At 36.6% G+C, this 62538-nt stretch overlaps 2 protein-coding genes across 3 annotated transcripts; one reads left to right on the top strand and one right to left on the bottom strand.

The window, feature by feature from the left end:
• Positions 1-1578: 1578 nt before the first annotated feature.
• On the top strand, positions 1579-45077 carry c10h14orf180 (chromosome 10 C14orf180 homolog). 2 transcript variants are annotated; one of them, XM_067455108.1, is made up of 10 exons: positions 1582-1990; positions 7345-7375; positions 13506-13592; positions 24152-24272; positions 32266-32296; positions 32395-32503; positions 36578-36738; positions 39396-39525; positions 41333-41359; positions 43051-45077. In XM_067455108.1, the coding sequence occupies exons 1-10, from the start codon at positions 1838-1840 to the stop codon at positions 43254-43256; spliced, it is 1056 nt and encodes a 351-aa protein (XP_067311209.1). In that variant the 5' UTR covers positions 1582-1837; the 3' UTR covers positions 43257-45077. The 2 variants fall into 2 exon arrangements, with proteins under 2 accessions (XP_067311210.1, XP_067311209.1); XM_067455109.1 differs by lacking the exon at positions 41333-41359 and having other exon boundaries at positions 1579-1990.
• Positions 45078-47980: 2903 nt separating this feature from the next.
• LOC137091028 (transmembrane protein 179) lies at positions 47981-60344 on the bottom strand. The gene is made up of 4 exons (XM_067455110.1): positions 59926-60344; positions 57720-57857; positions 57260-57338; positions 47981-54918 (listed from the first exon to the last, which is right to left on the bottom strand). Exons 1-4 carry the CDS (start codon positions 60225-60227, stop codon positions 54736-54738), a joined length of 702 nt encoding a protein of 233 aa, XP_067311211.1. The 5' UTR covers positions 60228-60344; the 3' UTR covers positions 47981-54735.
• Between the last annotated feature and the right edge of the window lie 2194 nt (positions 60345-62538).

Genomic DNA, 62538 nt, shown 5'->3' on the forward strand with positions numbered 1-62538 from the left:
TATATATATATATTAATACCAGATGATCCAAGTAGTTGAGTAATGTGGGTGATGTCAGTGACTGGACTATTATAGTTTATGGCCTCGAGACTAATAATCCACATTAGTTTTAGAGGACATAATGGCTGAGGCTCAACATTTATAACCAGACTGTGAGAGAAAAGCAAACAGTTAAAGCCCCCCCACACCCTGCAAATAAATATTAGATGTCCTTGTTTAGACAGTAAAAGGCACCATAACCCATGTAAGATACACAGTACATTCAGTACACTTCATGTGTCATTTGCCTTTTTATAATCATGCTAGATTTATTTGATTTTTCTAAATTTTTCAAATTTTATTTTCAAACACTTTCTATGAACCTTGTATATCAATCAATCAACTTTATTTATATAGCGCTTTTACAATCACGATTGTGTCAAAGCAGCTTCACAGTGTCAAACAGGATAATATTGCGACAAAATTAGATTTGGATGTACAGTCGTACTGGAGAAAACAGTGATGTTATCAGCTTATTTTAATTTATCATATAGCAACAATGTTGGCAGATCAGTATTTAAGTTTATAGAATTAAATAAGACCTAATTCATACATTTTATTTGTATAATAAGGTGAATAACTTTAATCATATTTTTAGTGTCCCCATGTATGATGCATTTATAAAGATTATGTCTTTATAAACCTTATAATCATCAGATGTATGCTCTCATAAAGAATTGTAACCAAATATTTAATGCATTGATCATGTTAAGAAAAGTTTGTTGACCGCCAACTCAGCATTAGAATGATTTCTGAAGGATCGTGTGACACTGAAGACTTCAATGGCCATTATTTCAAATGTAAAAGATAGAGCAGTGGTTTTCAAACCTGTGGAGGCCAGCCCTGCACATTTCGTGTCTCACTCATTTATCACACCTGATTCAACTCATCAGCTCGTCACTGCAAGAACTATTGTGTGTGCCGGATAAGGGAGACATACAAAATGTGCAGGGCTGGGGTGCCTCCAGGACAGGTTTGAAAACCACTGAGATATATACTGTCATTTTAAATTGTAATATTTTACAGAATGTTAAATCAAATTAACACAGCCTTGTGGGTGTGTGTGTTTGTGTTCATGTTTTTCTATCCTGGTGGTGGTGGGGACTTCAACCCCTTCAACACAAAGTGTGTGTGTGTGTGTGTCACACAGGCTAAATTGTAACATATCATCCCCCTGCTAGTCTGCTCTCTACCAGTCAGCACAGTCAACCTCTAATATGCCTGATACAGGTTCCATTGACAATGTTTTGATATTTTACCCTGTCTAAAACCGTCAGGACCTATTTTTAAGGTAGGCTATATATATCCCATGCATTTATCTCTCATGATAACATATGAAAATATTTATTATTAATGTCACAACTTGTGGTAGAGGATAATTTCCTTTTTAAACTGGGGAAAAAACATCATCCATGCTGTTGCTCTACAACAATTGGCTACGAGCTGCGTCACTCAAGCGACAAATCCTCTCAAGCCCCGGCTTCCCTGCGATGCGGCGTGGGCGGCGCCGTCTCCTCTCCTCCTCTCCTCCCCCCGCAATCCCTCTCTTCCTCCCTCCCACGCACTCACGCCTCCTGCCCTTGACTCTTACGGATCGTAGGAGGAGAGGAGAGGAGAGGCGGTGATCTGTTCCTGTTTTGAGATTGCAGCGATCGATCGCTCTGCTTTCGACTGTTTTCTGATCATCTGTGTTTCCCCATGCCCGTGCTGCAGCTCAGATGGGAGACGTAAGTTCAGCGGCTGTCTGGCACGTGAACGCGCGCGGCAGGTCTCTCTGGCGGGCCGTCCCAGGCACGGGATGCTGAACGGGAGCCGCGAGGGTTTGTTTGAACTGGGCAGGCAGCTCCAGCAGGAAGGAGACTCCCAAGCTGCTCTGCACTGCTTTCTGAGCTGCCTGCTGGGACTCACACATGTGCAGAGCTTCCACTCGCTTCCCAACTGCCTGCATCAGGTGAGCCCTGCTGAATGGAGCTCTGTAACGATACATTATAGGATAGAAGCCGTTTAAATGGGCTTTAAATGTACACGGGTCAATGACGAATAAGGTTTTTAAAAATGTAAAAAAATATAATGGAGATCTAATTAATCTTAAAATCATTTTTTTGTTTAACTAAGTGTTAAAAATGAAATTATGTGGTTTTTACAATCAATTAACACTGCTTTTGACATTTTTTACAAGATGTAAAAAATCTGACACTAAAAAAGTCATTCGGTTTAACCATGAATATATTTTAAATAATTCATTAGCAGATAATTATTCATGAACAAACCTGATTTGACATAGATGTTGAGATAGTATATAGTGTGTAATACAGAAGAAATATAAAATAACATTATCACTGGTCTCATAAATATACATTTTTATTCAACCACTCTAAACCCACCAACCTATTCAAGTAAAACATTGCACAGGGAAATGAGAAAAGGGCAAATGTAGGGGAAAAAGCCTAATCTGCTTTATATTTGTATTATTGTAGTCCCTTTTAGTTATTAAAAACAAAATTATTCAATTTAAATATTTACTTTATTGGTTTTACCGAATGACCAAGGCTGGTTATACCGAATGACTATGTCTGCTACCCTTGATTTTATGACTATTTAAGACAATACACAGACACAAATATCAACAAAAGAACATTTTATTGGTAACATTTTATTTTTATTGGAACAAACATATTTAAGAAAAACTCATATTGTAATGATATTAGTAATTAAAACACATAAATGTTTAATTGTACATGGAACAAGTGTCTAAATGGTTAAACGATGAGCTGCTATACATTCATGAAAGCAACAAAAGAACATTTTATTGTTAACATTTAATTGTTATTGGAACAAACATATTTAAATAAAACTCATATTGTAATGATATAAGTAATTAAAACAATTAAATGTTTAATTGTACACAGAACAAGTGTTTAAATTGTTAAACGATGAGCTGCTATACATTGATGAAAGTCATCCAGTCTCTGGAACAATCTTGAGGACCGTGAATTTAGAGGTTCTGGCTCACTAATTTTTGCATGCACATCTTTAAAGTAAAATATCTTGTCTGGTTTGGTTTGGCTGGCCAGATAAAGATATTTCTCTCCCCTGACTGCTGCATGCAGCTGATCTCAATCTCATCTTCAGTCACCTCAAGGACCTGGCCTACAAAATGATGGGCAAAACTGGCTAGGATGTTCTGAGTGGTTGCTAGGGAGTTGTTAGGGTGTTCTAGGTGGTTGCTATGATGTTGCTAGGAGGTTGGTAGTTATCACTGATAGTTACTATGGAGTTTTTATAGAGTTCTTAACATGATTTTGCACTTAGCTAATCACTATTAGCATGTAGTTATTAATTTGTTAGCATGTGTAGCATGATGGAGCTCCTGTTTGCTAGCATGAGTCAAAAGGACCAAAGCCTATGTCTATACAATGTTAGAATCAGAGATATAGGTCTTGCTAAATGGTTGCTAGGGTACTCTGTTTGGTTGCTAGGGAGTGGCTTGGCAGCTGTCAATGATGATAGGCTGCCTGTCAGTATGAATGATATAAAGCAACCACAATACTTCTATGACATTCAGATTCAAAGATATTCCTAGTTGGGTTTGGGTTGCTAGGGTGGTCAACAGTGGTTGCTAGGGCGTGGCTAGGAACTGTTGAAGTTGATTGATGTTTAGCTGTTTGCTCCCCCAAGTTAAACGAGCCAACCCTCATGTTTTTATGACACTTCTATCCAAAGATGTCCCTTTTGATCTCTTTGATCAGTCTATGGGATCAGTTGCTAGGGTGCTCTAAATGGTTGCTATGGTATAATATAATAGTAATAATAATATAAATAATAAAAACAAATTATACCTCTCTCTTCTTTTGGAGAGTAGCTCTTCTTTTTTAACAGGATCAGCATTGATCCTTTCCCAATAGCGAGCTGCTTTTACCTTATTTGATAAAGGCACCTGCAAAGGTAAAATTCAGTAAAAAATTATGTAAAAATATCCTCTGGACATTTCCTATTAATAAAATGTTGTATTTATTAATTCCAGATATGTACAAATATGATCAACATGCATTGCAGTCATTCGGTACAACCAGTAGGTCATTCGGTATAACCAGAATTTTGGTATTACCGAATGACAATTTTGGTTATACCGAATGACAAAATATACAAACAGTGCTAACAGGCTGATATCTAGCTAGCTAGCTAAGCATCTAGCTATCTAGCTAGCAAAAGGACAATCAAACATTTTATATTCAGTACAAGTTTTTAAAATATTACAACATTTTCTATGTTTTATAGCGGTTGTACCGAATGACCTGATATTTCGGGACATGCGTATGAGCAAGTGGAAACATGATTTTTTCAAATAGTTAAGGGAGAGTTACTTACTTTGCTTCACAACTGTGTGGTCCTTTGCAGGTGTCTGAATGATGTCAGATCCTGTCACATGATATTGACAGCATGACTTGATCCAAAATGGTGCCTTTATACTGGTTACTCCGAATGACATCAATGAAATTCATTTTTCCGGACATTCTTTCTCATAACAAAGCAATGACTTCCCCACATAATTTCAATACCATTTTGCACTATGTTGATATATGATGATATAAAATCATGCCAGAATAAAAAATATATAATTTTATTACATTTTAAGATATTTTAATCACAAATGAAATGGCTGTATTGGCCTTTGGACGGTTAAACCGAATGACATTTTGACACTTCAAAGTCGTTAAAATACCGTTATATGTAGGAAGATATAATTAAAACCTTTTGGATTCAATAAAAGAGATCAAGTTGTACTATTTTACATACTTTGGCTGTCATATCTTTATTTTTTATTATTATTAAGGCCTTTGGACAAAAAAATGACACGTCACGTCATTGACCCACACACAAATGTTGGTAGGCTAGCATGCGTATGCAAATAAAGCTGTGTTTTGCATGTAGACTCTTCTCACATGAATGCAGTTTTTTTTTAATGATTCAATGACACACTAACCCAAAACTAGCTTTCAGTCAATGCATATTTTACACTGGCAAATGCATTCTGAAACATTTATGCTGTACACTGACAGCATGAGCCGGCACAGCAAACCCACTCCTATGCAAAAGAGTGTGTGGTCACATTTGTTTGCTAGTGCACAGCAGGAGACGTGCTTGCTATGGTCTTAGCTTAAGCAAGGCTTGTTTATCGTTGTGTCAAGCTAATGCCATAGCCATTCATAGTCCATCATGTGTTTACATGAAGCATCAGGGCTATTTATCTCATAATGTCTGCAGCTAGTAAGCATATCTCTTCATGTGATCACTTCCCTTGAGTAATCATGGAATCTATTCGATGACAGTCCGTCAGATAAAAACACTCAGCCCTGCTTACACACTCTGGGTTGATCTCGCAAGGGTCCCAAGCAATGTCCAGAATATAAACAGTGGCTCTCACACAGAGTACTGGAATGTGTGGTATGATGTTGGCCAGACGGAGTTGCTTCTGACCTTACAAAAAACAAAAACAAAAGACATTTTGCTAATATTTATCACTAACATGAACTATAACATTTCATCTGAGGTATTTTGAAATGTTGAAAGTTATAATAACTAAAATGTTGCATTACAAGACAACCCAACATGTTCAGGTCATATTTTAAGCATAAATTCAAAAGGAAGAAATCTAAAACTTTATTGTGCCTTTTTTTTTTTTTTTTTTTTTTTTTTTACTTCATTACAACTCTCAGAAGAGAATTAAACATAATTTGATAAGAATGGAATGTACATATTTGTCTTGATGGACTAGATGGCATGAGTGAAGACTACTGCTAAAAATGCACATAAATACAGGGAATAGGATACGAGCTGCCTGCTGCAATGAAAGTATGGAGAGCACCCTGTAAGAACTAGGCAGGTGGTGCTGGGGAAGGTGGGGGGTTAAAAAATCCCATGGCAGTGATGGCACGATGCACGGAGCCTGTTCAGGATGGAAATGTATAGGTAGCATAGATAGAACAAAAAGATTGATTGGCTTTAGGAGAAGCTATTAGCTTAAAGGTCCCGTTCTTCGCGATTCCGTCTTTCAAACTTTAGTTAGTGTGTAATGTTGCTGTTAGAGCATAAATAATACCTGTAAAATTATAAAGCTCAAAGTTCAATGCCAAGCGAGATATTTCATTTAACAGGAGTTCCCTTTCAAAGCCTACAGTGAACGGCCGGTTTGGACTACAGCAGGAAGTGCAGGGATGTAATGACGTCACTAGAACCGTTTGTTGACTAACCCTCCGCCCACAAGAACACGCAAAATAGGGGGCGTGGTCTTGTTGCTCTCCCACGTGGAGAAGAGCGTGCATTCAGAGCTTGCATCTCCCCGTTATGGTAAGAGGCGGGACCTTTCCAGGCAAAGTGCGCTAAACTGCTGTCCAATCACAACACGGGAAGCACTGGCCCAATCAGAACTCGTTACGTGTTTCTGAAGGAGGGACTTCATAGAACAAGGAAATCATCAGGCTGTTTTTAGGACAGTGGAAACAGCGCTGTACAGATAAGTAATTGTGTGAAAAATACTGTGTTTTTTTACACACGAAACATGAACTATATTGCACACTGTAAACATAATCAAAGCTTCGAAAACACGCGAAGAACGGGACCTTTAAAAAAAGTTATATATATTACTGTTTTATATATTTATTTATTTTTATATGACACATTTTGGTAATATGAAATAGAGGGAATATGCTAAATTCTCACAAAAACAATGTCAAAATGTGACCCTCGACCACAAAACTAGTCATAAGTCGCATGAGTATATTTGTGGCAATAGCCAACAATACATTGTATGGGTCAAACTTAGTTTTTTTTTCTTTTATGCCAAAAATCCTTAATATATTAAGTAAAGATCATGTTCCATGAAGATATTTTGTAAATGTCCAACTGTAAATATATCAAACATTTATTATTAGATTTAGAAGTAATATGCATTTCTAAGGACTTTACACTTTTTAAAGGGAATTTTCTCAATATTTCGTTTTTTTTTTTTTTTTTTTTTTTTTTTTTTTTTTTTTTTTGCACCCTAAGATTCCAGATTTTCAAATAGTTTATCTCAGCCAAATATTGTTCCAAACCATATATCAATGGAAAGCTTACGTATTCAGCTTTCAGATTATGTATAAATCTCAATTTCAAAACATTTACACTTATTACTGGTTTTGTGGTCAAGGGTCACAAATTTGTTTGGGGGTTAAATGTTACTGTAAATACTGCTGGACATGCTTTTTGATTATCTGAAGCTCTTTACATTTTCAGACAATATTCTCTCTTGATTCCTTCATACAGATTGCTGAACTCTACATTGATGAGAAGAATTGTATCCTTTTTGATAAAGTATAAACCCTTACTCCACATTCTGAACATAGGCCTGGTTTCACAAACAGGGCTTAGATTAAACATGAATTTGGTCTTTCAATTAGGATATTTCAGTAAAAACTAACAAAAAAAGCTTTTCGTTGTCCATAATGAGAGAACAATTTTACATCTTAAAATATGTCAGTGCAGGTTACTTTCAGTTAAAACAGCTCAAACATGCATTTTAGTCTGGGACTAGCCTTAAACCTTGTCTGTGAAACCCGGGAAATATGTAATGAATCCTGCATGCTATGAAAATCTGTATTTTTCCGACTGTAAGTGTAAAGCAGTTGAGCAGTTTGGTTATCCTAGGGCCTTTACAACTGTAGCTTCTTCAGTGTGGTCTTTTTCCTAAGAGGATTTGTGGACTCTTATCGTATGTCAGCTGAAAGAGCATCACAGCTAATTAACCTGCATAGACCCAGCTTGAGCTCCACTGTCATTATTCATCTACGGACTGCAGTTAACAGCAGGGCTAGTGTTACGTGACATACATTCCCTCTTAAACCCATGGCCTCTCAATTACTAAAGCATAGAGTTTAAGCGGGTTCAAGACTGGTAGTTTCAGCTCAAACGGGTCATTTACAAGCCATTAACCAAGATCATTCATAACCTCTTTTCCAATTAAAATCCAATTACATGTGAATTGCTTTCAACATATTTTCTCTGATCTTAACCAGTAAATAGCGGTGGGACTTGGTGAAAAATGTGATCTCTGTGTAATTACATAAAAGAGAAATAATTGATGTAGATTTTATCATTTAATTGAATAAGCTATTTAATTACACGCAAAACATTAGTCTGTTAAATCAATGCACAACAAGGGAATTTGGAATAGGTGATTTGAGGAGCTGGGGTGTAAATTGGATGTGATTGCGCAGGGATTTTATCTGAATGTTCTGCCATTTATTATATTGTCCTCATATGAACCAATGCTCATGCATAGCCTATCAGTAAAAGTCAGAATAGTGAATTACGGTGTAAGGCAAATATACTTGCTTGTTTTTACAAACCGTATTAAGTCTGGTCCACATTATTTACAAAACTGCCCACATACATACACAGGACACATTTGATTGGCAAGTGTAGACATGTATAATCTTTACCTGAATGTTTTTGTAATAAAGTAATAACTGCTGGAAATTCATAAATAAATATATATTTAATTACATTTTAACGTATAATATTTCAACAATATTACTGTTTTACTGTATTTAATCAAATAAATGCAGCTGATGAGCATAAGAGACTACAAAATAAAAAATCTTACCAACCCCCAACTTACCATGAAAATATTGGATGCCACCAACCATGCAGACCTAAAAAGTCGTTGTAAATGTTCTTCCTCCGAAACACTCATTAGTAGCTAACAAATTACTAGCAAAATATGATACGACACCTGACACCATGCTATTTTCAGTTACATTACATCAAATGAGTTGCAGTTCAGGAAGATGAAAGGCATAACTTTCATCCTGTGTTCATTTTCTGATTTGGAGTATATAATGGGTGTGATTGACACTCCCGCACTGGCAAGATCAACAAGAAAAAGAAATGTAGAAATTGCTTTCACAGTCATGCTGAGATGGTGGTAAATATATATGCCAAGTAGAAGGACACAGCTATTTATTTGTTGATAAAGCACTGCATATTTCATCTAAAGCACCAGAGCTGGTACATACCGGTAATAAGTAATGCACATATCTGTTTTGCCAACGCATCTCTTTGCACTCTTTATTTCTAAAGCTAGCGTGCACAACTTTTTTTTTTTAGATGCGTCTTTTTAAAATTGCTGTGCTGCATATCTGAGATTTGAAGCTGCATAATTGTCAAAAATAAACAATAGTCATATAGTCATATACAGGAAGTGCACAAAACAAACATTTGAACACCAGTCAAAAATAAGATAATAAAATAATTATGTAACATGGAATGTTGAATCACTTCATACTTCATATAACCACTGGAGTTACATGAGCATACTTCATACTTCACTTCATATTGAGGTCTGTCCTGGTTCGGTTGAAACACTCTCCATAATCACAGCCCAATGGAGCAGTTTTAGACTCATATTCTGACTAGAATTGAGTATGACCACGTCAGGCTAAGTGGATTAGCCTGACGTGGTCATACAACCAATCAGAGCAACGAAGCGAAGTATTGTCAAATGTCAACAGAGCTCAACTGCACTGTGTTGCCAAGTCCGCGCTTTTTTCCGTGGGTTGTTTTCTATGTCCGCGGGTTGAAGCGACTATTATGTGATATATAGACCCATGAGTGCGAATTTTTGCAGGCAACCTTGCCAAAATAACACAACCCCCCCCCTCCCGGAGAACCCCCCGAGAAGCTATTGTTTAGGGCTAGTAGTTGGCGGATTTTGTTGTAAAAACTTGGCAACCCTGTCTGCACGTACGCTGGAATACACGAGGTACACGAGGTGCAGGCTAACATCTGTGTATCATTAAAAATAATTTTATGATACACAGAGTACTTACACAACATTAACATCATTTTTGAAAGAAATAGTGAAGGTGAATGCATATGCAAACGAGCTCTCCGTTTAGGATTCGAACAAATATAATCCAAGCCCCTTTGATGACGTGATGATTACGTTACTGTTGATCATCTGTCCGTCATCGTCTAAAGCCCGTCCCGATGATTTCATTGGTCCGAACAGTTTCTGTTCGGGGATAATTACTCCTCTATGGATCGAGGCCAGACCGAACCGCCCAACCTAAAAATGTTGTGGGTGTGGCTAAGTTCGGCTGGCATCCAGGCTAACGTCCACTAAAAATCACATTTCGACTAGCTGGTTAAAACATTGGAATAAAAGAAGGGCATTTAATATATAATGTTGCATATACAAAAAATAAATATCTGTGAATTTTTTTTTCCATCACAACCACCATAATGAAATGGCCCTTCACAATAGATAATGCTTTACAATGAACTCTGTTAGAGAGAAACATGCCAATTTATCTGATCAATAAAATACTTTAGCATCACTTTCTAAATCCCTCAGGTCTTGCCATCTTCTAAAAGCCAAGCCAATGTTGATTCTTGTTTTATTACGAGCTCTGACACGTTCTCTTTTTGCCAGTATACTATGCTTTATTCTGCTTTTTTTAAATGGGTGATTCCCCGAATCCCCGGAGGTTGGACATTTAGCTCTGTTCAAACTTTCTACCTTTCAAACTGTCGCTTGTTGTGACAACTAACCAATGCCACTCCCACACCATGCACACACAAACTTTTCTCTATTTATGGATAGAACAAGACATGCTGTGATGTACATTTTGCCATCCTGCTAGGTCTAATATATAAACACTTATAACTCAAAAGCCTTACCATGGTAAATCAGGGTAATACAAAAACATGTTTAGGAAGTTTAATGTATTGACTCATTATTACAATGTTCTTAATTTAATTTTGAATAAAGTACATGGTGTTAGCCTGACGTGGTCATACTCAATTCTAGTCAGAATTTGAGTCTGGAACTGCTCCATTGGGCTGTGATTATGGGGCGTGTTTCAACCAAACCAGCAAAGACCTCAATTGGACAGACCTACAACCATTCAGAGCAACAAAGTGACGTATAACATTAGTTGTCAAATGTCATCAGAACTCAACTGCACTGTGTTGCCAAGTCTGCGAATTATTATTATTATTTATTTGTTTCCGCGGGTTGTTTTCCATGTCCGCGGGTTGAAGCGACCTCCATTATGTGATATATAGACGCATGAATGTGAATTTTAGCAGGCAACCTTGCAAAAATAACAAATTTTTCCACCCAAACGCTATTCCACCCTCAACTCCCACCAACCCTGTCTGCACGCACACTGGAATAAACGATATTTGCTGGTGTTGCAAAAAAAATAATTTAAGGATACACAGTTACTTACCAACGTGATCATCATTTCAGAAAAAAATAGTGAAGGTGAATGCATATAAAAACAAGTTCTCCGGTTGAACAAATTCAACCAAGTCCCTTTGATGACGTGCATGATTACGTTACTGTTCATCATCTGTCCATCATCGTCTAAAACCCGCCCTGATGATTTCATTGGTCTGAACAGTTTCTGTTCGGGCATAATCACTCCTCTATAGATCGAGTCCAGACCGAACTGCCCGAGCTCAAATGTTGTGAGCGGGGCTGAGTACGGCTGGCATCCAGGCTAACATAGTGTACCTTTAAATAAAACTAAAACAACTGAAAACATAAATAAAATTAATTATTTAAAAAAATACAAATAAAAACTATTTCAAAATATTAATAAAAACTAGAATAGTATCTAAATGATAGTAAAATAAAAATAATAAAAATTAATTATGAAGCTTACGGCCTTTAATCAGATGAAAAGGCTATGCTAAATGAACTGCAAAAAGTATTATGAAATCCATGCAGAGTACATTTGTTCCTGCTCTCTCCTCCACAGCTAACTCAACAGTTAGCATCACATGCACCACAAATAGATTTATCACTTTCAAACCGACCCCCATGTGGTTAGTCGGCAAATTCAGATGTTCTTCAGCCAGCTGGGATCTAAAAATATGTCCAGGACACCTGGGAATATGCTGCTCATTCTTGGAAAAGTTCATTTTAAGAGGTACGACATAATTTAGCACTGCTTACAATGAGACACACACACCAGATAAATCAATGCAAGCTATTTAAAAACAGTCATCAACAATCTATAAACACATTCAAAAAAGGATTGTTCCACACAAAAATAAAAATATTCTGACAACTTTTACTCAACCTATGGCTCTACTATATCTATTGCTCATACTCTTGTTATTAAATGTTGGTATGTTATTCATCCTCCAGAGTTTGTGCTACCGTCATTAATTTCACCTCAAAATGTTTTAAAAACAAGTGTGCCGTAAGTGATCAGATCACCTGGTGGATTCATATTTAAGGATTTCACATCATAGGGGCTTGAGGTAGTAAGCAACCATCCGAAATCCATTAGAAACCTCACAAGAAAGCGGAACACACGAAAAACTGCAAAACAACACCTTGGCAACTCGGTATACTCACTGTCATCAGTGATCAAAAATGTCAAAACAAAAATGTCATTTGTAATTCACAAAAGAATTGCTAGACCATAAACACTAAGGGTTTGGGGTCGGTAAAATGTTTTTGAAAGAAGTCTCTTATGCTCACAAAAGCATGCATTCATTTGATCCAAACTATTAACAATAATGTAAAAATATTATTACAATGTAAAGGTAGCACAAACTTTTTTTTCTTTTACAGTGATAACTGGAAAATGATCTAGTGACGCAAACAAAGTTCATTTCAGCTGTACAGCAGCTCTAAAAGAAGTCATTGTTCAGCTGAAATCTGTTCAATGTTTTTGCAGTTCAGTTTATATTAATATTTAATATAATTCATATTCTTTATTATGAAAGAAAACATTTGCGCTGCTTAATATATTTGTGGAAACTGTGATGAAAATTTTTGAATAATAATATAAAATATTATTAATTTCTTTAAAAAGCTTTGAAAGGTATAGTGTATAATACTGTTTTAGTTTGATTGTTTATTCTGTAGGTAAAGCATAGTTTCAGCTGTACTTTAGATACCAAAATAGAAACATCAGCAACTCACTGCACATACAAATAAGAAATACTGCCATTATCTGGGTCATTCATGTCTATTTTAAGAACATTTTCCTTTCTGGCCGGGTTTTTGTAATGACACTTAAGGGCAAATATGATCTTCCTACAAAGACATTGTAATGACATGCCTTTGAAAACATTCGACAAACTCTTAAGTGACTATTTATAGAACGGCTGCAAGTCTTTGTATAAAGCTAAAATGAGAAGGTGACATGAACACTAACCAATCAACTATCAAACAGTCCTTGAACTAGATTAGGGATTTTATGTTTGACTGTTTTTCTGTTTAGGCAGTACATTACATTTTCAGTGAAGACCAGCGTTTTATATAGTCTTTGGTGATGCTAGCAGCTGAACAAATGAGGATTTCACTGAGCTAGAGTAATTGGGCAGGTGTGTGTGTGATCACAACAAAAGTCTATTTCATGGTAACAAGCATGTCTAATCCTTCACCCGTATAAAATCAGATGGGAAAGCTCTGCAGTTCATTCAGGCGGAGAAGATGTTTTACGAAGTGGCATTGATCGAGCTCACCTCGCTGCAGGCCAGCACAGGCAGGTCCACTTTTTATGGCTTTACTTAAATATATTTTTTATGATGCTGTTGAGTGGACATGTCTCCTTGACCAGTATTGTATCATTGACTATAGACATTATTATCATACATCATGTACCATGTACAGTTATATATTAAAGTAATATCACACAAGCAAGATATTCAGGTCAGCAGCATGATTGTGAGAGTGTGCACTACTTTTATACAACTGTTCAACAAACAAGAAGTTAATAGTGAATAAATTACATTCCAAACACCTTAATATTAGCTGTTACTTTGTGTAATTTGGTCCATCAGATAAAATAGTTCCAAGCTGTATCAACCTAGTAGATCAAAAATAGTGGTCTTTCCTTAAAGAATGAATCCCTGTTTATGAACGAATCGGTTTAGTAAATAATTCAAAGGCTACACATAAAGATAGTGTATTCCGATCAACCACAAGTGCCCTGTGAAGTAGACTTCATAGGGTATTGCACCATCTTAAGTGAAATTCCCATTTGAAAAAGAACATACACTCTTAAATTAAAGGTCCCGTTCTTTGCAATTCTGTCTTTCTAACTTTAGTTAGTGTGTAATGTTGCTGTTAGAGCATAAATAATACCTGTCAAATTATAAAGCTCACAGTTCAATGCCAAGCGAGATATTTTATTTAACAGAAGTTCCCTTTCAAAGCCTACAGCGAATGGCCGGTTTGGACTACAGCAGGAAGTGCAGGGATGTAATGACGTCACTAGAACCGTTTGTTGACTAACCCTCCGCCCACAAGAACACGCAAAATAGGGGGCGTGGTCTTGTTGCTCTCCCACGTGGAGAAGAGCGCGCATTCAGAGCTTGCATCTCCCCGTTATGTTAAGAGGCGGGACCTTTCTGGGCAAAGTGCGCTAAGCTGCTGTCCAATCACAACACGGGAAGCGGTGGACCAATCAGAACTCGTTACGTGTTTCTGAAGGAGGGACTTCATAGAACAAGGAAATCATCAGGCCGTTTTTAGGACAGAGGAAACACAGGGTTCGTACGGGTGCTTGAAATCCTTGAAAGTACTTGAATTTTGATGTTGTGTTTTCAAGGTTTGAAAAGTGCTTGAATTTTGATGTTGTGTTTTCAAGGTTTGAAAAGTGCTTGAATTTTGGATAAAGTGCTTAAAAATGCTTGAAATTGTAACTATTTATTTTACAACAAATACCTATCTGACTAAATAGTTCGTTTATTAAATGTAGAAATAAAATGTTGGAGAGCATAAAATGAAACCTGCTGTGCTCGCGATCTGCCCGTCTATTTCCATGTGTGACTCCACCCCCATGTTGTCGTTTCATTGAACGTTGGCTGAAAGATGCTACGAATTTTGGATCAAACTGGCACAAACCCCACGAAGTGCTTCTTGTAAAGTCTGCAAAAACACTTCCAGCTTTTCACTATGGGCGAGTCTGCTCTTTCGAGTCACATGAAAGGTAGGCTAAGTCATAAACTTTCAAGTAAGCTAACTAAAGTAGTTTACTCAACTTTACTGTAGCCAAACGTTACACATTAGCGCCTATTTTTCTAACTTGCGCTATTAACTGCTAGCTAGGAATTCGCATAAGTGACAGAGTAACGTTACTTATGTATAATGTGATAATGTAAGATTATCATGCCTGTTATGGCATGTTCATTTGTGGAATAGGCAGTGAACGTAACCACAAATCTGCAAATTAAAACCTACAGACGTTAGCTCAGTGCATAAAAATAGTGTCAGAAGGTCATACAAGTATCTTTGCTGTCAAAAAAAATTGATATTTTTGATATGCATCGATAATGAACTATCTGAAACGATACCTCTCCTCTTTACACCTGTTGCTCTCCTCTCTGGCCGATCGTTTAACCCTTTGTACACTAACGTGCTGACGCGTACTGCTGGATTTTTCTTTATGACAGTGTGTTAGTGTGTGATCGGTCTGAATTTCGCACAGGATTAGACATAATTCTACAAATTCCCGCAGATTTCGCGCTCATATCTGAAGTGCGCACATACCGTTATAAAGCCGACCTCTGACATACAAGTAAAAAAAAAAGAAAAAAAAAGCTCCTTTTCCCGGCTTATTAATGATCAAATACACACAAAAATGTTACACTGTTCATCTGTATTGACGTAAATATAGACGGTTTCAACGGTAACAACATAAACAAACGCTACTGCGCATGCGCGCTTTTGTGGCCCAAACTTAACTTCCGGTAGACATCAATAACACCAGAGGATGCGTTATCTTTCTTATGCGTTAGCATCTTTAATTTTGATTGTGCACCATTATCTTAATGTATAGATTTTTTTTTTGTTTCAGCATGTTTATTATAAATAATCTCCCATTTATGTCTTTAATATAGAGTGGGAAAACGCCCCACTTAAAGGGTAGGTCACCCAAAACTGAAAATCCTGTCATTCATTACTCACCGTCACGTTGATCCCAGAGTTTCCGCTAGAAAAAAATGGTGCCGGAAAAGTGACCGGCAGAGGTTTCGTTTTCCGGACATTTTGATGATATGCCGGTCAAAAACTCCTGAAAGCAGTTTATGTAACTTTTAAAAAAATGACATAATCAGGCCGTATATGCAACATGTTTATTAGCCGAACTTTCAAATAGACGGAAAAAAACCATGAACGTCCGACTGGCGTCAATCAACCAATTTTTTTAACTCATAGGCGTAATTTGCGGGTGGGACAGGTGGGACATGTCCCTACCACTTTTTTAAAACATCTTGCTTCACGGATTAACCTAACTAATACAAACAATGCAGTTCAATGCAGCAAACGCGGCTCATGCAGTCTTCACACAGCGCTTTAATCTAACGCTTAACGCCGTTGCAGAGACTTTCTGTTTGTTCCGGTCAGATCGCGAAACAAAACGCACAAAAACTGTTCCTGCTCTTGATGCACAACCACTGATGGTATTCGGTTTTGATGAGAGAAAAAATAGACCACGAGGGCAGATTAGAAACGAGAACTTCTGACAAGTTTAACAGACTAGACCAGTGATTAAGCAAAGTGTGCAAATCTATTTGCCTTTATTCACGTGAAAAATCTTTAGATGCAATAATTAAACGCAATTAATAAATTTAATTATAAACTCAGTATGTCTCATTTAGTTGGTAACATTTAAATTGGCCACAGTGTGAAATGACAAAATCATATAATAGAATATAACAGTATACTGATACAAGCAGGTAAGCACTACAAGATGTTTTTGAAATCATTAGAGAAAACGACAAAATTACTTATTGTGAATAAGTGCTACCTGTTTAAAATGTGCTTGCACCCGATCATATTCAGTAGAAGGTAAAAAAAACAAAAAACAAAAAAAAATCCCTTAAACTTAAACATCCCGCTCATGCCCATCGCCGTGATCATCTATATCCAGCTGGTTGTTTACCGTGAGTTCTGAACATTGCACCATGTGCTTATTTAAATCTTTTCGTTTCTACACATATTAGGCTACATATTCCTCATGTCTGAGGCAAGCCTGCCGAGTTTCAGTTTGAGACGCGCTTCAGTTCATGATGAAAGCGATGGCTTCCGCGACCTAGTCTACTTATTTATTTCTTATTAATTAAATACATGCAATTAACCGAAGAACCCTTTATTAAAATTAAGAGACAATTTGTACAAAACGAAAGACAGGCTTTTTATAAAACAAAACTTAATATTAAACTAAATATAACCACCAAAATCATTTCTGACCCACTCGCATCTTTTTACTTATAGCCTATCATAATCAGATGAAATCTAAAAATAATATTATAATATTTAATCATAAATATGAAGAAAAAAAAAACATTGTTTAATGGCTACAACAAGTATAGTAAGCTACAGATTTATGTCATGTCTGAGCTGGATTTGAACGAACATCATTTTACCGGTGGGTTCACAATAGCCTATATAAATGCACTCGCCTTTCAATTATGCAATGCGTCGGCATAACATGTTTCTTTGTTTCATAATATAAGATTAATGTTGGGAAACTTGTGTCATGTGCTCTCTGCTTGATTTTTAATATTTATATCATGTTAACCAAGAATAGTACGTCAAAATGTATTTCTACTGAGTAGTGCGCCATACAAACAGACACAGACCGGAAGTTAACTTCGGGCCAGGCGCGTAACCGTAGCAACGCGCGTGCGTTCGATGAAACCGTCTATAGTCTTAAACAGTTCAGGAAGAATGAGCAACAGGAACAGTGTTTCCACACTTGCGTCAGGTCTTAAAGGGGCAGCAGTTATTCAAACTACAAAAAGACAAAAGATCACTTGCTGCTCTTTACTGATTAACTTGTGTAACTTTAACAGATTCATATTTAATTTTTACAATGAAAATCCAATGTTATTTTAAATTTGATAACTTGTTTATTTTTTTAATTCAGTTTCTCACCTGAAGACAGTTAGACCTAGGCCTACCTGATTTATTTGTGCGATTGTTTTTGCTTATTTGTTCTTATTTTATTACTGTTTTCTCTTTTTTTTTACCATTTGAAGTCAAGCTTTCTTGTGCTCTATGTAAGCTACTGCAACACAATTACCCCATTGTAGAACATGCACTGTAGGCTAAGCATATTTGTGAGATAATTGTAATGGTAATTGATCAATGTTTATGAAAAAAAGCTTAAGCTTTATCATATAAGATAATATTTATTTATCATCTCTTCAGAAGAAATATTTGATTACCTAGACTTTTAATAGACATACACACACACACAAAAGAAATTAATTAAAATTAGAAAAGGTCAATGAGCTGAATCTGATTGACTGTCTACCTCAAAGACGAATGTTTGCATTTTTAAAAATTTTCAATAAATGAATTGAAAGTGAAGTGAACCCGTCGAGTGATTTTGTTTAGGGTAATTGTTTTTACAATTACCCCAAAGGCAGGTTAGATAGTAAGCACAGTCTACTTAGACAGTGATACATTTAAAAGAAATACAACTTGTGATTTGGTTAAATATCTGATCCTTCTGCTTTACGAAACACAATTTTGGCTGTTTATAGCATTATTTTCTTTTTAATGTGAACACTAAATAATAATTTTGACAATGTATTGGTATGTAATTTACAGCGGTGTTAGGTGCTGGAAAAATCTTTAAAATTGACCTTGAAAGTGCTTGAAAAGTGCTTGAATTTTACCTTTGAAAAGGTGTACGAACCCTGGAAACAGCGCTGAACAGATAAGTAAATTGTGTGAAAAATACTGTGTTTTTTTACACGCGAAACATGAACTCATGTTATATTGCAGACTGTAAACATAATCAAAGCTTCGAAAAGACACAAAGAACGGGACCTTTAAAGTTCCCAAAAGGGAATTTTCACACTGAAGTCCAGAGTGTACATGTTCATTTTAATGGGCAGTTCAGCTCTGCCGTTATTATTGAGTTTATTTTGTCAGGTATGATTTTTACACATTTGTTCGTCATTAAAAAGTGCACAAGATGCGCCCCTTACAATATATTAAGGATTATATAAGATAAGAGGACATATCTAATATAACCAAATAAAATCTTTCATATTTAGCTGGTTCCTTCATTCGTTTTCTTTGACCAGGTATCTATCTGATTGCGAAATGACCAGGAGTAGACCTAAATGCCTTCCGAGATTTAATTCCGATCACTCAAACAAACCAATTGAGAAGGTGGTCTGAAAGCATTTCAGACAAAACCGGACAAATGTAAATGTATCTGGTTGTTTAAACCACGTGTATTTTTTTTTCCTCCTGGCAAACGGTTAAAAAATAATCGTGTGAGAGCGTTATGGGCTATATGTTGTAGTCAGATAGATATGGAGCTACTGCAACACGCATCGCTGCAAATGAGTAAGCAAGCCAACGCAAATGGCCATAAATGAAACTTAATCATCTTCAAATAAAAACTACTAAATGATCTTACCAGTGCTTAGGTCGCTCTTCTCATATTGTGGTCTTTGAATTTCAAATGAGCTGCTGAATAAAATGCATCTTTTGCTTTCGTTGCTGTGAACTCCGTTAAATATAGGCTATACCGCTGGAATTGAAGATCTGACTTATATCTGATGTTCTAATTATATGACCAGCACCTGTACATAAATCTACCAATATATGTGACTTTTTGGAATGACATCACTAAGAAAAGAAAAAAAAGTTCGGTTAATGGAAACGCAGTCATTTCGCAATAGTTTATTAACATTTATAAAATATATAGTTTTGCGCAAATCTGTAGGCTAATGGAAACGCAGCTACTGTTGAGCCTACGCGTCGCCAGAAATAGCACAAAACTTGTTATAGGAACAACTAACCTTAAACTTTATTTAATGTGAATTTTGTTTTGTATAAATTGCATCTTAATTTTTTTATCAATTTTTCATCAATCAATTGCCTGAACTTTATAAATAAGAAGCAAATAGACTATAGAAGACAATAATTGTGACATGGAGGTGCTAAGCGATCCCTTGCATTTCACATGAACTGGAGCCAGTCTCATATATAATCCAAAACTTAGCATGAGAAATATGTGCATAGAAAGCTTAAAATGTCCAATTTTAAATTCAAAAAATTAGAACTGAAAAGAAATAGTCAAGCAATGCTAGAATGCTGCACTCCATCACTGCATGTGCTCTGAGTTTATCCTGCATTTAGCCTAATCCTGACTCCTGATTATTTCATTTAAGTTGGATACATTTTGTTCTTGCACTGATGTTAAATTTGTAGCTATTTTGCACTTTAACAGCCAGTTTGAGATACAGGCTATATTTGATTATTGTGTGTATCGGATAGTTTACAAATTCAAATAATTCTGACAGTTTTTCCATTTAAATGACTGGGGTAAACGCGCCAAATCAACCTGGATTCACCCCATACTATGCTAGTGCACTTTCTTTTATAAATTTGTATTCTGGAAAAAGTGGCTGGTAAAATCGGGCAAAAAAGTTAATTTCTCACCCTGAATGATGCATTTCTACCTTCAATAAATTTCAGGAAATAATCATCTCTGTCCTTTCCAAACCTTCTTCTGGCAAATATTGCCATAAATTTGCCACAGATTAACCCCAAGTTTGCAGCAAATAAATCGCCAAGAGTTCAAGTCTGCTCCCACAAAGCACTGAAAATTGACCCAACAACCAAACCTGTCCCCAAGGTCCTGTCACAGAGCAGTAATAAATTTAACAGAGGAGGTTCATCTTTATTTGCCGCGAGATGAACCAGTATTTATAGATGAAGGAGACCCATCGATCTCCTCCCATGGTGGACATCTGCTTTTCCTCTGGCTGTCTGCATGCTGCTGAGACAGCATAGAGCTCTAGCATGGGCAGAGAGTACAGGAGCCTAGAGAGATATATGACCACGCTATACATTACCTCATTAAAGAGCTGTTGAGTACCATGGAAACGCTGCCTGAATCAGCACTTTTTGCGAATGCTGCTGTAATATCTACCCTCTAGCCTTACTCAGTCCCCATCATGCAGTCTGAATATACCAAATGATATCTGGATAGTGATACGGTGTCTGCAACATTCAAAAGGTGTATTTTGAACTCCACCTGTTTTTTTGTTTGTTTGTTTTTTCATTCTTTTATGTGCTAGATGTGTTCAACTTTTGTGCTAGCATTTCATGCTTTTTGCAGCGTCTTAAACATGAAGCCCAAAGGATACTTTAATTTTTTCATGGAACACAAAAGGAAACAAAGATCTGACTCAAAAGTACAATTGTTGGACATCACTATACTTCTCTCAGGAACATGTCAAGGGGAGCTTTCGGTGAACTACTGCTTAAACTTTAAGCTTTAATTTTAATTCCTTAAATCTGTTTCTCACACAAAACTATTGTATGATTTAATAATAATAATAATAATAGCGTATGAGTGATGTGGACCACTTTTGTGAAAGTTTTATGCTTTTCTGTCACTTTAGACTAGAAAACTGTGATTAAACCAAAGAGTGGCCAGGGTATTTTTTTAAGTCCCCTCCCAGCAAGCAATAGTTGTCTTTTCACTGTCTCAGTTAACTATAGACCCAATATAGTCCAGCTTTGAGTAACCCACTTCTAGACAAAAACCTAGAAACCTTTACATTTGGTTACATGTCGTTTTTGCCTAAATAACTAATCATGTATAATATTTTTTATAATGTAAGCAAAGTCAACAGTGATTACAAGTTGTTTGTTTTATTTTTGTGTGAAATTGACTATTCTATTCTTGGGCTATGGTTAGACCTATGGGTTAGACGTCTTAATTTTTCACTGACAGCCCACATTTTGACTTGTTTTAGTCTAGGGCTGTGTTTGGACGACTATTAGATGTCTTTTAAACACAAAATTGCTTGCTTGGCTCTTGTGTTCCATGGAAGAATGAAAGTAATGTAAGAGACGTGGTGGTAAGTCATTAGGAATTATGGTTTATTCATTTTTATACATTTAGCTCTGGTTCTTTAAACTTTTTGGCTGAAAACCTTTTCCAGCCATGTGATAATCTACAAATATCACAGAAATAATTTCACAATTTGTATTACTCTGCTCCTTTCTGCTAGATCTATATTGTGGCCGCATTTCTCATAGCAAGCATTAATGGCAGAGGAACAATCCTACTATAATTTAAAAAAAACTGCTGTTGTTGTGTCACAGAATGTAGTTTTAAGAGCTTTTTAGGTGCCAATGTGGTTGTTTAGACCTCAAATATAAGATCAATGAACTTTGCATATTTGAAAATTTGTCTAGACGTTTTCGGAGATCTGAGCTTCAAGCCATCAGCAGCCATTCAGCACTCATTAACCCGCTGAGAATAGCTTTATTTCGGCCAGTCCTTTGGGAATTTATTAGCCTGGATGCCAGCCGAACTTAGTCCCACCCACAACATTTGAGATCAGGAAGTTTGGTCAGGACTTAATCCATTGTGGAGCAAAACTATGCTCGAACCAGAGCTGTTTGGGCCAATCAAATTGTCAGGGCGGGCTTTATACGATGAAGGACAGATGATCAACAGTAAGGTTGAATTTGTTTACTAAACGGAGAACTGGTTCATATAAGCATTCACCTTTACTATTTCTCTCAAAAATGATGATCGTGTTGGTAAGTACTTCATGTATCCTTAAATTCTGTTTACAACACCGACAAAGAAAGTTGACACACTTCGTCTTCTACTTCTTCCAGCGTAAAAGATTAATTGATATTAAAGGATTAATTAGTGGTTGTTATTTTGACTTTAGGAAAAGTTACATTATTATGTCAGAAATTGTTTTCCTTAACGGACATTCAAACTGATTTTTTAATTATGAATATAGGATTGACCTGAAGAATAAATGCGATTTTAGATGTCATACACCTACTTAGTCAATCTCTCTGTTGTAATACTCTACATAATACAATAAGCTTTCATGAAATAACTCAGCGTTAAAAAGTGACATTTTAGAATTAGTACCTCATGAGTCATGGCTCATCTGTTAAACTGTCAACTAGAGATTTGAATCTGTGGCGGCAGGAAATACTCCTGAATAATACTGAAAAAATTATTTGTTTTTTATTGATTTACAATTTTGTCTTCAAACTGTTGTAAAAAAAACAATATCACGCTCGTAGTTGTGCAAAATGCACTATATTGCCAAAAGTATTGGGACACCCCTCCAAATCATTGAATTCAGGTGGGATTGTTTTTCAGGGGTTGGATTTGTCCCCTTAGTTCCTGTGAAAGGAACTATTAATGCGTCTGCATACCAAGACATTTTGGACAATTTCATGCCCCCATCTTTGTGGGAACAGTTTTGGGATGGCCCCTTCCTGTATCAACATGACTGTCTGTGCACCAGTGCACAAAGCAAGGTCCATAAAGACATAGATGAGTGAGTTTGGTGTGGAGGAACTTGACTGGCCTGCATCTCAACACCTTTGGGATGAATTGGAACGAAGACTGCAAGCCAAAGCCTTCTTGTCCAACATCTGTGCCTGACCTCGCAAATGCGCTTCTAGAAGAATGGTAAAAGAAAATCATATACACTTACTAACCTTGTGGAAAGCCTTCCCAGAAGAGTTGAAGCTGTTATAGCTTCAAAGGGTGGGACAACTCCATATTAAACCCTACGGATTAAGAATGGGATGTGATTAAAGATCATGCATGGAAAGGCAGACGTCCCAAAACTTTTGGCAATATAGTGTATAGTGGTTGCCTCTGGCACTCGGCCTGTAGCTTTGTGCCTATGGCCTAATCACAGCCGTGCTGATATAGAACCATACCGCACTCCTACTCATGTGATATTGCTCATGTATTGCCAGAATGTTAAGATTACAATCAGGTCTTAATTTCAGTGTTGATACCCAGAAAATATTATTGTTTTGTAATCTTCTTGGAATTGGCAGTGCCAGTTGGTCTTTCTAAGCTTCTGTTTTTCATATGTTCTTGTAAGAGCATTTGAATCTGTGGGTGTGGTGGCAGCGATCTGCGACCGGCCATCTCTCCTCTCTCACACTCCCTCCCTCCCTGTCTTTTTCAGTCTTGTCACTGTTTGTTGTCTCTGTACGTGTGAGTGTCTCTGTGAGTGTTTTTACATTGCCTGTGAGGTTTCTGACAGACTTTGTGTGAATCAGGGTCTCAGGAAGACGGAACATTGGGAAGCTCAGGATGTCTGTCTCAAGAGGAGTTATCAGAACAGGCTTCGCAGGCCCAGGATCTTGAAAGACTGGCTCAGCTCTGCATCATGAGCAAGAGGTAGGAGAGTGAATTGACTGTGAAAATGATACTGCATACATACAGCATGATAGATTGTTTTACCAGTCTGGTTTTGACATAAAATGCAACACTAAAGTCAATGTGTATTGATAGAGAGCGTTTAATGAGCACTAATAGTTTTAATACATGATTTTGGAAGCCGCATTCGATCATTCTTGCATAATTTTGCCAAGATTTACACAAGGTCATTTGATTTGCACTAACTGTCCACACGATATGCCTTGTTTATGTCTCATTCCAGAAATACTTGACTGCTGTTCTAGTAACTTTTCTTTGTTATATAAACAAATACAATTTTGAAGAGGGAACTGTTTCAAATGGTAACTTCAGCTATATATAAAACTATACTTAAAGGAAATAACTGCATGTTTTACAGTCTTCTGAATTGGTTAATGTTCTGGGAGTGCAGTTGATATTCTTGGATGTACACAAGTTTTATTTATGTTGCATTAGGAATTCCCTATTATACTGGGCCATGTGTGCGCTAATAGGGAGAGAGGAAGCGAAAGGTGACTTGTGTTATGCGAGTCTCAAGGTTTCAAATGTTACTAGGACACTGAAAGAGGTGTCTGCTTTCCTCCAGGGGCTTATAATGATGAGGCGGTCTTTTGTAAGCCACTACTGCATACACTTGAGGACATTTATGACCACCAGTTGGCCCTTGTTGGGGACTTAAAGCATTTAACTTGATTGTCCCAGGGAAAGAGACAGGTTGTTGATTCCACAGGAGAGAGGGTGGCATTAAACTTGAATGAGAACGAGATTGTTTTATTGCTGCCCCAATAAGATAATGTTTCCCAAGACAAAGAAATGTGGGGGTATCCACACCATTTGTATGTAATCCCTTAAACTCTTTGGGTCGGGTAACTCTTGAAACCTGACCAGGATAGATCTTCAAGATCTGTTGGTCAACTAGGACAGCAGTCATGGTTGAAGTTGTTGCTATTTCAACTTAAAAACACCTGTGACCTCATTATGTCTCCCATTAATAATATCAGTATATGGATCGATGTCAGGACATTCATTTTTTACCTTTTATTTATTAAAAAAACAAAAAATCATACATTTTATACAAACTTTCTTACGAAAGCTTGGGCATTTGACTTGTTGCTTCACTGCCTGCCCTATCAGGCAATGACTTTGCATGCAGCATTTGCTCATGAAGGCACCTCACAAAACTGATTCGGACAGACTACTGAAGCAGCGTAACAATTAATTGATCTACAGCAAAATAGAGAGAGCTTAAGTGATAACTAAGCAAAAATTAAATTACTACAATAGTTTTTTTTGCTAGAAATGACAGTAAAAGTGGGAAAGTAGGTAAAAAATGTACATTTGAACAAACTGACCACCAACCAACCACAATGTCCAGATGCCATCTTTATTTATTTTTAGCTCAAATGTTAAGGAAAACAATACAACTGACCTTATATCACATAATCACAGTAACAAAAGCAAACTTATTTATATAATTAAATTGTTTAACAGGAAAGTAGTTTGGATTTATGGTATCATTTCTCAGAATTTTTAAGAAAGTCATGTGGTGCGACCAACACAATCATGTGGTCCAACTAACAAACAATAATATGCAACAACAACTAATAATAATAATAATAATAATAGATTTTATTTATAATAAATAAATATAAATATAATAATATTCATACAATTTGAACTGACAGGGAGAGATTAGTCCAGGTTGTAAGTTGTCATGTGGTGCAACAACACACACAATTTTTTTTTAAATTTAATTTGAACTGACAGGGCAAGGTTAGTTCAGGTTGTAAATTGTCATGTGGTCCAACTAACATGTAGAAATATGCAACAACAACAACACAAAAATGTATATTAATGAAATTTGAACTGACAGGGCAAGGTTAGTTCAGGTTGTAAATTGTCATGTGGTGCGACTCCACAAAATGTAATATTTGTTTATATTGTATATGACAATTTTAACGACCTTTAAAAATAAACTCGTTTTTGTCTTCTTTTTTTTCTTTTCTTTATAGCCATTATACTTTCTTATATCACTGACCCTCAACTCAATATTGTATGTCTATGTATTTATTTATTTGACAACCCCACTGATACCCCGTAATGTGTTTGTATACATTTTTCAGGTACCATATAAAGGGACTTTTTTTTTTTTTGACACTAAATGAAGCCCAAGCTCTATGGAGTGAATAGGAAGTGGTTCTGCCTCTTGAATCTTTCAGTGTTGGGGCAGGAAGTGCTCTTGTAGCTGAGAGCTTTGCCATGTTGTGTCCGATCAAATGTCCTTCGAGGACAATCCAAAACAGTGCAAACCAACACCTAGTCATTATTAATTAAAGCACGACCATAATAACCACACTGACATATGTATTGCCTTTAAAAAAACATACTACATTGAAGAGAAGTACAGAAGAGTATAAAAATGCAACATTCAAAACACATGTGAAGGATTCAATATTGAATGCCTGACCTAAATGCAAAAAGCAAATTAAAGTCATTTTACAAAACAGTGCTGCAACCAGGACTGCGTAGTGCTAAATGACTACATGAGGAAAAAGTTCCATCTAAAATCCCTGGGGAAATTCTCATTATACACCCTGAGGGCAAAGTGTCGCCTATCAAAACAGCACTATTGTTCACACACATGCCAAGGGTTCCAGTTAAAAAGAAGAGAGTGCCATAACTTTGGCACGGGCTTCACATTTCCACTCCCTCTTGTAGGAATTACAGCACACGTGTGCCCAGATTTGTTGTGACGGGTGCTGTAATGGATCCGCACGCCTCATCGAGGCTGACTGAGGTGGGCTATTGCTGTGGCATTCTCAAGCGCTCTGTATCTGCGCTTAAATTAAGCAAAGGTACCAGTCCAGTGGGATCAGATGGAGCTTTATGACTATGTGCTCTACTTTTTTTTACAACCGCTTCCCAATACTATTTGTAAAAATAGACAGAACAGATTCTATATGGATAAAATATGGTATATATGAGTCACCGAGGATTTAGATAAAGGATGCACATTGTTATCGTCGGTCCCAACATAGTTCATCACGCGTGTCTTTGTCATTTAAAATTCGTCTGTATTTGCTTTTTACATAGCCTATGGCGCCTAACAGATGTTCAAGTGTAGGCTACTGAACTCTATGAATCATCTTTACCATCAGAATAGCATGCTACCACAGTGCTAATGCTATTTCTACAGCACTGCACACAATATTTGAATTTTATGGATGCACAACCCTTTGGAAAAGTAAAAAAGAGTATTATTACAGAAAGAAAATATTTAAAAGTGTGAATTTAATGAAAATGTATTATAGTTTACATATATATTAAATAAGGTTAGCTGACTTTGTGCTTTTTTGACACTTAAATATGACATACATCTTTAAATGTAATTTAAATTTTACTTCTATTGTCTTTGAAATATGATTAAAGTGTACTGACGAATGTCAATAATTTATGGTAAACAACTATATACTGTAATGTCATTTCTATTGAAACTTGTCTTTCATTTAAATATATTTGTAAAAACACATTTATAATGAAGTTGCCATTTATTACATTTTAAATATATTTACTTGTAATATTGTAATGTAAAATTGAATAACACTACAGTTAAAATTATAACCACATACTTGTTATATGTTTGTCATCACATCAAAATAAGTGTATTTCTTTAAAGGGGGGGTGAAATGCTGTTTCATGCATACTGAGCTTTTTACACTGTTAAACACTTCAAAGTTTCAAAAACTAATGTTGGAAGTTTGATAGAGTATTTCGGTGTCAAAAATACTCCTTCCGGTTTCTCACAAGTTTCGGAGAGTTTTTTTTCGAGTATGGGTCTACTTGACGTTAATAGATCGGAAGGTCCTTGTATGGGCCGTACGGGCTCTTCTCCCGGTAGGGTGCGCGCGCGTCACTAGCGCGAGAGAGGAAATGCACGCCCGTAAACAGTCTCTCAGGTGCAGATCCAGTCGTCCGTGAACACTAATGGCGCCGCGCTCCACTTCATTCCTCCACTTTGACATTAAGCGACTTCAACGCTTCAGCACAGCATTCCGGGAAGGCAGCGCTGCATTTGAACCGATTTGAACGCAGAAATGCTTCAGTCGCATCGCAAAGTGGATCTCCACACTCCAAGAAGTGTGTTTTTGACGGAGCCGTCCCAGCGATAAAGGTTCGGTCCTGCTTTGGAAGCAGCCGGTAAGTAAAACTGCTTCAAATGTCTGTGCTGTGCTAATCGTCGCGTATGTAAACATCAGTAAACGACACGATCGCGTGCTTCGTCATTCAAATGCACTAACGGACTTCATTGCTGTTCTATGTAACTTATAATGTTACACTACTCTGACGTGCAAAACCGTTTTGCTTGCTACTAAGGTTTGGTCGCATACAATAGTCCATAAACCGAATCATGTCATGTTGACAGGCCTCTAAATACAGTACATACCACAGAGACGGACGTCCTGCTGTTGCTGTTTCTATTTCAGCCTCCGAATTAGATTCTGGATCATATCTATTAGCTGAGATAGCGATGGGTTTCTCCACGCTTGAGGGCGTCACCGATTTGCGCATATGTCATTCTTTAGCTCCGCCCACACAATACGCCTCCAGGCGCTCGGTTTTTTCCGGAAAGACTCGGTACAGCCTATATTTCTTTTACAAATATAATAAAACGAAAGACTTTTCGGAGATATGAAGGATGCAATACTACTCTATAGGTACTCAAGATTGACATGAGATTGACTGAAACTGAGTGTTTCACCCCCCCTTTAAAGGTGGTGTAAGTGTTATTTCAAAACGGTTTTACAAAACGGACTCGGGCCGAGTCCAATAACAAACTTGTAGCCAATCAGCAGGTAAGGGGCGTCTCTACTAATGATAGTGAGAAGAGTGCGCTCAGTGCACGTCATTATTCAATACACACGACACACATGATGGACATTAGCTGAGAACTAATATATGCTGGCTTTTGCTTGAATATGCTCGTGTGTCATGTTCGCTTGTTTGTCCATTTGCGATCGTATTGTGGCTCACTTCAGCGAAGATAAAGACCCGTTCATTAACACACCGTATGGAGCATCTAAATCTCCTCACTGTCTGTTTCAAGCGTCAGCTCACACAATGTGTCTGACAAGTAAGGTACTATACTCCTAATGTTTGTTTCCTCTTTTCATGATCTATATAACCCTTTTCCAGTCATAATTGTAATATGCCGTTAGCTGGATTGCAAACAGTGCTTGTGTACTATCGAGTTGTTCATGAGAACGGTTTGTGTTTAGTGATCGCTATAACTCTAATCTGGTCATAATTGTAATATGTTCATTAGTTAGACTGTCGTGCTCGTGTTATATCGAGTTTTTCATGAGAACGATTTGTGTTTTTGTGATGGAAGGGGTGACCTTTTCATTGAATATTCGACCTGGATCTATAACACAGATTCTGCCATAGTCGTTGCCTGGGTTACATATGTGTGGGGCGGAGCTATCAAAATAGGGCAGAGAAACCCTTTTGGGGGTAGGGGCGTGTGTGTATTGGTGATTTGAAATATCAACAACGGTTAGCAGAAAGCACTTACCACACCTTTAAAGCATGACAAATGATGATAAAAAATTATATAAAATGTACTTTTTCAAAAGTGTACGTAAATGTGTTAAGAATCGTGCTCTGTCTAAACCTAAGTGGACTCTTGTTTGCAGTATATTGATATTTGATATGTATATACATTTTATTATAAATATTTAATATATACTGCACAGTAAGCAGTATGCTAGTATTCCACCGGATGACAATGTGTCATGAGGGTAGTTATATAAGGTTTTATTGAGGGTGAGATCCAGTGAATGTCAAGTGTTTGCCTGACAGTCTCCCATCATTCTCACACTCCATTATGACTATAAATATACTGACCTGCTGTGATACATTTTTGATAAGCAAATAAACGTAATACCAAGTCGATAGTTATGTCCTAACATGCTTTACTGTACTGACTCATGTACAGTTAGTTTTGCTTGATGTATTCTATTAGATGGATTGTTCTTGCTGTTGCTCGCAGAAAGAAACATATCAATTTTAATGATCCATCTAATATAATATGTGATATTATTATGGACCCTCTGCAAATAAACTCTTCCCCTCTCCCTCTTTATGGCTGAGGTAATAGAAAAAGGTCAACCGAGTCCCCAAGGTGTAATCAATTATATTGATTTGCTGATCGATAATATCCAACATGTGCATGCATCTCTCTCACACGTGCAGTAAATAGGCAGACACATTCTCTGTGGTTTTCAGACTCCATGTTTCCATAATATTTATAGTGTTTTTTTATGCGGTATGTACATTGTAGTTTGGGGGTAACGCATTACAATTAACGTAAGTTACGTAATCAGGTTACTTATTCCATGGAATGCATTACTTTTACATTTACAACAAAATATCTAATCTACTTTTTCTTTAAGTAAGTTACTTTGTTTTCCCATTTATTGTGACACCTCTCCTGTCCCTATGTTGAGAGAAATCGGCAGTAAGTGCAAAGGTGTGTGCGGAGTAAATATAATGTGAAATTAGCAAATATGAAGATGATTCATTTACACATCTCACTTGTACAAAAACAGATTCAGTATTCCTCCAAATGAATAAAAACAGTTAAATGCAAAATTAGAACATTAAGCAAACCTGCAATAATTAAATGTTAAAGCTGCATTTCGTATTTTCGGTTTGAATTATAATTTTACTTTGGTTGTGCATCGTCTCCTTAATTTATGGATCTAATGTTTTGAGTATGTGTGGCTGTCATTCATTCACCGCACTGGTGTGTGTATACTGTACTTCAGAATCACAGATTCTAAAGTCTTGGAAGTATGACCAAAATTTTCACCGGAAAGTGAGTTACGTGTCTGATATAAATGATCCGCCACCTGCAGCATTCTCACATGCGATATAGACTACCCTACTCCTTTATGTAGACAGACATGACATAATGACTCAAAGACATGCGACAAAAAACCAACAGTACCACTCAAATTATAACACATTATTACAAGCTTACCGTTGTGAATCGGGCTAAGGCAAGGAGATAGTTTTGAACACTGGCTGCTGGTTATGTACTTGCTCAAATTGATTTTGGATAATTTTTCACCCAAAAAGTTACGGACTGCAGCTTTCAATAAAATAAGTATGCTTTATTTAAGCTCACTTTATTAACCAGTGTCTTTGCTGCTGACCTTCGAATATCCAATTCAACCATACTAATGAGCAAAAAAATTCAGATAAACATCACATATTTCATTCAGTTTTCTATGTTTTTATTGCTATAGTAAAAATGTTGAACTTTATTCTCATATATCCTATTCTTCTGCAATCCAGAATGGCAGCTACGCTGAAAGGTTTGAGTTGTGCCCTCCATAAAAAGTAACTAAGTACCGCAATTAGTTACTTTTTTTAGGGAGTAACACCCTATTTTAATGCATCACTTTTCTAAGTAATTTTCCCCAACACTGGTACACTGTACACCCTAAAAAGAATATTGTATCTCAAAAATCTCACAATGCATTGCATTTGACCATTCTTTTCCAAAGTAATAAAAGAACTAGAAATAGCATCAGTTGTCATTTTTCATTTTATTAAAATAGCATTCAGATTTATTGAATTTGATTTCAGTAACTATTTACACACACAAACACACGTCTGGCTCATCATCTTTGTAGGGACTCTCCATAGACTTAACATTTTTTATACTATACAAACTTTGTATTCTCTCCCCTTACACTAACTCTATCCCTAATCCTACTCATCACACTAAACGTTCTGCATTTTAACATTCTGTTTTCCTCATGGGACCTCAATTTAGGTCCCCACAGTGATATGAGTCCCCATTAGGCTGTGTGCATTCAGGTTGAAGTCCCCACTTGGATTGAAAAAACACACACAAACATTTTGTGCCATAACTTCTAACGTTTTTGTCACTTTTCATTGCTTTCAGACCCCATCTTGCTTTAGAATACAGTGGCAAGGTACGTACATTGTGTTTTAGTATACGTGCAAAATGACAGAAGGCTTGTAAAGAGGAGAAATGTTGAAGTAATTGCAATTTTAATCTTTTTCCATTTAGGCCACTAAAATCCACCAGCGGGCTTTTGGTAACGATCACCCCATCACAGCCCGGAGTCTGGAGCTGCTAGCCACTGTCTATGCTGAGATTGGCAAAACGGAATATACAAGTAACTATCTCAGTCCTCTTGATTCCACTTGAAGTTATGTCTTCAGTTTCCATTCAGCCATGCCACTAAAACATGATTTTGAAAACATTATTACATAATTAGACAGCTAATTGTCCTTACAAAAATATACAATTATATTTATAACTTGGGGGAAAATGCTCTAGAAACTCTTGAAACAATGTTCACTCAGAAATTGATAGTCATTTTTTACAAAAGAATCGGCAAACAGCACATTGAATACAAATTTAAATGAAAGTAGAAAACAGGTATATTCTTAAAACGTTTTATTTTTTTAGTTATTGTTTTATTTACAGTGTAATCTCTGCCGAAATCATCCATAGCTATTATAAGAATTGTTAATACTCCCCAGCAAGTAATAGCCGTAATTTCACTATCTCAGTTAACTATAGACCCGATATAGTCCGACTATGAGTAACTCGCTTCTAGTCTAAATAAACTTGAATTTGGTTACATGTTGTTTTTGCCTAAATCACTTGTGATTACAAGGTATTTGGTTTCATTTCTTTGATATGTTCAATTTCACTGACAGCTCAATCTTGCCTTGTTTTAGCCTAGACGTCAGGGCTGCGTTTGGACAGCTAATCGATATTTATTTTTTATTTTTTTTATTTTTTTCAACACAAAATTGTTTGCTGGGTCTAAAATCATAATAAATCATAGGTATTTCTAAAAAGTTGACATACAACGAAATTTGCGATGGACTTATCTTCCCTACTGTGATGTATATCATAGTAAAATGGCTTTTAGACCAAAAATTGATGTAGGGCGGGACTTGATTTAGTCCAGGAAATTGATTGGATGGTTGTGGTTTGACAATCTAATGTGATTGACAGGATGTCCTGCCCTAACGCCAGTAAACACCTCATTAGAAAAGATGTCACTGCTAGAGGGAGGGGATATTTTTATTTTTAAAAATTAAAGAGTATTAATTTTTTTAAATATAATGTGCACGGATAAATAATTTATCATAAATACCAAAATATTGTTTGTAATAATGACAATGGTGGCTATAACCAATTTACCAGGGTAGTTTGCTATATGGTAAATTTGTATAAAACTTAAATTAAAGGGGTGATGAGTTGAGAAATCAACTTTCCCTTTTGATATATATAAAAGGTCATCGTAATATAAGAATATAGCTGAAGATGTACTTGTTAGTATCCTTTTTATTTGAAGTGTTGTTGATTCGTTGTGCTGTGATTTAAAAAAAAATTACAATTGCAAAAGTTTTGATCATGCTGATTTGTCTGAGGTAAAGTTTTGCTGATGCACATTGTACTTGGCTTGTGGGTGTGTTAGTTATACACGGTTAACGGTTATATCCACCAGTCGGGCCGACCAAGTAATACAAAATAACATTCCAATTGGATGAGAGATAAATCATTGTGTTTGTTTGATAAAGACATTTTGCGAGCCATGTGGGTGATTCATTCCAAGTTTTCAAAACTATTCCACATGTAGAGCCGAAGCTCATTATAATTTGCACAACTGTTATCTAATCATAGTAGGTGTTCACTTTCAACTCTTCAATGCGGCATGCCCATAACAGCTGAGTGTTTCAGGAGCTAGGCTCAAAACTAGGGCTGCAGCTATCGATTCTTTTTGTAATCGATTAATCTACCACTTAATCGATCGATTAATCGATTAATCGGATAATAATTACTTTTTCTTTATTAAAGAGCAATAAGAGACAATAAGACGGGTATCTTAAAATTAACATCTAATTTGTCTTCTTTTTAGAAAAATTAAGTTTTATTGCTGAAATTGCATACATTAATAACTGTGAAACTAAACAATTTTAATGCATACAATTGCCATATTATATTAAATAAAAATCTATTTCAAATTACTTTAAAAAGGTAAACATAGTTCAATCTAAAACTAAACCTACAACCAATAAATCTAAATAGTAGTAATATAAATAACAGTAATGCCAATATAAATAATATAAATATTCTATAAATTCTATATAATATAAATATTCTAATATTCTATAAATATTCTATAAATAATATAAATAACTAAACATTGTATTTATGTTGTGCAACTTAACTTTCATGTATCAGCTTCAGCTCAGGCATGACATAAGCATTTACTGTCTTATTTACTCCTTTACTGAAGCAAAACATATTGGACAGGTTAACTTGGAACAAGAGATGTGCGGCTCAGCTCTATCGTCACCGAATCAGCTGTTAGAAGCAAACCATCCACCCGCACCCGATCGTCACAACTTCAAATCCTCCGTGTTAAGCGCAATGCTATCGTCACATATTAGCTACACTGAAGTAGGTTGCTAAACAAAACAAAAAAAAATATTTTGGCAAAATTACATTTACATAAACCAGGGTCGACAACCTATACATCACACGGAGGAATAACCGCTAGAACGTGATCAAACGCGAGATATGTTTAATTCAGTTAAAGTACATCACACATGCTGATCTTTTGAGCTAATCATTCATCATTGTAACACAGCTTGCTTTAAGTTAGTAGCTATAAATATGATTAAAGTGTGATATTTAAATTACACAAATCAATGAAATCACGCAGCTCTGAGCTCTGAAAGCACGAGCGCTGCTAATCTCACACACACACACACACACACACACACAACACGCGCGCGCGCGCGCGTTACAGCTTGTTCTGATATTTGTTGCGCCTAGTATTGAGAACATCTAATGGAGCATTTCGAAGATATTATCAAGTAGGATATATAAAGTCTCATTTCACACACATCACAATGACGGTGATCCATGTGCAAAGCTGCAAACTCCATCGAGTTCATGTGTTTGGAGTTGCTCGTATCTCCTCAGCTGACGCGTGAACTGCCGCAAATGAAACTTAAATGTTCAGCGTCGCATCCTGAAGCTCAACACACAGTTTTCTTCATTTAAAAACAGCGATATTAAATGATATTACCAGTGCTGATGCCCACCCGCTCTCTCTCTCTCTCGCATTGCGGTCTTTGGATCTCGACATGAGCTGAAAACGAAAGTTAAAGAACGACACGCATTCATTGCGTTTTAGCGTGATATGAGAGTTCCGCGTCTTTATTAAAATCAACATATTAACGATTTCTCTCATCCACCTGCAATGTTTGGGATGTTTACGCACCTGAACCGCGGATATAACCGCAATCCGCTCATACTCCGAGTCCTTACACAAAAAATGTCTTTCTGCAATATCTGTGTGTAGTTAAATGGACTAAGCGAAGCGTCGAGGCAGATGATTTTGCCTCGAGGATTTTTTTGATTCGATTAACTCGAGTTACTCGATGAATCGTTGCAGCCCTACTCAAAACCAGGGTAGAATATAGCCTATTACTTATTCATTATGAATAAGTTCATGACCCCTTTAATCACATCTGCTTTGCAATTTACTGTACATTTTAGTCCCATACAAGCCAGCAATCTTTCGTTCTGATTTTCAGAGCAAAATAACCACAGTCGATTCAATGAAAGCTCTTTTAAGAACTATTTTTGCCATATTAATTGAGCCATTTACTATTTTCACTGATTGAAGAAGCACGGAAATTGCACAACATCAAATCTACTGTACATACAGTTCTGTACGATTAAAAAACTGCAGAGTTAAATCAAACGAATGAGTAAACATTTATTCCAAGCATGCACTTTCTGTCAGAGGCTGATGGTGTTGTAGATCTCTGGCTGAAAAGCTGGGTTGTGTCTTTGACAGTTTGAGGCCAGGGCATTTTTGTAGGCAGAAATGCTTTGCTAGTTTTCTGGAGGGACGGGTCGTTCTGTGTCTTCCCTACTGCCTTTTTCCTGGACGATGAAAAATGTATTGTATAGGGCAGCAATGTGTCACGAATGTCAAACTCCACTGCCGAGTCAGCTTTTTGAGAAAATATGCTTTCGCCACAACATATCACCTGCGTGTCATAGTTTCAATGCTAAATTGTTCTCTTCTAATCGCATTTTATCATGCAGACTGTATCAAATAGAAACAAATGCACGTTGCTTATTTTGCAGATTAAATGTTGAATATGTTGTTTTGCAGTTTGTAAAGTGCTCTTTGCTTTTCATTTTACAGATTCATTGGGAGAGTGTGTGTCGACTCTTTCCAAGAGGTTCTCGGCCACCGAGTCATTCAGCGACGCTCTGAGTGGCATCTCTCATAGCCATAAGGACAGACACTCAGAGTTACGACACAGAAAAGAGCCATACATACAACAGGAAACTCTTAAAACTAAGGTAATCCAATGGTCATTGACAATGATAATGAAATGGGAAAATATCTGGTTTTAAACACGTGCTAAGTTCCTAAATGTGCTGTTTGCATTTATGTTGGCTTAATATAGTTTTTTAAAAACTTGTATATTGTCAGGAAGTTTACATTTAATGATCCTTAAAAATGGCATTAAATAATGTTTACATTTATTCATTTCAAAAACATTTTACAATATATCAAAGTAGAAATATCTTAATTAATCATTCGAAAATTACAACCTGAGGTCTTCTTCACGATATCAGGACAGTTTTGACATTTTTCACTTTATGCCAAATTACATTATAGAGGTATATTCAAGTCATTGTATTTACAGTATGAAAAGTATTTTTTTACTAGATTCATCACATTATTGACCCATATCTAGGGTTAAATTCCAAATTCACAATTTGCAGGACTTACTTTCCATGAACCTGTTGATTCCACAAGGCACATTCATTTCTGTTTTGCTTATTGATTCCTGTGTGCACATTTTAATGTGATTTTAAGCCTTTCAAGCCTAAGATGACATGAAAGAGAAATCAATTTAATTGAACATTTGTTACTAGCAATTTTCTATTCTGCACGTGCATCCAAGGCGCGCACACAGAGGGTTTTTTCTAGCCTTGAAATCTAGATGCACCCTAGCGGCAGCAAATCTAATCTGCCGCGAGTATTGTCTAGCAACTCTCAATACACTTCTGAGCTGTAAACGGCAAACTCTGGTCAGGCCAATCACATCCTGTATAGAGTCGGTGGGCGGGGCTTAATATAATGACGGCCGAGTTGCGCATGCGTGCTTCTAGTAAACACAGAAACTGGCGAATGGTGGTGTTACGTCTCCCTATTAAAAAATATGTCTAGGAGTAATAGGGTCGGTAACATATGTATTAAAGTAAAATAAATTTAAATGAAAGGAGCGGGTTCAGTTACTGATAAATGTATGATAAGAGATAGATAGAGACAGATTTAAACTTTTAACTCTTTTAGTTATTCCAAAAATTATAAACAAACCAACAAACACCCGATTGATTTACAAAGTAATATAGTGATCATAGGATAGAAAATTTACAGAATATATATACAAAATACTAAAACAAAAAGCGTGGAACTATGAGCGGTGCTAAAGCAAAGAAATCAACAAAACAAAAACCAGCTAACTTATCAATTGAAGTACTTAACTATCTTAAAAATAAAGACAGAAATAAACACCTAAACCAACTAAGCTACACTAACTAACAAACATACATACATAAGGTGGCAACCGCTCCTTACCTGGTGTGTATAAACAATTTCAAATACTACGTGTTGTATTATGTAGGTCACATGACATGCTGACACTATCCCATTGCTCTGAGTCCGAAATGAGCAGTGTAAACACGCCACAAACAAGTCAATGTTTCAAACTTAGTCGTAACCAAAGCAAAGTCTTTCAAAACCAAGTTTCAATAGCAAAATATCAATCGGGGAAAGTAGTAACAAATGATCAAAACAAACAAAAGAAAACACGCCTCTCTCTTCCTCCAGTTGCTTCCTGGTCTTTATACAGGTGAGATGAGTTCTGATTGGTTCCTTGGGAGGGATATCACTCCTGGGCAAATGATGATTGATGGGCAAACCGACCAATCGCGAACCTAAGAATGAATGACAGCTGAGAATAATAAAGGGGGGAAGAAAGAGAAGGAAAACCACCAAAATTTCGAATTCACTGACTTCTTTCGAATCGGCTTTGACCGCGACTCTGGAAGACTTGGAGTTAAGCTTTTTTCTGAGAAAAGAACAAAGAACGGCACATTCTTAAATGAAAGGAAAGATTTCTAATTTTCTAAGAAAATTAAAAGGAAAGATGTGTTCAGAGTTTTCCGACCGGATACGGCAAAAGTTTAATCTGTCAACGAGCTCTGCTCCACCTTCGTTGCTCTGGTTGGTTGTAGCGATATCCAATTGCGTGCACACCGTGCAGAGGGAGTTTAAAAGACAACCGCTTATCCCTTCCCTCAGATTGAGCCCTGTCAATGGTGAGTTTCCAGACCAAACATCTTGATGTGGGTCTGGCTTGTCAGGCTAGGGTTTGTCTTAAGTGAAAGTAAACAGTTAAGAAAAGAAACGTATGTGGACCATATCGGATCCGTACATGAGGTCTTAAAGTGACGGCAGCTTAATTTCTACTGCTGTCTGTGTCATTAGGGGTTTATCCATAGTTTATGAATTATAGGCAACAGTTCCTTGTGTAAGTGTTCTGTAGGCTGCTGATTTCTGTTCATGTTATGCAGCTGCAACAGAATGTTTTGCAAAAAGACAGAATAAATATATTCTCTAAATAGATTATTTGATTTCTTTATTTACCTTATTGGAATTAAAAGTTAAAATTCAAACGATACCCTACACACACATCTCAGCTTAATGTGATTTACTCACTTAATAATGCACGTTTTTGGACCAACATCCTTCCATGTGTCAATCACATTGTTTTACACTCTACTACATTTTGCTGTTAAAATGTCATGACGTCATATGGCAAACAATCATGTTAATGTCAAAATGAGTTATAGAAAAGTTATAGGAATCTACTGCCATATGCAAACGACTTTATAATGTGTCTATCAAACATTCTGGAAGTCAAGTTTTGTCTTTCTGATTTCAGGTCCTAAGTGATAAACTGCCCACCTCTATCCTGAAAAAGTCCAATGCGAGCAATGCAGAGTCCGACTCAACACGCAGGCGGAAAAACGAGAGGCGGGTTCGCTTCAGAGAGCCGGAGATCACTGTTCATGGTAAGAGAGTTCAAACAAACCTGCTCTAGCAGTCCCTAAAATCTCTCCCATAAAGTCTCTTTGAACTGTTCTTTGAAGAGCTGGCACTTAAAAATAGTAAAGTGAATTAAACATGTTGAAGTAGGTTGTAAAAGATTTTTCTTACTGAGAGCTGAGGTAAATGAATCCTCTCATTCTAGGGAAAAAAGGGGGATGCACAAACATGCCCAAGTGATTTACATGCAAATTAGGCAGTGTGCAATCTGTGCCAGCAAGACTGTTATGTTAATGAAACAAAGAATTTAATTTAAGGAAGGTAATTCAGGGAGCCTGTTCAGTTCTGTTGCACTTGATGCTTTAGTGCAATTCGTCTTTCACTCAAGAGCTCTTGTCTTGTCAAAAGGCCTTGTCAAAAAATTATCCAATGATGTAAACATAGTTCATTTCGGCTTTACAACAGCTCTAAGTCGGTTCAGTGTTGATTCAATACCATTGTAAAGATCATAATTTATTAAATCAGTTCATTATCATCCAGCTCCGTTCAGGGGGGTATTCCAGAAAGCAGGTTATGTGCCATACCAGGTATGTTTATGAGTAAGTAAGAGGATAACCTAACTCTCGGTTCCAAAAACAGAGGTAAATATCAGGCCATGTAAGTAAGCCATAACAACTCACTCTCTGAACATAACCTGCTCCAGAGCAGCTCATAAACCAGTGTAAGTTTGCTTAAGAAATATTCTGATATACATTATACAATTAATATAGTTCTATTAATATAACTAAATTTGTTATTCAATACAAAAATATATATTAATTCTAAAGCACTATTACAACAAGGTAATGTTTAAATGTTCAATTCAAATATATTTATTTTATTGTCTCAGTTCATTGTAACACATAGATCTATATTCAAATAATTAGCATCAAACAAACAATATAATCCTTATTCTCAGTGAATAAAGAATACTTATAAAACAAAAAGGTCAAAAAAATGATTGCACAACCACCAAATAGGTGGTGATGTGCATCAGGTAGGTTATGTAACTTGCCATTAAACAAAAGGAGGAGGAAGTAGATTGGCACACTTTTTCTTAGCGTCTGTTTCCGTGATGAATGATCTGATTCATTGCTCTGTTGAGAGAATGTCTTGTGTATTAACCGGGAACATACTCTGAGTTGTCTGAACTCCGGGACTCGTTTTTGAACCAGCATACCTCGAGTGCGCATGTTTTGGGTTAATCAATCGGGAGTTCAAGGTATATGTGACGGTAAGTTAACATTGCTTTCTGGAATACACCCCAGTTTTCAGTAGTGTCAGTACAGTCAAATAATATTGTTGAATATTAAGTGTCCCCAACTAAGCAAGCCAGAGGCGACAGTGGCAAGGAACTCCATTTCCATCAGGTGATAGAATGGAGAAAAAACCCTACCAGACTCAGTCGATGGTCAGTTCTCCTCTGGCCAACGTACGAACACGGTGTGATGTCGATTTCTGACCTATGATACAGTCTGAATCATGAAGTAGAATTAAAGTGCGGTCACATTGCCAAAATTTGACAAGCAAATGTCCAATGTCTATTGTCAATAGTGTAGCAATGTATGATGTACAGCTCACACAGAGATCACTATCAAAACAAGCAGCTCTCTATTGGTCAATTCAGCAAATTTCAAATTACTTTTGAAATGACTAGAATTCACCAACAGAGTAACTGTAAAGTGACCACACCTTTAGTTGCACCAATATGAATGTTTATAAAGTTTACAAAGACTTTGACTAACTTGAACTCAAACCTAAACCTTATTATTACTTTTCATGTTGGCTTTCCAGACATTCCGTACTATGACTGTTTAGGAGGTAAGAAAACTTGATAAGAAAAGTATTAAACAGTGTGGTAGATCTCAAAAATGCATGAAACATGCATGACATTTTCTTGCATGCAATCTGGGACTCAAACAAAACAGCCTGAAAGTTAATAAGTAGATATTTGCTGTTGTTTTAAGAATTTACATGAACTGTGCTAAAAATGTTTTGCCTTTGCCTATATAAATGTGATATTGAGGTATGTAAAGCATGCATGTAAAACCCAAAGAAAGTGCCATTTTCCTTAATTTTCTTTGGTTTAGAGTTCTGTTAGCTGTTGTGGAATTGCCCCAGACTCAGCCAGTAGTTAATGCTGCCCACGTGCTTTCAGGGATGTCCTACTTCTCACTTCTGAATTTGTTGTTAAGTTATTATTCATGGAAGACACTAGGTTCATTCTTGAATTCTAAAATGTAATGAAGATATTTTGCCAATATCCAGCATATTTTGAATAAAATATTGCGCCCCATTTGCAGACAATAAATAGAAAAATTACCTGCGCTATACATTCATAATCCGCTTGCTGAAAATTCTGGGGGGTTTTTGCAGTGTAAAATACAATAGTAATCAAATAGCCTTTTTTTTTTTTTTACGTAAATATACACTGCTCAGCCACAACATTAAAGACACACCTGCCTAATATCGTGTAGGTTCCCCTTGTGGGTGTCGCCAAAGCACTATCTGGCACCAAGACATTAGCAGCAGACCCTTTAAGTCCTTCAAGTTACAAGTTAGGGCCTAAATGGATCGGATTTGTTGTTCCAGCACATTTGATAGGTGCTTAATCGGATTGCGATCTGGGGAATTTGGAGGCCAAGGAAACACCATGTAACCCCTCCGGTCCCACTCAGAGTGGGACTCAAACCAGCATCTCTGGCATGGGAGGTGGGCCTGCTAAAAAGGACGCTAAAGGCCGCAGTCTATAGTGTGCATCTTGAGATCAGGGGAGTGAGGTTTACACCACAGCTCTTACTAGCTGACCTCTGTTACAGTTGCAGGGTGCATTATCCTGCTAGAGGCCAATGCCATCAGGGAACACCAATGTCATGAAGGGGTGTACATAGTCTGCAACAATCTTTAGGTAGGTGGTATGTGTCAAAGTGACATCCACTTGAATGCCAGGACCCCAGAATTCACAGCAGAACATTGTCCAGACTCCAGAGCATAACACTGCCTCTTCTGGCCTTTCTTCTTCCCATAGTGCATTCTGCTCCCATCTCATCAATGTTCTTCACTTCGCCTGTCAGTGATTTTAATGTTGTGGCTGATCGGTGACTGTAGCGGCAAGAGAAAGGAATGGAGATGTTGTGGGAAAACGAATAAAACTTAACAGTCAGTACAGCAATAGTTCTCTCCTCCACCATGTTAATGTTTATGACCCAGCCAACTAAGAAATGGGGGTATCAAAATGATCTCAGTTTCCTAGTCGTAAGTATGACTTGAGTGGTTGTTCATGTCTATTTTCTAACTAGACAACAAATAAATCAGAGATAAGCAGCATGTGATTTGTTTTTCAAAGCAACATTAGCAAAATAGCTTCTAACACAAGCTAACTAGCTTAAAAAACAATTCCATTAAAAAAATCCTTACAGTACCTTTAAATAATTCCTGTTTTAAGCATTTGCGCAGCTAACAAATGTAGCATTTGACCCCTAAATCCTTTTGAATTTGTTTTTGTGCTCCAGTGTATGACACACCCCAGAGCCATTTGCACCTGGCCTTGCTCACCTGCCTGTTCCTGCTGCTGTCTGCGCTGGGTCTAGCACTGTACTGCACGGACCGCCGAAGACCCCAGCGCGCCTGCGAGGAGCTGCAGACGGCACTGGCTGTGTACCTGCTTCAATTCAAACAGATCGTTTGGGCCTGCTGGATCTGGCTGACCATGCAATGACCATAACTGACCACAGAGGGCAGCAACGAGCTGGAAAAAACACGGTCAGGATGATTTTAAAGGACTGTGGAGGAAGTAAAAGAGATAAGGGTTCTTGTTTTTTATTGCTTTATTTTCACTGTTATAATCAGACTGGTCACCAGTCAAAGTCTTTGAGGATGTTCAACATCCGCACATTTTATTTTGTAGTTGATTGAAGGCCATGTGCTTTTCTACACCATTAAGTAATGGTGTTCTTTTTGCCCTTTATGGTGGCATATCTATTGCCACAGCCTCATTATACTGAGTCGTATATAATCAGAAACCTGTATATGTAGCTATTTGTCCTTGTAAAGCGGTTCTGGGCGATATGTTTTAAGGCATCTGTTTGACCTTTTCCAAATTGTGAAGCAATAGTAATTAAACCCTTTATTAGAATTATACAGGACTGTCAAAACAGAATATGAATGAATGAATTCTGTACATCACAGTTAGAGCCCGACTGATATATTGGTAGGTCAATATTATCGTGCGAGATATACTGAAACCTGTATCGGAAAAGGGCAACATGTTATAGTGTGTACATGCATAATGCCATGCTCATTGTCACAAATAGTTATAATTTAACCCTAAATGCATGAATGTTTCACCAATTCGAAACTATAACTATATTATATAACTATATCTTACACAGATGGATATCATGGCATAAAATTCTTTCAATAACAATTATACAAAAAATAAATAAAGCATATTTTGATACTTTTTGGAACTTGGAAGGGATCAATTTGAGCAGATGCTTTTTTACCATCACTATAATCATCAAAGCTTACTTCCCAAGTACATCCACTCAATTTTTGCGACCCATATTCTCGTTTTTTTGATTGCTGACAAATTCCACCATTAAGTGGGAGTAATATTTGTTTGTGTACAGTACTTGCTCTACAGTAAATCGCTACGCCATTTCAAGTTTTGCTGATGATATTTGTCTATTCTTGTTTTATGCGTGTGATAAATATGAGTTAATCATCATCACATCATTGCCCCTTGAGGGATAAAGATGAATTGCACTTATTGAGTCAGTTATTGTTGCGCAGAAATTGCTTACACTATTACATACCTCGGGTCGCTAGTCTAGTGACCCTATACGTTTTTTTAATTCTAAAAATCAATTAGAAAATGTTTTATAATGTTTTTTTTTTTTTTTCTTGTTATATTGTTTATAATGAATAGATTGAGGAACACTAGGAAATTTGAAGTCTAACTTTAAAAATGAAGGTAGTGAATGACGTCCCGGGTCGATGCGTTTGAGGGTTAATGCCGATAACACTTACAGACACACGCATATCGCATGTGCTTATAGAATGTTTAAATGCATGGGTCCAATTCCTGCTAGTGTTATACTTCGCGTTCCTTGCTTCTCACTATTTTGTCATAGGATCTAAATATCAATATAAGGGCTTTCTGATTCAAAAAGTGAATTTAAGAATCCTGTTGCACTTAATTTCTTTTATCACACAAATAAAGACTACACAAATTTGATTGTGGATCTATTTATGTGCTATTTCATGCCAGCATCAAAAACATTTTGATGTCATTTTATTTTAATTAAATATTAGATTAGTGGCATTATCTAGTAACTTTTGTGCAGATGCAATTAAAAAATTATATGAAATATTAAGAATGCAGTTAATACATAATGACATGAATATACCTCTGATGATTTTGTTATTGGTTAAGTTTGTACAATGTCATGTAGTACAACTCCCCAAAACTTTAATGATATTTACTGAATGAATACCGAATTGGAATGTAAAAAATAAAACGCTACATTAATTTTTATTATTTTTATTTTAGTAATGATTAAAAGTTCTAAAAGTTTCACCTAGATTTACTTTTCTTTGTCATGAACACTTTTAAGCCATTGGATCAGTCGGGCTCTACAGAATGTGCACACTGTGTTCTCTATGAATCAATGTATCACAGCTTTTGATGTTAAAAAATATTTTGTTTATTTAATTATTTTTAATGCACTTGCTGTACATAATGTGGTTGAATGTGTCTGGAATGCAAGACAATGCTATTTATTTTACTAATAATCAAATAGATTTAGAGTACAAATATGCGTTTTATGCATCTATCAACATGTACAAACAGAATGACACTAATCATTGTTAAGGATTATATTTATGAAAAGAGAAGAAGTGGCACAATGACGACACATTTATCTACTTTGCGAGTTGAAACAAAGGGCAAGGCTTTTAAGCACAAACGTTTCCATCTGCCGCAAATTTTCTCTGAAAAGAGATACGTGACTGTTCAAGGATGAGTTGGCCATATTGTCTCATGCACAGCCAGATTTAACTGGCAAATGAAAGAATGCCATTTTAGAGGGTTGAGAGTTGAATTTTAGTTTATATTTTACATTAATCTGTACCAGCATTTTGGCCTAAGCCTAATAATGTTTTACTCTGTTTTGTATAAGAAGTTTCTTTTTCAAACTTTTTTTTACTATTCCAAAGGATAGGTCACTCCGAAATGATAATAAGGGGCCGAGCACCGAGGGTGCGGATCGTTAGATTTTAGGCCGCTAGACCGTTTGCGGGAAAGTTACTCTGTGGTACTCTGATAGAGGTCAGTACCATTAGTAAGCACACAAAATTTGGAGTCTCTAAACCATTTCCTCTAGCGCCACCAACTGTCCAAATTTTCACTCATGTTTATGCTAATAACTTTTGAACCATAAGGGCTAGAAACAAAATAATTTTTCCTCAAGCCGAGTCGATTGCACCCTGTAATGTAAATTTTCCCGCCATTTTTAATTAACTGAAAACCAACTTTTTCAAACTCCTCCTAGGCCGTTGGTCCAATTTACACGAAAATCTGTAGATCATCAAGTTGATTCTATGGGCTCATTTCAAGGACACAAAAAAATTAGTAGGATTGTGCCTCTTTGTGGTGCTATAATTAAACAAAACATGTAATTGAGTCTATACAACTCAATTTATTAATGTGGGGTTTTAACATTTTTGCTTAAAATGTTTCTTTACTCATTTTTGAAGTTGGTCTGCTGCTAGCTTCCTTGTTTGCTTTTGTTGCGCTTTGCCCCGGTAATGGCTGCTTGCAGCTGTATTTTGATGTTTATCTGTTTCTCCAGGGCATCCAAGATATAGGTGACTGTTTCTTCAGAAGAACACAAATGAAGATTTTTAAATCTAACCTTTGCAGTCTGTCAGTCATATAATGCATGTGAATGGTAACAAAATCTATGAGAGTACAACAACAAAAAAACATGCACAGACGACTCCATATTAAACTTTGCGGCTCGTGACGACACGCTGATGTCTTAAGATACTAAACGACAACACATTGTGTAAAGATTTCACTCACCTGAATGATGGCTCGCTCAAGGCTGGTGGACACTGGTGTATTAGAGGAGAGAAAAAAAATTCAACACTAAATTTTATATAAATAAAATTAAATATAAATACTTTTCAGTTTCAAACCGATCGTTTCGTGTCTTAAGACATCAGTGTATCGTCACGAGCCGCAGGCTTTAATATAGATTTGTTGGTGCATGATTTTTTATTTTTTTTTACTCATAGACTTCGTTACCATTTACATGTGCTATACGATAGGCAGACTGCATCAGTTGGAGTTAAAAAATCTTCATTTGTGTTCTACTGAAAAAACAGTCACCTACATCGTGGATGCCTTGGGGTAAGCAGATAAAACATACAATTTTCATTTTTGGGTGAACTATCCCTTTAAGTTTTAGTCTTCTAATATTCTTTTACAGCTGCAGCTATTCAGTCTATAGTTTTATAGCATTTTTTTTAAATCAAATTACATCAGTCTTTTGGTTGTAGTGTCAAAAATAAGCTTTCATAATTAATATTTTCTTCATATATTATGTACTGCTAGAGTAAGTAAGGAGATAGGCAGAAGGACAGCCTTAGTCACTTTCATTGTGTACACACACTGACCCCAAACTTTTGAATGGTTGTGTAAGATTTTTTTTAATACTTTGTCCCACACAGATGCATCCAATTGATCAAAGTGACACTAAAGAAATACCACAGAAATATTAAGCAGCACAACTGTTTGATAATAAGAAATGCACCAAATCATCATATCAGAATGATTTCTGAAGGATCATGTGACACTGAAGTAATAATGCTGAAAATACATCTTTGGGTCACAGGAATAAATTACATTTTTACATATTTTCAATTTGAAAACAGTTATATTAAATTGTAACATTATTTGTAATAATTGTTCACAATATTACTGTTTTTACCGTATTTTTATTGAAAACCATAAAATCTTACCAATCCCAAAAATTGGATTCAATTTATCACAGCAAGTGATGAAGAGAAACGAGTTAAAGGTGCATCAAATCACTGTGAGTTACACCTGAATATGTCAGACACAAAACAAATGTTTTAATATATGGGGGTCATTTACATTATGTATTTGCATTTCATATGTGCACCAAATATTAAATGTATGCAACAGACAGTTAATTAGCACACTTGCTTAATGTACCGATTTGAGGGGAATTCAGATCGAATCAACAAAATATTTTGTACTGTTGGGCCAGCCAATCACTGAAGCAATAAAATCGCCCCAGGTCCAGTAATGCGTATTTCAATAGAGGTGCTTTTGGCAGTAAATTCACTGCTTTTCTTTTTCCTTTCTTTTGTTTAAAAAAAGTCACAATTAAAGAGAGCTTTAACCAGACACTAGTTTAAAGACTTTATTTTAATGAACAGAAAAATCACCAATTGCTTTGTATTTTCATCATCATTGCTGTTTATACTGCTATCACTGCTTTTTATTAATTAAAAGCCCTAAAACAAATATAGGCTTATAATGTTGAAGAGATGTGTTCAAACTATGACACAATAAATAAAATGATGCACAAAAAGTCTGCATAATGTTTTGTGGGCCTGAGTGGGTTGCAGTTACAGTGAATCACGACTAATGCTCACACGCCATAAACTAGCGAAACTTAAATATAGAAACTAGGCTAATTAAGTAAGGGACAACGTACATCCAGCTGGTTGTTATCGCAGAATAAACCCCGACAGTGTGATCTTGCGTCACTCTGAAGGGGTTTCAACCAGCAACCAGCTGGATGTGCTTATTACACGGCTACTTGTCTCAAGTTAGACACGAAATATTGGCTTCAAATATTTGATTAGCTCTTAGGCAAAGCTTCCGCGAAGAAAAACTGTTCCAAACTGCTTAAAGCCATCATCTGTTGCTGAAAAGATTTGTTTTTACCATATATGTTGAAATGAATGCTGAAAGGGTTTTTTCGCAGAACTCGACATTAAGCATGTTCATGTGCTTACGTTCAAGTAAATCGGTCGTTTACTTGTCCAAATAAAAAAAAATTGTGTTGTAAATATAATTTATTCTGAATTTATTCTGCAATATTCTCACCAGTGTTCAGTCAGCTTTGGTATATTTTATTTAAATCTGGATATTTGTGATATTTTTACCTTTTATAAAGAGCGTTTTTCCCCTAATCTTATTAAATATAGGCAATGTTTTAATATTATATTCTTAAATTTGATCTATACATTAAATTAATATAAGACACTAAAGGGCTGTTAACAATCAAATTAAATCATTTACACTGAAAAATTAATAACTGCATTTTTATTAACATATTGTGAGATTTGTATTTTTGAATAAACAAATAAGAAATGTTGGAAAGTATGTTTAAACATGAACCTAAACCTCCAGTAGGTGGTAGCAGGTAAGTCTTCATAAGTGAGTCATTGAGTCATTCATCAAACGATTCTTTCAAAACGATGAATCATTCAGTCGTGGTTCTGCGTGATCTTTGTTTTGAACTATTTTTGCTGCTGAAATAGAACAAAAGCTTTCCAATATTGAATCTAAAATGTACTTGACTTAATGTTTATTAAAAATTAATGTTCATTAATTGTTTTTGGAACTGTCATATGAAATCTGTAATTTTCAGTCGTGATGGTATTCAGGAAAACAGCACACTGTTCTGTGTTGTTGTTCAACTGTTATAAATATAAAAACTTCACATTTTTAATGTTTACCGCAGTGACTGTGTGAGCGGCACTCATTTGCTTCGTTTTTTTTTCACTTGTCTCTTTAATGCTGAGACCTGAGTTCACACAAAAAATTTAAATTAGCTCATGATTTTCTCACCCTCAATTCATTCTAGATGTATGATTGTATTCGTCTAAAAGAAGAATGTCATAGTTATATTAAAAGTCCTGGCTAATCCAAGCTTTATAATAGCAGTGATTATAGCTGTTTTTTGGAGTCCTTAAAAGTGCAGCTGTCCATCACATAACCTGCTCGACGCGGCTCTGGGGAGGTTAAAGGGGGGGTATCACACAGTTTAGGCTACACCGCTAAAAAGTCACACACATCTGAAAAGTCAGGATTGCGCCCAGTTATTGCGTTGAGAACATCTGTGGAAAAAAACATTGTCCTAAATAAACGATGGATATCAATCAGATTCAGCCATACACATATACATACATAGATCCAGGGGCTGAAATTGAAGAGGAGCAGCAGCAACAACACTACAGCAGGACGTTTCTATGTGGTACCGTTATGTACTCTAACTGTATATATTTTCTACCAGCTTGTGCAAATTACAAATAACTTTGTTGTTGTAATTTTTTTTATTTGCCCGTTTTAAAAGGCGAGAAGACTAACCATGTTCTGTACACTTTGTCAGTGGCCACTCCGTTGTTGAGAGCCGACCCTGGGTGAATGCTCATTGGACAGTCCGCACTTTGATTGATGTTTTTTGGACCAATAGTATAATAGTATTGTTATTATCGTGTGGGCGGAGCTAAAGAATGACGATCGCGCACAAAGCGGTGACGTCCTCAAGCGTGGAGAAACCCATGGCTATCTCAGCTAATACAGATATGATCCAGAATCAGATTCAGAGGAAGAAATAAATTGAACAGGAGAAACAGCAACAGCAGGACATCCGTCTCTGTGGTATGTACTGTATTTAGTGGCCTGTCAACATTTGTGTGTCTTTACTCGCAGTTTATGAGGACATGATTCGGTTTATGGACTATTGTATGCGACTAAACTAGCAGTAGCAAGCAACGGTTTTGCACGTCAGGCTAGTGTAACGTTATACATAGAACAACAATGGAGTCTATTTGAATGACGCATTTGAATGACGAAGCACGAGATCGTGTCGTTTACTGATGTTTACTCACGCGACAACAGCACAGACATTTGAAGCAGTTTTACTCACCGGCTGCTTCCAAAGCAGAACCGAACCTTTATTGCTGGGACCGCTCCGTCAAAAACACACTTCTTTGGTATGATTTGCTAAAGTCCTGTGACAGCAGTGACCGTGGAGAGCCGCAATGTTGTGAAGCTTCCCGTCATTTCTTCCCGTCGTTCAAATCGGTTCAAATGCAGCGCTGCCTTCCCAGAATGCTGTGCTGAAGCGTTGAAGTCGCTTGATGTCACCCATAGGAATAAAGTGGAGCGCGGCGCGGACTAAACCGACATAAGTGTTCACGGACGAGTGGATCTGCACCTGAGCGAGTGTTTATGGGCGTGCATTTCCTCCCTCGCTCTAGTGACGTGCGTGCGCACCCTACCGGGAGAAGAGCCCGTACGGCCCATACAAGGACCTTAAGCTCTATTAACGTCAAGCCGACCCATACTCGAAAAAAACTCTCCGAAACTTGTGAGAAACCGGAAGGAGTATTTTTGACACAGAAATACTCCATCAAACATCCAACATTAGTTTTTGAAACTTAGTCTATGTTTAGGATGGGAATCCAAGTCTTTAACAGTGTAAAAAGCTCAGTATGCATGAAACAGCATTTCACCGCGGGCTCTTCCAGGATTCTCTCACTTGAAAAAAAAATCACACTTGACGCGAAGCTTAGCGCCGGACGCGCACATTATATAGGCTTACGCGCAAGCTCAGCTTTGAATCCACTCTGACAGAAGAGCTGCACGATGTGTACATCTTGTTGCAAAGGGTGAAATCAGTACATTGGCACTCTGTGGCGAGACAGGATTTTGAACAACTTCCTGATTTGCCGAGGACAGGGTTAGCCTACACTCATTGAAAATAATGTGTTTGAATTTTAAAGACGTGGCGCAGTGCTGTAATTACTTTTGCATGGCCTGGCAACAAATGTGTAGGTTTATATAATGTTATATGCTAAACTGATTTTATTTCAGGTGCGGGTCCGGTGTCGGTTCTATATTTACAAAAGATTTACAAAATCGGACCGGTGCAGCTCGCCCACCGTCCAATTTCAAGTGCAGTGGGTGCAACCAGAGCCGAGTTAGGACTCCCATAGACTTCCATAGGAACTGAGGAATGCGGAAGTAAAGCACGTCACGGAGCGACCAATAGTTCCAAACAACCAATACTTCCACCATTGAACACCATTCATTTCAGTGTATCTCAAGTAGCCTAGAAATCTAGACGCACCCTATCAGCAGCAAATCTAATCGAGTATCATCTAGCAACTCTCAATACAGTTCTGAGCTGTAAAAACCAAACTCTGGTCAGGCCAATCGCATCGTGTATAGAGTCGGTGGGCGGGGCTTAACATAATGACGGCAGAGATGCGCTTGCGTGCTACTAGTAAACAAAGAATATCTATGTCTTGATCAGGTGTGAAAGAGGGAGAAATCAAGAAAATATAAATATACTAAATAGTTTATGTGACCAGGCAGGGAGTATTTACACAGCGGTAAAAGGTCATATGTATGGAACATCTTTGTGTGAGGCGGAAAGTGTACATCGCATGCTCCAACTGATAAATTAACTATGTGATCATGTTGTTTACTTGCACTTACGTGCCGATAGCCAACCACACAAATACACATTTGGAGCAGTTTCACCACCTGCGGCACATGACTGTGAACCTTTATCGTTGGGAACGCAAATTATTTTTATTATTGGGTGAACTAACCCTTGAAGTCTTCCATTGTAAGCTGTGGTGGTGGTTAATGCCGCCTTTGTGTGCTATTGGAAATTTGATAATTCCCACTTCTGCAGTCATGATTACGAGCTCCACCCATTCAAATTTTGAAATGGGAGGGCGTTCATGTGCAATTTTTATCTAGGAAACTCGTGAATGCAGCATAAGTGTTTTTCAGTCACAAGATAATGGCAGACCGTCAACAACAGCATTAAGCATAAGTAGTATCAGTCAAGATAACTCAGTACTCGGAGCAGTGTGTTATTCACTTTGGCGGTTGTTATCTGGGAATAACATAACGCTAGAATGTGCGATTTGACCAATCAGAATCAAGTATTCCACAGAGCCGTGTAAAAACCAAAAATAAAAGGCATACATCAAAATTTATTCTCGCATGCGCAACAATACTTCAAAACATAGTGAACATTATAAAGTGTAAATTTGTAGATTCTAGGAAAGCAAGTAACCCATATGAAGCAAATCATTAAATTAGCGCTCCATTTCATCAGAGTGCGATGTCATATCCTGAAGACAGAATAGGCACTTCAATATCTTTATAGAGCCTTCCTCTTCTTCTTTTTTTATAACATATGTACATGCAAGCATGTTTTAAATTCCTTTACATAGGAAGGATACTATCACAGTCATATACATGATTATATATGTCTTACACATAGAGGCAGTACTGGAAGGGAATGGTCTTTATGTAAAGAAAACCAGACATGGATCACACACTTTAAATAGTGTTAAATCTAGTATTGCCAGAGCTACAATGTACTAAATCCAACTCCTCAGCTAACGTATCACTGATGGAATGGAGACTGACTGAAAGCTATTGCTTAAATCTTGAACTGCTTTAAATAGGCTTTAGAAGGAAAGCATTTGGCTGAGTAAAAACATAATTGTCAATAAGACTTTGATTGTATGTCTCACAGGAAATATAAGAACAATTATTTAAGCATACTTCCTTAAAGGGATAGTTCATCGCAAGAAAAAAAAAGGAGAAAATTCTGTCATAATTTTCTTCCTCTCACGTCATTCCAAACCCATACAATTTTGGTTCGTGTTGAAACACAAATGAAGATATTTCTGTCCCTCCACTGACAATCCATGCCAAAAAACTTCATAAAGTCATCATATAAGTAATACATATGTATCAAGTCAGAGAAATGATTGCTTTATAGGATTAATATTTAGGCTTTTGTTTACATTGAAATTGACCAATGCACATACATTGATTACATCAAATATGGTAAACGGAGGCTCAAATGTATGCATAAATTGATGCATGACAGCCAATGAGGTTTGTTCTTTTGTGTCATGTATGCATATTGCACTTTGTTTACCATTTTTGATGTGCTCTATATGTACATTAATCAGTGTTTATATGTGAATATAAGCCTAAATTAAATCTGTTCATCATATAAACTGATTATGTCTCTTTAAAAAGCCTTGGATTAATTGCTTAATGAATTAGTTCACTTTAAAATGAAAATTTCCTGATATTTTACTCACCCCCTTCTCATCCAAGATGTCTTTCTTTCTTCAGTCAAAAAGAAATTAAGTTTTTTGAAGAAAACATTCCATGATTTTTAAATTGCATCCAAAAGGTCCAAATCAATGCCATTTCAAAGGGCTTCAGAGGTCCTGCATGATCCCAGATGAGGAATACGGTATTATCTAGCGAAACGATCTGCCATAAAAAAAATATATATATATATTTTGTAACTAAATTGCTTCAACCTTTTGGTTGCCATTAAAAACAATTATGTGAAGAAAAATCCTGGAATGTTTTCCTCAAAAAACATTTTTTAAACTGGAGAAAGAAAGACGAACATCTTGGATAAGATAAGGGTGAGTAAAATATCAGGACACTTCTCATTTTGAAGTGAACTAATCTTTTAAAGGTGCGGTATGTAGAATTGACTGCTAGTGGTTTAAAAAGGTACTGCAGTCCAAATTCTAAATATTAGAGTTCGTAGTTTCCCCCATTCCCTCCTCAGACATGGAACACACATTTCAAAGTAGAATAACTGGCTGTAGCATTTGTTTTCTGAGAAACAATTAGGTCAACTTGGCATGTTTCCCAAATTTTGAAACCAAGGGACGGATTTTTTTACACTTGTCATTAACTTTCTGAAGCTTTGGTGGGTGGGACAGGTTTCATTAAATATCTTTTGAAAAGGCTTATGGATTTGGAACAACGTGAGCGAGTAAATGATGACAGATTGTTCATTTTTGAGTGAACTATCCTTTTACATTATTCATGCGCACTGTCCATTTTGCTCAGGGTCTTGTGTTTTAAGCTCAACATCAAAAAATCTTGTGGGTCCATGATGAATGTCTATTCTCAGTAAAATAAAATGTTTTTCAGAATCATTTGGTTTAGTTAAGTTCAACTGAACTGAACTCAAAAATTAAGAAAAAACTAATAATTTAGAAGCTTATGAATACATTTTTGTTGACAGTATGCCAATGGAAATTTTCTATAATTGTTGCACTGCAAAATGTTGAATTGATCATATCATGCCACTTTTCTCGTCTACCACATCAGAGCACCGTCGTGATGAGCGTCCAAGTAGGAACTCTTTCTCGTGGATCAAGCTGTCGACCAGATCCTCTTGGCGGTAGTTATGGTAGACCTTCAGAAAAGCCATGACCGTGATACCCAGCCAAGTCAGCCAGGCAGCCCACAAGCCAAACTAGAGGAAGCAGAGACCAAAACATGAAAGCAAGAAAGCATCTTAGAACTTTCGGTCCCATTGTCATGAAGTCAATGGGGTTTTTTTTAAATAAGATTTTGGTTAAATACCTAAAATAAGGTCTGTGGTTAACTCACGCTCAAGCTATTTTTATGTTTTAGTTTAAGTCAAGAAACGAAAAGCTTTTACTTGTCTTTAACTCCCCGCCATTGATGGTATTTTCCGGCTTCCCGTGTTTTCTCTGTTATACGGTAAGGGGAGCATTTTTGAGACCCAAAGTGGGCGGAGCCGACTGTCGCCATCTTGGCAGCGTGTCACTCCCAGATAACCAAAAATGGGCAAAGAGGTGGAATTTGGATGGAGCAGACAAACGGCTAGTAGTGACAGCAGCGGCAATAAACCTGTCACTCAAGTGGCCATGCACTTAACTATGCAGAATTTTAAGGCTTAATATAATTTAAATGGATGAATTATACAAAACAGTTATATAAAAATGAAAAAACTCACAATTTTCATATGTCAGTTGTTGTAAAATTAGCTATATAGACCAAACCCACTTTTGGTAGCAGACTGTAAACATTTTTTTAGTTTGGTCTTTTAACAAACCTCATGGGGGTCTATGGGATTGAGTCTCTTTTGAAGCCTGTCTTTAGCGGCCAGTTGATGAATTGCAGTTAAAGACACTTGAGAGAATGGAATGTTGCCGCTTCATCAAAACACACCAAAAAAGAAGCAGAAACAAGCAATAAAAGCATTTTTTTAGGCATGTATTATTCTTTGGGCAATTTTCTCAGCTTTTTGATCGAAATGTTGCTTTCATTATGAAACTTACCCATATTCAGGTGTTGATAAAAAAAAAGAATGAATGCTATAATAAAAAAATAAATAATAAAAAGCTCTATTTATTTTGATATATTGCATGTTCAGATATTCATACAATAAAAAAATATATATAATTATTAAAAACACTTAGCCTAAAAATCTAGACGCACCCTAGCACCAGCATAATTAACCTGCCCGCGAGTGTCGTCTAGCAACTCTCAATACCCTTCTGAGCTGTATTCGCCTAACTCTTGCCGGGCCAATCACATCGTGTATAGAGTCGGTGGGCGGGGCCAAAATGACGACGGCCGAGTTGCGTTTGCGTGCTTCTAGTAAACACAGAAGCTGGCAAACGGCGGTCTTTCGAATCAGCTTTTACCGCGACTCTGGAAGACTTGGAGTTAAGCTTTTCTCTGAGAAAAGAACGGCACTGAAGTCATTCTTAAAAAGGGAAGATGTGTTCGGAGTTTTGCTGATCGAATGTTTAATCTATCAACAAGCTCTGTTTCACCTTCGTTGCTCTGGTTGGTTGTAGCGCTATCCTATCGCGTGCAGAGGGAGTTTGAAAGACAACCATTTATCCGCCCCTCGGATTGAGCCCTGTCTATGGTGAGTTTCCAGACCAAACATCTTGATGTGGGTCTGGCTTGTCAGGCTAAAAAACACTGGCAGTGGTTGGCAACTTTTTAATAAAATAAAAAAAGCGGTGGTGGGAAAGAGTTAAAATGTGGTTGTTAACAAGTAGCTAAATTGGACTAAAAAAGTTGTCAGGGAACCTCTTACTTCTGCCAATTGCATTTAGGCTTCAAAATTCATAAAAGCTGTGATGTTTGTGAATGTTACCAAAATGTGCAAGAATCATAAACTTTTGTTAGTCACAGCTTTTTTTCTGCAATAATCCAAAAGCCAGTGAGAAAATCCTATTGGGTGTTTGTTGAGGTAACCAGGGTGATGCTAAAAAAATAAAAAAATAAATGGACTGGCCTAAAATACGTCATTACTGCATCACTCTATTGGAGGCGTTTGGTCTGTTTAAAGATATATAAACCTTATGACATTTTGAACAGTTTGATGTTTGAAGGAATGTCAGCTTTAAGAGGTTGCAGAAGTGTCAATTCATTACAAGGTAGTTTTCAATATGCTCTAGTGTTTGCAGATACAACTGAAACGTTGTTAAAGGTATAGTTCATCCAGAAAATGAACATTCTACCATCATTTAATCAACTCCATTTCATTCTTAATTTGTATGACTGTTTCTTCTGTGGAACATAGATATGAAATGATATTTTAAGAAATATCTCAGTGTATCTAAAAAAAAAAATCATACAATGGAAATCAATATTCAAAATATCATCTTTTGTGCTCCGCAGAAGAACAAACATCACACAAGTGATAACGTGTAATTGTACATTTTTTAGATGAACTATCCCCCTAAGACAACATAAACCCTGATGATATAAAACACTCATGTAGTCATTACACACTTAAATGTATTCAAATGTATTCTTAAATGTCCAACCTGTGCAATGGCAAACTGGTCATAAAAAGCAGAGTTGTCCAACCCTAGTTCAAGATCCGTGTCCTGGAGATCTTCACAGCTAGAAATGAACAGTAATCATTGTTAGAAATTATTCACAGACTCTTGAAGAATCAACATTTATTGAGAGGATGCTGTTTATAAAAACTTAAAGAACTGCTTGTTAGACAAATTCAGAGTTTATATTCAAATACTGTAGCAGTTTATGGATACTGAAATGTGACAGAACTTTAACAGTCACTGAAGTGAACTGAGCCCAAAAGCCCCTGGCCAATTTCAATGTCACTAAAGCCTCCTCTGACAGAGAAAAACAGGCCTACACAATTAATTGGGGCTATTTCCAAGCTAAAAAGGCAGTCTGAAAACATCTCTCACACATTGTTTTAGTGTTCTTCCATCTACATATAGACACAGTAAAGGCTTACCTGAACATCATGCTTACCTGCTGGGCATACTGCCTCCTTCCGTGATGGCATCGCACCATAGGTTGAATCCTACACTTACTATTGTGCTGGAGAGGAATACAGCAAACACTACGAAAGTGCTGATGAGCAGGTTTAGGAAGGCATTGAAGATTGAGCTATATAAACAGAAGAGAGAAATGAATTGTTTACTTCTGTGGAACACAAAAGAGGGTTGTGGCTAGTAGCGAGGCGAGGGACCATGAGAGCGGGCAGGTGACAAGTGGTAAAGAGTGCCAGCTGTGCGCCACAAAGGTATTTTCCAGAATGTTGAGCTGCTCTTTTCCATAAAATGACAAAAGACAGTGATTCACACTGTTTAGCTCCAAGAAGCTTCCAGTTCTCCCTATTTTGTCTTCTATTCCAAGTGTTCTGAAGATATTAAAACTGATTGATGTGTGAAAAAGACAAATCTCATTCACGCTTACTTAATGTTTCATAATTAATTACCTCCTTATTAGTCAGAAGACGTGCAAGAAGGAATGATGTTTGAATTGCATTGTCACTGTTACATAATATTTATATGTGCCATTTACTTGATGTTACATTTATAAAAGTTTATTTTGTAAGGTGAAGACTGTTATCAATTTAATTCGCCTTTAAAACTTTGAAATAACAACAATCATATTTTAAAAACAAAAATAACTCACGGACAAACAAAAAAAAAAAAAAATTTAGAGCAGAAATTCCATCCAATGAGTGCCCACAGCCTAAACACAGGCGCTACTCTTCTGCATAATGCTAACCACAAAATTACAGAAACTCCTCAATGTCCAGCATAACTAAACATAACACTACATAAACTAACAACATCTTTCCCTTTACTGAAAAACAACACTTTAATCTATACATTTTCTCTCCTAGTATAGTCCCTTGCAAAGCATGCTGGGAACTACAGATCCACTGCTCAGTTAGTTATGTCAGCACAAATATTTAATGTAGTTTTAACACAAATTAATTAAGTAAACTTTAGTTTTAAATATATTAGGCTGATTAAACACAAACATATCTAATTTCGACACAACTTAATTTAATTAAGTAAAGTAAGCACAATGTAATTGTGTCTTATCTATGAAGAGCCTAAGGTTTAGAACATGTTAATGATTAAAATTTACAATTTTAGGAATGGTGATTTCAAAAATTAAATTTTTATTTTAATGAAAAAGGATACAATAACGATGTTACTTTTTATAGTGATTTAACCTGAGAATTAAAGGGGCTGTTTGGAAGAATTTTCATGTATTATACAGTAAAGCACGTTCACACAAAAGATCGATAACTATAATGATAACTACATATGCGTTCACACAGCGGACGATGTTGTTTATTCTCTGATCCAAAATGAAAAATTGCGACTTTTTTCCTCAAAATTGCGACTTTGTATCAAGCAATTCTGACTTTATAACTCACAATTAGCTACAACTTTGTCACGCAGTTCTCAAATAACTTTTTTTATTTAATTTATTATTCTGTGATGGAAACAAGCTTCCATATTTAACTGCTGCTTTCTCAGGCCTGTCATTAGTTAATTTTGTTATTGAGTGAGAATATTTATATCTCAATCTCGTGGCTCTTAGCACCAGGAAGGTTAACAGCGAATCGCTGCAATTGTATTTACAACTTGCTTTTATTTTTAAGCAAAGAACGAAAAAGAACTTTGCCGCGAGTATATTTGTCCATTGAATCGCGTTCATAAGTCGCTTGCCGCAGTAAGGCCACAATGTCGCTAATAACAATGGTTTCTGAATTCTACATATAGCCTCTTTAAGTTTACTGTAATTTAGTTGGCTATCTAGCATGTGCATTTAGAGTAAACCACATCTCCTTTGATGGCAGACTGGACAAACTAGCAATAATTAATCAATATAACCTCATTATTCAGTAAGCAAATTATTATTTAAAAAAAATTAAATTAATTCGTTTGTGTCTAAAGTTAACCATTCAAATGTATACCCGCTCAATTAGTCTTTATATGATAATGAAACTACATAATCACAGATTGTATCTGTTTGTTATGATATTTAACAATTTTCCCATATATAGGCTACAATTACATATTTAACTAGAAGCTCCTCTGTTTTGCTATATGACATAACTGTTTCCATGCATCCCAAACATCGCACTTCCACTCATTTATGTGAGAACATCATATTCACAAGTAATACGATGAAATGAACAATCACTCACTCGTCGTGGCCTTTGCAGATGAAAAGCAGCAGCCTCCAGGCTTGCACGGCGGACAGGATGAGGGACGCGATGCCCACGGCGGTGATGAAGCTGCAGGATGACTGTGGTCCCCATTCCTCAATGATGAAGCGCTGCTTAGACACAGTGATGTTCTCATTCTGCCACATACCTCGCGTAAAAAGCAGACATTTCCCACGGAAATCCTCCGTGTTTTCCGACAGAGGTACTATAGCTATAAAGCCAAAGACGAAGGCTAAAAAATAAAGGATGCATTGCGCAAATATGAAATTATCCATTGGCATTTTGTCAGAGCTGTGGTGTCAGTGCGGCTCGAGCTCTCGCGCTGCGGTTGCGCAGTCGGACTCTGCAGCAGAGGAGAGCAGCGAACGAACACAGCTGAAGGCCTTTTTTTGGGAGAAAAAAAAATGGAAGCGGAACCCCACAGCACTTATTAGTCGTAGTTTTTAGTCGTAGTTTTTATGGAAGGCTAATCAATACAAAATTCTGGAAAAAGTGGATAACACTTTTAACACATTATTAAATTAACTCACTAGGCCTAACTAATCGAAGACAGTTTTGTAGGGCTTTAACAGCAGGCCTACTGTTTCAAGAATAAGTAGCTTTACAGTGGTGTCCAATTCAAGTTATATTTACTTAATACTAAAAAAGCATGATGACGAGAAGAAGAGCTCAGTTCAGTCTGCACACAGAAAGCTTCCTCTAAGACACCAGAGCATGAGTACTGAATAGAGCTCTCTTTTGTGTGATTTTTGCACTTTACCTGACCAATACACACAATTATTTGAATTCTGGGCAAAGTATAAAAAAGAATACAAATTTAAAAATAATTACATGCTGAAAGCTGTCAAAAAGGAAAGGATGCACAAGGATATGATTTTTTCCTATCAGTTAATTTATATGAATATAAATTAATACATTTAATACAACAGTGTTGTAGGTGAATATTCAGTCATGGTCAGAATTATTGCCTACCTTGGTATATAAACAAAGAAGCCTGTTAAACTAATATATATATATATTTTAAATCACAAATATCTAACCTTTAATTGAAGTAAAACAATTGAAAATGGGGTTAAAATCTCTCTATGAAATATTGTTTTCTCTAATACACAATGGCTAATTAATGGCACCCTTTAAATTAATACTTTTTGCATTATCCTTTTGCCAAGTCCTGACGAAAGAGCCAACCCACATCCCATTATAAGATTTCCAGCAGAAGCGGCCATTTTTTTTTAAATTTGTATTTGTTGGTATTTGCTTGTTGTTGGTATCATATACACTCACCTAAAGGATTGAAGACTGGAAATTTTTTGTCTGGTCGATGAGTCTCGATTTCTGTTCAGACATTCAGATGGTAGAGTCAGAATTTGGCGTGAACAGAATGAGAACATGGATCCATCATGCCTTGTTACCACTGTGCAGGCTGGTGGTGGTGGTGTAATGGTGTGGGGGATGTTTTCTTGGCACACTTTAGGCCCCTTAGTGCCAACTGGGCATCGTTTAAATGCCACGGCCTACCTGAGCATTGTTTCTGACCATGTCCATCCCTTTATGACCACCATGTACCCATCCTCTGATGGCTACTTCCAGCAGGATAATGCACCATGTCACAAACCTTGAATCATTTCAAATTGGTTTCTTGAACATGACAGTGTGTTCACTGTACTAAAATGGCCCCCACAGTCACCAGATCTCAACCCAATAGAGCATCTTTGGGATGTGGTGGAACGGGAGCTTCATGCCCTGGATGTGAATCCCACAAATCTCCATCAACTGCAAGATGCTATCCTATCAATATGGGCCAACATTTCTAAAGAATGCTTTCAGCAGTTTGTTGAATCAATGCCACGTACAATTAAGGCAGTTCTGAAGGCGAAAGGGGATCTATATCCCTTTATCTATCTATCTATCTATCTATCTATCTATCTATCTATCTATCTATCTATCTATCTATCTATCTATCTATCTATCTATCTATATATATATATATATATATATATATATATATATATATATTGTACATTTAAGAAAGTATTTCTATAGCAGGCAGCAGACTCTGAAGATATAGCAGGAAGCAGAAATATACTCTGGTCAAGCCCACGTATTTGGAAAGTGATGTTGGTGATTGGTGACAAAAAATATATAACTTCCATCTTAAAAAATTTACTATTTAGTTAATATTTTATCCAAGACATGAAAATGTACTGCATAACAGTACATACATCAAGCATTCTTGAGGTGCAAAAGGAGATCCAGAGAGCTGCTTGCTCGGCATTTGAGAGTCACTCTGCACTACATATTGTACTGTACTGTACACGCTTCAGCTGTTTTCCACCAAGTGCTTTTGTGAGGCGCAGAGCAGCCAAGAAACCATTCTTGCAGAACGGCAACAAGCAGAGGAAATTATAGTAAGAGGGTCCATTTACCTTTGAGTAACAGTGCCAGTAAGTCCATTGAAGCAAAGAGTGCAAATTTGAAACAGTTGGTTATAAAGAAGCCTTCTGTAAAGCGCAGTGAAAGCATTATCACGGCCTGTACAGTAGGAGCATCATTACATAAACAATACTGTGTTATCACTTAGACAGGATAATA

This window comes from Pseudorasbora parva, chromosome 10 (genome assembly GCF_024679245.1).
Source record: "Pseudorasbora parva isolate DD20220531a chromosome 10, ASM2467924v1, whole genome shotgun sequence".
NCBI classification, from domain to species: Eukaryota; Metazoa; Chordata; class Actinopteri; order Cypriniformes; family Gobionidae; genus Pseudorasbora; species Pseudorasbora parva.

Bases quoted from the DNA above. Each gene is read 5' to 3' on its own strand.
- LOC137091028 (XM_067455110.1), bottom strand. From the start codon at position 60,227: ATGCCAATGGATAATTTCATATTTGCGCAATGCATCCTTTATTTTTTA. The intron at 57,858-59,925 runs GTGAGTGATTGT...CTGTTTATATAG, and splicing joins ATCTGCAAAGGCCACGACGA to CTCAATCTTCAATGCCTTCC. The intron at 54,919-57,259 runs GTTGGACATTTA...TGCTTCCTCTAG, and splicing joins ACCAGTTTGCCATTGCACAG to TTTGGCTTGTGGGCTGCCTG.
- c10h14orf180 (XM_067455108.1), top strand. From the start codon at position 1,838: ATGCTGAACGGGAGCCGCGAGGGTTTGTTTGAACTGGGCAGGCAGCTC. The intron at 13,593-24,151 runs GCAGGTCCACTT...TGTGTGAATCAG, and splicing joins CTCGCTGCAGGCCAGCACAG to GGTCTCAGGAAGACGGAACA. The intron at 24,273-32,265 runs GTAGGAGAGTGA...CATTGCTTTCAG, and splicing joins CTCTGCATCATGAGCAAGAG to ACCCCATCTTGCTTTAGAAT.